This window comes from Chelonoidis abingdonii, chromosome 3, assembly GCF_003597395.2.
Source record: "Chelonoidis abingdonii isolate Lonesome George chromosome 3, CheloAbing_2.0, whole genome shotgun sequence".
In the NCBI taxonomy this organism is placed as follows: Eukaryota; Metazoa; Chordata; order Testudines; family Testudinidae; genus Chelonoidis; species Chelonoidis abingdonii.
In genome coordinates, this window is record NC_133771.1 from 138,747,419 (window position 1) to 138,819,507 (window position 72,089).

At 41.0% G+C, this 72,089-nt stretch overlaps 1 protein-coding gene and 1 long non-coding RNA gene across 3 annotated transcripts in view; one reads left to right on the plus strand and one right to left on the minus strand.

Annotated features, from left to right (window-relative positions):
- Positions 1–3,870: 3,870 nt before the first annotated feature.
- On the minus strand, positions 3,871–50,576 carry LOC142046490 (uncharacterized). The gene is made up of 3 exons (XR_012655438.1): positions 50,453–50,576; positions 10,785–10,922; positions 3,871–4,711 (listed from the first exon to the last, which is right to left on the minus strand). It is a non-coding gene; the product is annotated as an uncharacterized LOC142046490 (long non-coding RNA).
- A 5,996-nt stretch (positions 50,577–56,572) lies between these two features.
- Positions 56,573–72,089, plus strand: part of SLC35F3 (solute carrier family 35 member F3) — a 320,504-nt gene continuing 304,987 nt past the window's right edge. For both annotated transcript variants that reach the window (XM_075064160.1, XM_075064161.1), the window contains exons 1-2: positions 56,573–56,885; positions 57,485–57,714. In XM_075064160.1, the coding sequence (XP_074920261.1) occupies positions 56,833–56,885; positions 57,485–57,714 (283 nt within the window). In that variant the 5' untranslated portion in view covers positions 56,573–56,832. The remainder of the gene's footprint in view (positions 56,886–57,484; positions 57,715–72,089) is intronic.

Genomic DNA, 72,089 nt, shown 5'->3' on the forward strand with positions numbered 1-72,089 from the left:
CTGACTTGCTGCATGGCTTTAACTTCTTTGTGCTATACTTTCCACATCTATAAAATGGATTGATCTTTCCTGCCTCCCTAGGGATTTGTGGAGATTAATTTAGATAAGGCCTGACCCAAAGCCAGACTCCTGTTGTCTCCAATGGACTCTGAGCCAGGACACTTTAATGCTTGAAAAGCACTTGATAGTTATTTCCAAAGTGTTAATTTGACCCAGATTTTTACTATGGGAGTCTCAAGACAGAGTGAGCCATGAAAAGTGAGACTGTCCTTCAAAAGTAGTCTGCATGTTACTAAATATCCCACATCTAGTTTGAGCAGCACTCTGAACAACCCAGGGTTCATTCCAGCCACACATCCCAGAGATTAGTTCATATTGATCCATTAGAAATTTGTTCAGAGGTACAAATGCAAAGAGCTGAGGATAGGAGCTCTTAATAAATATTAGTATTTTCATTCTATCTAGGTTCTTATCATATGGTGATGGGTTCAGTGCATCACAGCACCTGACATACCCATTTGAGGAGCACTACATTTGTTCCCAGCCCCCAAACAGATTTTGGCATTTTGCATGGAAGGCATGTATTTGGAGCTGTAACTGATCAAATATCATTAATGGTAAATATCACGCTTATAAAGTAGCCAATATCTCCATGCGTTTTTTCAACATCCTACAGCTTTCTATCTATATCTGTATGAACATTTTATCAGCAGTCATTGTGAAGTTCTCACTCCACTTCGCCAATTTATTCTTGTACCGGACTGTAAAATATGCCACAGCAACATTCTTCGTATATAGAATAATAAAGTACACACTTTGTCATGAAAGGCACTATACATGTGTCCAAGGAGCTGCACAATTTTACAGCTTTTATTTTAACTAAGTAAAAATACTTGTGAAGAATGTAACTCTTCAGCTTGTTTTATAAACCTAAGAGACAATGGAGCTTTGAACTCCAAAGTTTTGGAACATAGCAAAGCCTCTCAAAACAACTCTATATTATAGTCTGTATTTGATGGTATGTGCCTGTAGTCAAATAACATAGTAAGTGCTGGCATAAAAGGGAACAGGAAGACAAGCTAGATTGGTCTGTCTCTTGGAGCTTTTAAGTGAGTACAGTTTTATTTTTGTTTTTTTAAAACTATTTAGAAAGTTTTGAAAAGATTTACAAATCCTTGATATGTTAATATCAGAGACCCAAACAGTAACCATTGCAGCAGTGATCTTTTGTTTATTACTATATAACGTCTCTTTAAAATCATCAGAGCTCTCTATTTAACAAGGTGCTACCATGTAACAAAACGAGCATCTTTACACTACCCATAACATGCAGCTTCTGATGACTTTCTTAAATGGAGTGAAATCTTTGCTTACACATTTAACAAACCAGATATGTCTATCAAATGTAAATATTCCAAAAAGTTGGGACAAACATGCTGGGTTTTTTGCAGGTGAGTGTACTTTGTTTGAGTATTTATCTGTCCTCTGTCTACTTGCTAGGTATGTAGTTGGTGAGTTAATGTTTCCATATTTTTGAACCATTCCTCTGGAGTTGGACTACTTATTTTTTCCGATGAGAGGCTAGTCGAGTGGCTACTAGCGGATGAGAGAATTAACAAAGGATCATTTGGTAATAAATATCCAACAACATGCAATATTTGGTTATAAATACACTCTAATAACTGGACATGTCCTTCATATATATATATATATAAAATCTCCTCTCATGATTTCTCCATTATATACTTTTTTATTCTTAATTGATCAGTCATGGTCATTTCGATTTAAAGTTAGCTTTCCATATAAAACAACTTTTCCTAGACAGTTGAGACACATAATGCCTTACTTGAAAGTGCTTGTACTGGAAGAAAGTGGGCCAGTTAAAGTTAGTTTTCATCGCTAAATAGTTATAAAAGTTTCTTCACTGAATAGCTGACCAGCTAGATGTCTTCCATGGCTCTCCAGATCTTAACTCAAAGAATTTTATTTGCCATTCACAGAGTAATAGACTGAAAGGGACCTCGAGAGGTCATCTAGTCCAGTACCCTGCACTCGTGACAGGACTAATAAGCCAATGAGTTTTTTGTATTTCAAGTTCTGAACATTCAGGTAAAATTTTCAAAAGTGCTTAAATTACTTAGGGTCCTAAATCTCACTGGATCTTACAAAATTTTTACCTCTCATTCTGAAATACTGACAGAAAGCCTTCTAACTGAGAGATTTTCTTATAGGAAGGCCTTCTATCTGGAGTTGGGGTTGGAGTGAGGACTTGAGTTAGGACAATGGGTGATAAAATGGACTGCTATTAATATTAATCTAACATTATTAACAAATACTAATTCAACAGTGGGGGAAAAAGACAAATCTATGTTGCAAAACGGATACTTTAAAATAGCCCATCTACTTTTGAAGTTTATAAAGAAACATGGTCTCCTTATGTTGCGTACTCAGGCGGGGATGGACCACAAAGCCATAAATATTTGAGGAAGGAGTTTTGGTAAGCCAGGCATGATTCTCAAGTGTCATTTCTGTTTTCCATTTTGTTTTTAGGTTTTATGCATAAATATATACTCTTATAATGGAAAAGTATTGGATACAGGGATTTATTCTTTTATTGTGGTAATGTCCAGTGGCCCCAAATGGGGAACTATGGTGTATACCCATTAAATAAAGACAGTCCCTGCTACAGAGAGCTCATAGTGACATTTAAAGAGATTGTGTAGAGGCAAAAATGTATCTTGTGTGTGTCGTTCAAATAATTGAAAGGAAAATTTAAATTAATCTTGGGCTAAATCATGCCTTCCTCGGTAGAAAGCTGATCTCCAATGGCAAAATGTGCTGCTTCAGGGGTGTGGTGTTTGCAAAGAACAAGGAAGAAGCAATTTTTGCTTCCTCAGGAGGTCAGATCCTCTGAGGTGCTAGGTGTCTTCAGTTCCTACTGAAAGCAGTTGCTGCTGAGGTTATGCAGCTCTTTATAGGAGAGGCCCATATTGAGCAATCAGCGTGGCCTTTCTACCCTGAGATCAATGAGGAAAGGCAATAGTTCTCACCTCTGGGAGCCACCCCCTGATTCTTTTTAAAGCACAGTACAAATATTTAAAGCAGTGAACCTGCTGGTGCATAAAACAATATGATGGGTGCCAGACAGAGTAACTCCAAAATTATATTTTTTTAAAAGGGGAAGGAAAATCTTTATGCTGTTTAGGGGGTTGTGTTTTATGACTTCATCATGTCAAGTCACTGTGGAAAAACATGTCAAAACATTTCTGGAAATTCAAGGAGTCCATCTATCATGTTGACACGACAATACACGTTCCTAAACATCTCTATGAATGCAGCTGCAAACAGGAAGAGTGACTCTCAAAACCTCTCTCATGTAGGATATATAGTTAGACAATTTACAGAAATGACATACATACTGGTATTTCTGAATGTACATGTGGCTTCATTTAGAAATGAGAGCATATCCTGCTTTTAGAGGAACAATTTCTCCTTTCTTTCTGGAAATGCGATGTTACTGCATTCTTGACAGAATAAACACATCTTCTAGGACTATTCCAGGTACAGCCTCAGCGTCTTTAGTCATCCCAGTTGTATTTTTTTCCAACTGAATTGTAGAACTGTCCTTTGCAGTAACCTTGAATGGAGGTTTCTTAGTTCCAAATGTAAAACTCACTACTTCAACTTTAACAAAAAGGAGTCTGGTGGCACCTTAAAAACTAACAGATTTATTTGGGCACAAGCTTTTGTGGGTAAAAAAACCCACTTCTTCAGATGCATCAACTTTGCTTTCCTACATAGCAACAGAGAACACTATCTACTCTAATCATTGTAGAAAAGAATGACGAATACTATTTCTATAGGAATCTATGGCAGGAATATAATTCAGTAATACTGCAGAATGGTTCAAGAACATTATAGACATTTCAGTAGATTTCTAGTAATAACTTCTATAGAAAGTTTTGGATTCATCCTTACTGCATTCTACAGGAATCTTCTCTAAATTGGCTAAAAAAGCCAACCTAAAAGAACCCTTATTTAGCTTGAGCTTCACCTGAAGCAGACCTTTCATTCAATTAACTCCTTCCTCCTCTTAATGTTCCTCTAGCAACCTCTATGCAGTTTTCTAGATACAGTCCTATTCAGTAGTCAAAAGTGACCAATGGACAAATACCAGTTTTATTTTTAACTGTTTGCTGGAATATCCCATTTGGAATTTTTAATTTTTTAGATTTTAAATAATCATTATTGAAGGCACGGAAGCATTGGACTTTATGTAAACAAAAAAAGGGAAACAAAATTATACGACTGGAAATGACGATGAAGAGAGAAAAGGCAGGGGTCAGGGCTAGGGGGAATTCTAATTTAATCTCATAGTTTTTTAAATCCAGAAGGGACCATTAGTCTGAACTCCTGCATATCACAGTTCATTCCATGCCATCCAATTACCCCTGTTTGAGCCCCATAACTCATGTGCTGACCAAAGCATATCTTCCAGAAAAGCATCCAGTCTTGGATTCTCCATTGCTTCATGTCTTCACATAACCACCTCCCATGGTAGTTTTGTTTCAATGATTAATCGACTGCACTGTTAAAAATTTGTGTCTTAGTTCTGATTAAAATTTGTTTGGCTTCAGCTTCCAGCCATCGGTCCTTGTTGTGCTTTTCTTTTTTCAGATCAAAAAGCCCTTGAATACCTGGTATTTTCTCCCTGTGAAGATACTATCCACTGTAATGAAGTCACCTCTAAATCTTTGAACTAAGCCAGGCTGGCCAGCCTGAGCCTGAGAAGGAGCCAGAATTTACCAATGTACATTGCTAAACAGCCACAGTAATATGTCAGCAGCCCCCCAATCAGCTCCCCCCACAACACTCCCAGCACCTCCCACCCACCGGCAGCCCCACTGATCAGTGCCTCCCTGCCCGTACCTCCCGATCAGCTGTTTCGTGGTATGCAGAAGGGTCTCGGGGTGGGGGGGGGAGGAGTAGGAGGAGCAAGGGCACGGCAGGCTCAGGAGAGAGGGTGGGAAGGGGTGGAGTGGGGGCAGGGCCTGTGGCAGAGCCAGGGGTTGAGCACCACCTAGCAGATTGGAAAGTTGGTGCCTGTAGCTCCAGCCCTGGAGTTGGTGCCTGTACAAGGAGCCACATATAAACCTCTGAAGAGCTGCATATGGCTCCGGAGCCACAGGTGGGCACCCCTGAACTAAACAGATAGAACTCTCAAATCTCTCACTGTCAGGCATTTTCTCCAGCCCTCAAGGCTTTTTTGTGGCTCTCTTCTGCACCTTTTCCAATTTTTCAACATCTTTTTTTCAATAACTCATCTAGCTCTCTGATGTGATTCAGCAGACCGCCATCAGTATTCCCTCTTGATCTTTGTGAGTTAGCACATTGATCCATATTCAGTAAGATCCTGTGGTTCTCTTCTAAGAATACACCTTTACCCTGATATAACGCGACCCGATATAACATGAATTCAGATATTATGCAGAAAAGCTGTGCACTCTGGCGGATCAAAGCAAGTTCGATATAACATGGTTTCACCTATAACACGGTAAGGTTTTTTTGGCTCCTGAGGACAGCTTTATATCGGGGTAGAGATGTAGTTTTCTCTCTCCCACCCCCCCCCCCACCCCAGTTTGAAAGAGTCCAAATTCCTTGTTGGGTCCTGGAATGTTGGGACCATCTAGATCAGGGTCAGCAACCTTTCAGAAGTGGGTGCCAAGTCTTATTTATCCACTGTAATTTAAGGTTTTGTGTGACAGTAATACATTTAATGTTTTTAGAAGGTCTCTCTATATGTCTATATATATATTTAAACTATTATGTATGTAAAGTAAATAAGTGTAGTGAAGTGAGGAGAGTGGTATCCTAGGCCGGCAGCAGCTGAGCAGGGCTGGGGGCCAGGACCCCGGCTGGCAAGGGGCCAGTGGCCAGAACCCCAGACTGTCAGCAGGCTGAGCGGGGCCAGCGGATGGAACCCCAGACTGGCAGTGGGCTGAGTGGCTCAGCCCGCTGACTGTCTGGGGTTCTGTCCACCGGCTCCTGCCAGCCGGAACCTGGCCACCATCCCCTGCTCAGCCTGCTTCTGACCCAGGGTTCCATTCATCCTGCAGGCAGCAGGCTGAACGGAGTCAGCGGCTGGGACTCAAACTGGCAGCAGAGTGCCACTAAAAATCTGCTAGCGTGCTGTCTTTGGACACCATGCCACAAGTTGCCAACCCCTGATCTGGTTAAGTGACATATAAGGAAAAATGTAATTATTGCTTAATACTGTGATGTTTATTCTTGTTTATTATGCAGCATAATCCTGTATTTCAAGATTCTAATTAATTACCAATAGCAACCTGAAGATGCTATTTAAAGTAATCAATGAGGAAACAAAAATCTCAGATTGCCTGTTGCTGACAAAGTTCCTCGTCTGCCTTGGTGGGTCCTGCGCTTATTGGCAGATTTGCTCACCTCAGTATCTTCCCCTCTTGTGAACCCACAGTCTGGGTCAGCTCCTCCGTTCTGATCTGGAGTTGGAGGTTTGGGGGGAACCCAGGCCCACCCTCTACTCCGGGTTCCAGCCCAGGGCCCTGTGGATCACAGCTGTCTATAGTGCCTCCTGAACAGGCGCATGACAGCTACAACTCCCTGGGCTACTTCTCCATGGCCTCCTCCAAACACCTTCTTTATCTCTCACCACAGGACCTTCCTCCTGGTGTCTGATAATGCTTGTCTGTCCTCCTCAATCGTGCGTGTGCATGCTCTATCCCTCCCTACTCCGCCTGATCGTCTACGCACTCCCTATCCGTGGCCCCAGAAGTCCCGGGACCTGCTGGTCAACCCCTCCTCGCCCTGGCTAAAAAAATCATCTACACGACCAGGGAAGGAGGTTGGCTGATGGAGACTCTGGTGACTGTGGGGCTTGTTTTCTGTCCCTGGTCCGTTCACGTATCCGGGCGGAGTTCCTCTGGGCGGACACACTGGCTCCCTTGACGCCTTCGAGGAGCAGTGGGCGCTGTCCGGGGTTCTCTGCTCGGTGTCCCGTCAGGCCTCCCTTCTTATGACCCCTGACCACATCCGTCCCTGTTCTTTTATTAGTTGTCCCCCGTAATCAGTGGGCTTCTGTGTCCTGTGGGTCCTCCCTTAGGCTGGGGGAGGATCCTTTAGCAGTGGGGGGCTTCGCAAAGCCCACTTCCCGGAAAACCCAATAGATACTCCTCGCCTGACGGAGTGAGCTCCTTTTTAAACCCAGGTGCCCTGATTAGCCTGCCTTGATTGGCTGCAGGTGTCTAAAATTAAAGTAGCTATCTCCACTGTCTTCTAGAAAGATCTTAATTGGCCCCAGGTGCCTTGATTAACCTGGAGCAACTGCCATTTGGTTACCATGGTCCTAGGGATTTGTTTAGCCTGGGGCTAACACACCTGTTTCTCAGTACTTTACTGTATCTGGCCTTGCCTCATCACACTATATAAAGAGACATTGCCTATAATTTGTGGTATGGGTTTCAGTAGTAAAGGAGTAAAACAACCTAACAAAGTCTTGTTGTTTTTTGTTGCTGTTTTGGCTCTGGAATTAAGTTTTTGTCAAAACTAACAGTTGCCTTTTTGACTGGGTTAAGTTTGTGAAATGTTTAGAAAGAGTCTTTGCGTGGATCCCAGAGAGTTCAGATATTGTAAGCTCACCCAGTGAGTCATGGTTGGAGTTGAATGAATGTGTTAGATTGATTTCCCTCTTGGATTTTAAGCAATCTACTAAGAGCTTATGTTGCAGAGAACTTCACAGATCTAGGAATAAAAATAATTGGTTTTTCCATGAGGGAGAAGTCAAACCAAGAGCTTAAGGTGGGTGACTTTTTTTTTCCCTAATCCTAAAAAGTTCCTAGCTATTGTACACATTGATTTTAAACAAAAGCATTTTGCTATTAGGTAAAGCATATTAGCAGATCTGCCTTTTACTTTCTAATTTTTGAGCACCTTATCCTTTGTTACACACCTCAGAGAAATATATAGAGCTGATCTCTACCCAAAAGGGCATATAAACTAATTCAGATGTGACAGAACAAGAGAGGACAAGAAATCAAATCAAGTGGGACAATAACAAAGGAAAGACAAAGGTTACAGAAATAAAATCTGATTATTCAGATAAGGCACTCTACACCTCTTGTTCAGATAGTAGATATCTTAGTTGCATGAACTCACTTCCTCTATACAATAGGAGACACTGAAGAAGTGAATTTTTTGAGAGATTTGAATGAAGAAACTTTGGCCTGGTGACCAGATTTAAGGGAGAGCATCATACACAGATAGGCAACATGAAAAGAGGCCTGGGGGTTTCCAAGTAGGTGAAACAAATGAAGGCAGTTGACATCACTGGAACAGAGAATGGTAGGAGACATGGTCAGTTGTAGGTTGAGGATCAGTAATGTGATGCCTTAAAAGTCTAATCTTGGAAATGGTAACAAGTTGAACATCTGTGCATTTAACAGAAGCAGAGGAGATGCAGAGAACCCACTTGCAAGACCAAAGAGTGACTTATTGTCCCTCTCAGATCTGAACTGCAAGCTCTAGAAGTTCCATATGCTCATTTGCCTCATTGGCAGGATAGTCACACAGGCACTGATTCAGCAAAGCAATTAACCATATGTTTAAGTCCCAAAAAGCCTCAAAATTGTTCTCATAGTTAAACACATGTTTAAGTGCTTTGCTGAATCAGAGTTTCTGTCTCTAGAGAAAACCCTAAAATAGATTGTGCCGTGCTCTGTAATAAATGCTAGAGCATCCCAGTAACAGATACTTGTCTCACTAGTTTAAAAAAAAGGGGAGGGGGTAGACAAGAACTTCAACATGCAATGTGGTCTGGAGCAAGTGGAAGGAATCAAAGGGAGGTGGGATGTGACATAAGTGGCAATTGAGAAATTATTTTGACAAAAGTATTTTGGGTGGACTGAAGGGTGAGGGGATTGAGGTTGCGGCAGTCATAGAGGAAGAGATCAGGGTATGGACAAGTGATATAGGCATCAAGATGGCTATGAAAGCACTTCTTTAAAAAATGTGGCAGAAAAAGCAATAGCGTTTAGTCACTTCCTAAATGCAGAGGGACATAAGAGGCGAGAAGTAAAAGGTTGAGTTCGGTCTTGGCCATGGTGAGTTTGGAGTAACCGAGCAAGGGTCATGAAAATGCAGTTCTCTGGTTCTTCACTGGCTCTGTCTACATCTGAAATTTAAAAAGGCGAGTAAGTTAGGGGTAGTGTTTCTCCACCTTTTTGATATGGAGACTGCCTTGCTGCCTTCCAAAACTGTGTCAGGGAGATCTCAGGGACTGGCGCTGGTCCACGGACCAGTCCATTGAGAAACACTGAGCCAGAGGATGGCACAGAAGAGTGGTAAGACAACCTTCACCAAAACTTCTCTGGCCTTGCTTATGATTAATCCTTCAGGGGATTAGAAGTAAACAATTATTAGAACTTACTTTTCTGACATGCCTTAGACACCCAAAACACCCACCCATTTGGATGTGAGTTTTGAGCACATAAGAAATGCAAGATCCAGTCCCTATTGCAATGTGATAAAACAGAGTAAGGGCTAGATACCGCAAATGAACTCCAGGGAAGAATCTTCCCTTATACTTCAATGAATGAGGAGACTCTTTTCCTTTTGAAAATGTGTATAAATATATGGGCAGAACTGTATGAGGCTCATAGCTATTGGCATTGCTTTCTGATTAGATCTCACCACGGATAAGTTGCATAGCATTTCCTAATCAAAAGGCTGAGGGGGAAAAAACTGATGTGGGTACATTTTAGACTTGAGATTTGTCTTTACAGGTTCTAATTCAGTATCATTATAGACTAACAAAAACATGAAGTTTTGTATCTGAATTCAACTCATGTTCAATATAAAGTAAAAAAAATATGCAGCAAGGATTGAATTATGAGACTGTGATAATACTTGCAAAATGTATTACAATAAGCTTTGCAATCATAAGAAGGAAATTAAATTTTCTAATTACACTATACGATAAAATGAATGAAGTAAAATCAAGGTTTTGTCCCTTCTAATCTAGCTCTGCTATCTGACATAAGCACAATCCAATTTTTCTCATGTTTATCATGTAGTTCTGCAGAGAATTCAACTTATTCACTGGTACCTAGAGAGAAACCAGTAAGCCAGAGACTACGGAACAATCTGTTCTTGCTCATAGTCTGTGTTATGGTTTCAGGAGTAGCTGTACCTCTGCCGCCTCTGAGAGCACCCACCTCAGATCTTGGACCTCTGGCCTTTACCGGGCTTGGGATGAAATCACATTATGCTTCCATTCTTAAACCGAGACCTAGCTATACGTACTCTTTGTATATCAGGTCCTAATTACACTGTGGGTCTGACTGGCTTTGGGGCATCTATATTTCCTCAATTTGGGAACCTGTGACTATTAATGTATTGACTAACAGCCATCTTAAAACCAAGAGTTGTTTAGCCCTTGGAACAAAATGTTAGAGAAAAGACGTAAAACAACAAACACCCAGCAAGTATATTGAATCTCATCTAATCTTACATTTAGCTACAAGCTAAGTTAGGTAGGGTTTCCTCTTAAGTTACTAGAACGGAACTAGCTTCAATTATTTTAGGAAGCCAAGGACCTCTTGGGATGCAGCCTAGTCTCTGTCTCCCAGAAACTCTCTCAGGGACTGTATCTAAATTCCCACCTTCCCTGTGCATATATCAGCCCAGTTACCATATTTCTCTATGATGTCTTTGTTACAGGGCCCAGGTGTGAAGTCTTCCTTCTGACTTACATTGGTTTTTCCCAGTGGGCTTGCCAGGCCATCTAGGAGACTGTCCCTGTGATGGTTGCTCCACTGTTCATCAATCAGACCCATTCAACCTTCATGGCTTGCAATCATAGATGTGACTGTATTTCTGTGGGGAAGTACCTAAACCACATTTGGGGATACAAACCATTATGCATTACTGAGCATCCCATATTCATCAGAATATGTCTGTTTTAATCACTGATGATCAGATTCTGCCAGCCTTACTCACAATGAGTAGTACCTCACTCTATGAACAGCTCTGCTGAAATCAGTGGGACCCTTCACAACGTAAATTACCCTCACTCACTCTGAGTGGTATCAGTTGGACCCTCCATTTTTAAAAAAGTGTTCTTTCATTTCTGGGAACAAGGAGGAGAAGCCAGCATCATATGCCAGCTTTCGACAGTTCACCAACAAATACTCCATGTGCCACCAATGTTTTACAGACTATTTGGGAACCACTGCCCTGAATAATGTGTGTCTGCAGTAAACTGAGACTCAGAGAACTGTCATACCTTGCTGTAACCAGGGTCGGTACAAGGATGTTTTGCGACCTAGGCGAAACTTCCATCTTGAGCCTCCCCCCATAACTCTGCCCTGAGCCCCCCACCCCCCAGGGCTGGTAGCTCCCCCTATCTGCCCTGAGGTCCCCCCTCCCCATCCTACACCCAAACTCCCTCCCAAACCCCGCACTCCCTCCTGCATCCCAATCCCCTGCCCCAGCCCCTTCCTGCACCAAACTCTCTCCCAGGAAAAAGACTTGACTACAGGAACCCCACAAAATCTAATAGCCCTGGGCCCACAGGAGATTTAATCCAGCCCTGATCAAGCTTAATGTTTTCCTGATTAAGTTATTTTCTTTATAGAATTATAGCTAGTTTCACATAGCCAGAGATTATGCTCTGCATTTATTGCATCATGTAAACATTTATTACAAGGACATAATCCTAAATTAAAAAATCAACAGAATAATAAAATCGCTAGGCTGTGTACAAGCGTCTGAGACACATGTAGTTAAATTACTCATAACTATGAGTAGAGATTCTGGGGCAGCAGAAATGATTACAGTAGATAATGAAAATGTAAATTTTTTACTTTGAGAAGTCATGAAATGACAGGCAAAGCTGTCTCCCATCTGTCAGTTTTAATAGTCACCCACCCTCCCTCCCTGCAGTCTACAGAATTCCATGTTCATTGGCAGTGCCTGAGATTGCAATAGCTTCTGCTGCTCCAGTGCTCAGCCATTATCCAGTTTAGATTGGGTCAAGTGCCTAAAATAGTTTGGGTTTGGTCAAGATGTTTTAAATTTGTAATTACTAACTGGTTAGCAACCAGCTCTGACAAGGTCAGGTTGCTCTACATTAATTGGTAGCAAGATCCTTTTCTGATAGCCTGCGTTACTTCTTGCTGCTTCTTTGTCTGCAAGAAGACCCTGATTCAGCAGACCACTTAAGTACATCTCTTAGCTCCAACTCTATTCAGAAAAATACTTACACCCATAGTTGGCGCCATGGAGTAGAAGCAGAGGTACTACAGAAAATAATCAGTACCACTCTCTTTCATGGTTATAAGTTCTGTTCTGCTTCAGATACCTGGTGCCTTCTTTTAAAAATGCACATTCAAATCCAGCATTGATCTTTCAAATCCACTCCTCTTGGAGTGTAGGAGGTTGATATTTTCTCTTGACTCAAAAATTCTGAACACTTCACCAAGAGAGAACTGGGCTTGCTGTACATATGGTTTGTCTAGCACTAAAATGAAATGCAGGCAGAAAACCAGTTGTCTACCTATCTATCTTAACAGGCTTTAGATGGAAAGTTCTGTCATCAAACAGACTTTCAGGTCAAACACACTTCTAGCAGTGTATAAATTAAATAAAGAAAAAAGCAAAGATAAATTCCAACACTACAAATAATTTTCAAGAGCAGACAGGCAAAATCTATGTCACTCAATCTAAAAGCACTTCAAAGGCTGGTTTGGTTAAATCTAGCACTGCGCTTTACTTTAAGCATCAGCAAACATATATCTCTACCACATGACAAGCTACTTTTCAGATCCTCAAGATAAAGATGAAAAACACACACTTTAGTCTAAATATAGCAGATGTGTTGTTTTAACCTCTGCAACCTCCAGATTCCTGAAAGAAAAGGATATCAACCAATACCTAATTATGATAAACATATTTGTATACTTCATTTGGGTTTGTCACTTGTGGTTCATACATTTAATCTTTGCTTTGATATTAAATTAGCAACATAGGTCACTGATTACCATATACAGAGAACACGAATTACTGAAATATACATCAATCATAAAGTTTCCTTCTTCAGGCATATTCTGCATTGCATTGCTGCTGCCTGACGTCTAGATGGCTTGCAAACAAGGGTATTCAACTATTTCATTCAAAACTGTCTTATTTAACAGTAAGAAATGTACATAGTTTAAAAGTGCTAATTCAAATGGATTGCATCTGTATCAATGGTTTAGTGGAATGTCTAAAGCTTTGAAAAATGCTTTTACCAAGTGATTCATGGAAACTGGTAAAAATTACCAAACAGTCAATCGGATATAGTGCATTAGCTCTAATTGCTTAAGGTGCATTATACGGTGTAGTTGTAGCTGTGTCAGTCCCAGGATATTAGAGAGACAAGATGGTTGAGGTAATAATACCTTTTATTGGACCACTTTCAAGTTTGGTCCAAGTTTAAGGCCCACAATTTAGATTTTTATTCTAATAGAGGGAGAGGTGATGTCTGTTTTCATGATGCTTTGAAAAAATTAATAGTACACCATTTTATCAAATGTATTTAAACATTTCTCTGTGAAGGTGTGAACATGGGCATACCAGGGTTCTTCTAGATCACAACCAAACAATAAAAATGACTCTCATACCTGCTTAAAAATGGATTTAAAAGTTCACAATTGTTGAACTTTGTCAAAATTTGAAATTTCAATGAGAAACTGTCAACATTATGTATTTAGAAATATTTTGACCAGCCCTATTGGCTAGAAACTGTCAGGGTACAAAAGTTAAATTAACCAGCCTGTTTTTAATTGCCTGATATGACTGAAATGGAAAAGGCAAAAATTATAAATGGTCAAAGGTAAATTAGATTAATAAGTGAAGAATTTTATAAATATAAATTGTTGTTAGTGTAACCTCTTTGTACTGGATTCTGTGTTCCATTTCTAGTAGCATGGGTGGGTTTGTTAAATGCCCATACAAGGAATGGAACACTTCTTTCACTTCACTTCACAACACTGCAACACACCTACCACAATCCATTAATTTGCTGTTAACAAGCTCCAGCCCACAATCTCTTTACATTCTTCTCTCTGTGCTCCACACTTTATGGAGTCATGGTAAACGTATTTGAATTAAAGATCAGAACAAGATTCTCCTGATTCACATCCAGTTTCAATATTGACTTTTGTGAAGAGACCGGCCCTCTTGTTCCCTGACTGCAAATTAGGGCAACACAATCCCCATAGCTCCAGTTTCTTAAGTTTACTCAATTCCCTTTAGAGCTCTTATTGTGTCAGTCTGTCTAAATCAAGAATCCTCCAATTATAGACTCTTCTCTTCATCCCCAAACCAAGGGTTCTTATTTGTATTATGGTAGCATCTTATGCTAAGCACTGAAGAATAAAAGGCAGTTCCTGCCACCAAAGATTTTACAATATAAAAAAGATCAACAAACAGCAAAAAAAGATGCTTTGTACTATCAGGATCCAAATGAGGACACCTGAAGCTGGTGCTATTGAATGATTCCTGAAAAGTGCCTCCAACTTCTTTCTTTCTAGTTCTTTTGGTGAGTTTCCACTGTTTCCTTCTTCAAACTACAAATATTCAGTAATTGATATATTTATGTCTATCTACTTCAGGAGTTTGTATGGAATCTATTATTATACCTAAGCACTTTTAAACAGAAAAAGAGCAAGATAAAGAATGTCACTTTTGAAAATCTTGCCATAGTGAGTTTGGGTGACTGTGTGCCTGGAGCAGCAAGCCGTGGGGGCGCTCTGCTGGTCGCTGCTAGGGCGGCAGGCAGGGTGCCTTTGGCAGCTTGCCTGCGGGCGTTCCTGCGGCTTCGGCGGACCCTCCGTGCTTGGGGCAGCAAAGTGTCTAGAGCCGCCTGTTTGGAATCTTCATTCACAACAGGTGAGGGAAAGAAATGGAAAATAAAGTTTTCCTAGGCTTTCTTTGGCCCAAGATCTAGTTTCTCTACATTGACTGAAGATGTAGTGGCTTGTTATCTCTGGCAAGGGAGGCACTTAAACTATAGTCTGTTTTATATTTAAATTGCCCTGTTGGGTAAATCAGGTCTGATATCTCTCCATTAGAAACCAGGAGCTAGATTCACAAAGGTGCCCAGGCAGCTAACTGCCTCTTTGGCACTCAACATTTAGGGGCCACTGACATTCACAAAAGTGCCACCTAACCCTGTAGGCGCCTAATTCCTGGGCATGTAAATTTCTGCCGGAGAACATGCACAAAGCCATCTAAATCCTGATGACACCCCCACAGCTAACAATTTGGTCCACACTCTGCCAAAGCCCTGGCAGGACTCTCAAGCTAGATGTTCCCATCCTATCTCCCCAGCAGGGGCTGATCCCCTAGATGTGCTCAGAACATGCCTACAGGATCAGGCCCTGCACAAAAGATAGCCAGAGGTCAGCAAGGTTGTGTCTCTGTCCATCCCCATGTTAACAAATAGCCCAGTGGTTAGGGTACTGATATAAGAGACCCAGATTCAAATCCTGCTCTGTCTGATATGGAGTTGCACCTTTTCCTAACCACCAGGCTACTGACTATTTTGGGGTGGGGATCTCCCTCCCAGATCAATGGGAGTTAAGCCCAGATCCTCAAAGGTATTTACATGCCTAAACCCTGACCTTTTCCTCTGCATTTCTCTCCTGGCTAGCTTAGGCAGCTCCCTGCTCAGCTTGCTGCCTTGAGAATCCCTTTCTTAGGCTAGGTCTATACTTGAGGGGGGAGGGTCGACCTAAAATGCACGACTTCAGCTACACAAAGAGCAAAGCTGAAGTTGGCGTATCTTAGGTTGATTTACCTGGCCATGAGGATGGCGGTGAGTCAACTGCTGCCGCTCCCCCATCAACTCCGCTTCCACCTCCCACTGCAGTGGAGTTCCAGAGTCGACAGCAGCGCGATCAGGGATCGATTTTATCATGTTTACACGACATAAATCGATTCTCAATAGATCGATCACTACCTGCCGATCCAGCAGGTACTGTAGACATACCCTTAGGCACCTAACTGTCCCCAAGCCCTGTATGGAGAGCCAAAGTGGCTGATTTAGGGCTAAGAATTCTGCTAGGCAGCAGGGTCCCTAGGAGTTAGGCATTGCCGAGCCCAAGGAGTTTGTTTACACTGTAATGTCAGCTCAGGGTTAGAAGAACACAAGATAGCAGACCCTGGGTTTGTTAACCTAGAGCTTGAGCATCTATACTCATTTGTAACCCCAGTTTAGGAATTGTTGAACCCTGGGTCCCAACCTAGGGCTCCAGCCTCTCCAATGCATTGTGCAGGCTTGAGTCCATCCCACACTTCCTAGTTCCTTCCCAAAATGTGGCCACTCTAGACCTTTGTTGGTGGTGCAGTGTGGTAAAACATGACTGTCCAGAGGACAAAGAGTCAGCCTATAGGATTGTGGGATATTTTTGATGTATATTAGAGCCATACAAGTTCTCAAAGCCCACTTGGAAGACAAGCTCATTATAAGGACCCTTTCAGCATTTTAAGCCTTCAGTTTTCTATGGTTGTTGGTCTTCTGGATTCCCATCTTCTCTTAGAAGCAACAGGACTTTTAGAGACTCTTTTTTCAATTTTTTTAAACACCTTGAACCTACCCTTCCCCTTTATACTGCTTCTGACACTGCCTTATATTTGTTTCTCTGTTTAGTATTACAGAGCTATGACTTTTAAAGGAGGCTTCTGGGAGCCCTACATAACCTGCTGAATGAATGGAAACCCAGACCTGGATTCTATTTTCCAGAATTTTACAGGAGCTAATTGCCAGAGTTCTAATCTGAAGAACTCTGTGTAAAATGCCATAGGCCATGCTTACTCAGAACTGTAGCATTGTTACTCATGTATACACTCCAAATAGTCTTTCAAGTATGATGATGATTTAGCATTGAGCTGTTCCATATTTCCCAAGCTAAACTACCAGGTTCAGCAGTATGTCTCCTATTATTACTGATTTAAGAATATATTCTCTACAAAGGAGGAGGAGTGACTGTTTCTGTTCCCTTCTGATTTCTTTCTTTTGTGCAAATATGCATGTATTAGACACCTGTGACTAGATTATTCATTGTCACATGAATATTTCAAATACATTTACTGAAATGGATTCAGCCTTTCAAAAACTGCTCTAAAGATTTAAGTAACTGTTAGTCTGTGTTATGAACAACTCTTTTGTATACTCTCAATAGTTACCCAAGATCTTATCAAGGCATGTGTACTTTTCATTAATTACTCCTGGGTGCTAATTATCAGTAATTCTACTATCATGCACAAAACAACAGCACAGTGAAATAAATTGCTCTATTCTGTACTCTATTTTTAAAATTAAAATTAATGCTTGCTGTTAACTGAAAAATCAAACTCCCACTTAGCTGACTTTAAAGTAAGGAGTACAGGAGTATCAGTTTGAATCCAAACTCTACATACAGAAGTGTTCATACTTGGTCTTCCAATATGGCCCTGCATATTGATAGGCCCACACGTCTGATTTGACAGTATTGTGGTGATTGAAGGAAAACATGTATTTTTTGTGTCAATATCAAGTTAGGAGTTTTATCAAGCAAAACCATCTTTGAGTTATCCGAATGCTAGTATTTTTGAAGCATGAAATTTCTTTGCAATGGTAACTCAGATCAAAATTAACAGCTTTTCCTCAAACACACATATAAACAGTTCGCCTTTGAGCTGAGAACTAACATGATCAATTTAATCTCAAAAAGGTAACTTTTGAGTAAATTTATAAATATTTGGAGCCAGAAGTCAAGCCTGGCCTCTGAAGCCTTGCCTATAGTTTGGTAATAAATATGGTACACATATCTATACAGGTTTACATTTGGGGTGGAAGCTGTGAGATTCCCGGTACTGTAACTTATTGTGTGGGTGGACCCATCTGCCCAGGCAGAACTCACTGGTGTCAATGGGACTCCATACTCTTGCAAGAGTCCACCCATATGGAACACATGCACAGGATTGAATTTGACACTGAAGGTATATCCAGACTACCCGCCATATCAGCGGGTAGTGATCGATTTATCAGGGATCGATATATTGCGTCTCATCTAGACGCGATATATCAATCCCCAATGCACTCCCGTTGACTCCGGAACTCCACCAGAGTGAGCAGTGGTAGCGGAGTCAACAGGGGAGCTGTGGCTGTCTAGCCCGCACCGTGAGGACGGGAGGTAAGTCAAAATAAGATATGTCGACTCCAGCTACGGTATTCCCGTAGCTGAAGTTGCATATCTTACATCAACCCCACCCCCCCAGTGTAGACCAGGCCTGAGTGAAGCTATATACGCTCTAGAGAGGGAGTTATTAGGACCACTGGCACCTCAGAAACTTGTTTCCTTTTATGCACAAACCAAATCTTAAGCGGCTCCGCAGAAATGTCTTGTTTATAAGACCACGTCTGTGCTACAAACTTTCTTTGACACAAGTTATGTCAGCATACACCTGCCAAAGTTAATATATTGCTCATATGTAAGTATACTTGGCTGCTTGCATCTGTGCTATGTGCACTCACCAGGAGTGCTTGTGTCAATGCAAAGTGTGCATCACAAGTAGGCATTCCAATGTGCCGAGTGCCACCATCAGGCATGATACCTTTTGGGATTTTTTTTTAAACGTGTCATGGGATAGACAAGACTCATTCAGGGATATGTGGGAGCTAGGAGTCAAGTGCCCAGCAAACAGTTTTCTCCATCCCAAAATGTCTCTACATCCCACAATTTTCATGCCTTTCTTTTTAAATCTCACAAACCAGCACAGCACTTTTTGGTGTCCACTATTTTTGACAGAAGCTTGGAGCCCGTAGAGCACTTCACTATTCCTATGAATGTTGCAAATACTGGATGCACAATCCTCCAGTATTTGCAGACCTGAAGAAAGCACCGCAACAGTGAGGAACATGATGATTTATTTGAGGATAGCTTTCTGAGGGACATAGCAAAAAAACAATTCAAGGTTGTTGGTGGCATTCATGGATCAGCTGCAGATGGTGGAGTGCCACTTCTGGGCCTGAGAAATGAGCACCGATTGGTGGGATTGCATCATAATGCAGGTTTAGGATGATGAGCAGTAGCTGCAGAAATTTTGGATGTGCAAGACCACATTTCCAGATCCAGGTGCTGAGTTCACCCCAGCCCTCCAGGACAGGGACCCCAGAATGAGAGCTGGATTGATAGTGGAGAAGTGAGTGGAAGCCTGCCATCTGGACTGGCTCACAAACACAAGTACCAACCTCAGGGCAGCTTGCTACAAACCAAAGCATGAACCCCAAACTGGTTGTGATTTCCATACTTAGATTTCACCAATCAAATATCAAGTGTGAACTCCTGAAGTGCTAGAACAGCTTTAGTGGATACTCCTGTCTATCTTGCCACCCAGACAAACTTGCCTTTGTGATAGATGATCCCTTACACCAAAAATCACAATAATATTCAGGTTACTTCCAGTCTCAAAGTACTAGTCACTTACACCAGGTCGATTGTACCTCCGATCACACACCAAACGCAATGCTTGTAGCCAATCCTATAATAAACTTTCTAAAGATTTATTCACTAAGAAAAGAAAGGAGTTATTTACAAGGTTAAAGCAAGGGAACATACACACACAAATGAGTTAGTCTATCGTTTCAAAAAGTAGTTGCAGTTGCTGTAATGTGCTAGCTCTGTGTGTTCTTTAGAGCTAATCCAAGCCAAATAGCCAGGGGATCCCTTGCTTATGCTTAGAAGTCTTGCCCTCTCCGTGATGTCCAAGAAGCATAAGGATAAACAATTTCTTCTTGTCAGGGATTTTCATCCTCACCCCCCAGAGTTCAAGCTGTGATGAGATGAGTGTTGTCCATTCTCCTCTTTAGGGGTGTGTGGGGAGCAATCAACGAAGTCTTTTGATGAGCCAGTCACAAGGGCTATTAAAAGAGCTCAGAATAGAGCTATATGGCTGAGAGAAGCTTTGAAAGAGCATTTTAATGGGCAGCCACAGTGGTGTTCTCTGGGTCTGGAGCTGTTCCCTGTCATAGCCCTTTGCCTGCATCCCCTGTGCAATTTGTCTGCAGATGTCCACATTTCTATGGCTGGTTCGTAGATGTGCTTGCACAGCGTCTTCTCCTCACAGGCTGAGGCAATCCAGCATCTCCTGTCTCCTCCAGGCAGGAGCACGTCTAGTGCCTGAAGCCAGCACAGTCGGTTGGGCAGTGCACTCAACAAGAGATCACTGATAGATGTGCTTGCCAAGGTGGGTAACCAAGAAAAGGCATTTTAAAAATACGGGGGTGGGACTTAAGATGGGGACAGTTTCTGGTCTCCAGGATCCCAGAACAATGGAATTAACAATTGTTACCCGACTGGTCACTTTCACAGGGAATGGTGCATTGTGAAACAGCCACTGGAGGACTGTTAGGGTAGACCCAGGTTGCACTGTGTCTACGTTCGCACCGTGACCTCAGTAGGTCGATCATGGCTTCACACCATTCGGGGAGGTGGTTTTACTGTTGCCGTTGTGGGGTGCTTACTTTAGATGGAGATAGTTTTCAGTGTAGACACATGCAAAAACAAGTTGTCCCAAGGTGATTTACATCAGCCTAAAACTGTGGTGTAGGTCAGGGCTCAGTTCAGTTTTGAATGATCCTTCAAATATTTATGCACACACTTGGGTAGTCTCATTCAGCTCAATAGGCCTACTCACATGCATTCTGTTAAGCGTGTTAGCTGCTTGTAGCATTGGGGATCTACTGTCTATCTGCCGTCTTCTACTGTTATTGCCTTTTACATCAAGTCCTTTGGGATTTGAGGGTTTGATCTATTTGAGCTCAGTACTTTTAATCGAGGGCATGGGGATAACCAGTCTACTGCTTAAACAAACATTGTATCCTATGTCAGAGAGCAGAAGTCAAATAATGTGGTTAAAGACAGGCTCCCAAAAGGAGGAGGCGTGGGAGGGAAGAACACTGTGGTATGTTAGTAAATGTGTCCAATTAAGAAACAGGCACAAGGGATCGATACCAAGAATAAGCTGGAAAATGGTTTACAAGAGTAAAATGTATCTGTACCTAGGAGCTCCCATGCTCACTGTAAATTGCATATTTCTGGTTACATCTAATTGCTTACTTGGCTGAAAGAAAAAAATAAAGATTTTTAGGCAAATTAAGCCTAAACAGGAGTAGCTACACTAACTGCAGTGGTATAATCCCTTCCCTACACCAGGATTGAAGTTGGCCCCTTTACCATCTAACAAATCAGTTCTAAGGCCCTTTTATTGAACTCCTGCAACAAATAAAGAGGAAGATGTTCTTTGTCTATATAAAATATTATACTCATGTAACTAAATTATTTTTTAAACAGACTCACTTTAAATTGGTGCAACCCCCTTGCATGGGTGCTTTTATTTCAGTTTAAGTGTCTTAAATAGATTTAGCTTAAAATGGTAAGGAATCAATTTAAGCTAACTCAATATAATACAGTCTTAACCCCAAATGAAAGCAAAGGGAGTTGCATTGATTTTACTAAGTATGTATGTTTCTAAAACGATTTACTTAAATCAAATCAATTGTGTAGACAAGGCCATAAAATGAAGGGTGGATTGGTTTTTTTAGCTACATCAATGGGTTTCCATAGTGTATACCTGAAAGGATTGACTTGGACTATTCCTCTAAATGAATATAAGAGTGTAGTGTCTGTACAGCTATCTAATTGAAGATATTTCTGAAGTGCTTGTTGTTGTGGTATCCAAGTGCTGCACAGCAGTTAGAGAACTGAGCATGCCTCAAAGGGCAGTTCTTATGGCAATGTTTTCAGTTTTCTTTTCCCGGTGTGCATACCTTGTGCTGTGGGTTGCTATTGGGTTTGGTGATATATTGCTTTTTCTCTAAACCACCCAAGGAATAAGTGCTTAAACCAATTCACACAACCAGTGATCTGTGCATGGAGCTCTGTTGCTGGGTGTGGGATAACAGCACTCATGACATTTTAGATTAATATCACTCCTGCATGATGGCATCTGGCCTGCTATGTCCTCCTTTCCTTTCTTTTCTGTGGCTTGTTTTTTCTTTCCTCTTTGCTTTGGTTCCTTGTCTCTGAGTTGAAAACTACTATTTTGTTATGATTAATGTGCCTTTATATTGTAGCTGCATTTTTCTCCTTACTATAATTTTTTCATTCATACTGTAAACACATTTAACAAAATCCCTCTCTCTTCTAAGTATTCAGAATAAGGATGCAGGGTTGTTTACTCCTAGTGAAACTGTTGGTAACTGATTAATTATGGCCCAACCCAACAAATGCTGCTATTAGTGTTTGCAGGATTGAGCTTTTTGAATTTTTTATTGTATTTTTTCTCTGTCCTTTGTTCTGCCTTATTTCTTTGCTGCACAATAAATTCTAAGACTAATGTAGGAAATAACTTCTTATGTATCAATCTGAGAACACGCATTCCACTAATGAAGTAAATTATCTCTTCCTCTTTGCCTCACAAACTTAATGCTCTATACACCTTCTCTTTTTGGTATGGTGCTTACAGGAGTGCTTCTCAAAGTATTCAAATCAAAGGACAATATGTGCCTTTTTTTGCTTTATCAGAGGGTTTCCCAGTAGCGGGTAATGATATACAGCCAGAGTGGCCCTGTAACAAAAACAGATTGTGTGGTCAAAGCAGTGCACAATAGTTAACCAACAGATACGTTAGTGTAGCACTTAAGCCACTTTGATGCATTAATTTCTCCACTGTGGTATGGAACTTTGCCAGTTTTGTGGATTGTTCTAGTAAAGGATAAGGTGCTGAAGTGCACAGGTACAGTAGGACTGAATTAGTGCTACTCTAACATCCCCAGGCTCAGCTGTAACACTAGTGTAACTTTTTGTTTTGTCTAATTTCCTCTTGAGTCTTCATTTCATCATTCTCTTTGTTTGTTTCTGTTTTTCATAGAAACAACCGCAGGTCCTTTGGCATTCTTTACATACCTCTAGGTAGCTCTGTGACCCTGCCAGTGCCCCTTAAAGTGAATTGTAAAATGCTAGTGCACAAAGCCTGTGAACAGTGACTAACTACTTTCAAAACTCAGCATGTAGTCTCCAAAAGATTAAATGGTTTATTCTAATATGAAGGCTAGGGATAAATCCTAGCAAACTATTGGAAATTGGTCTAATGGGTCTCCAACTCTGCCACGTACCAAACTCGTGCTAATGGTGACTTACTGTGCATCCATATGCTGGATGTCAGAACAGAAACTTAATACAATTAGTACCTACTCCATTTAGCAATAATATGCATCAGAGGCTGTACACATTGCTAGTTAGAGAGCATATGTCTATTAATATGCAGAACACACACCCAGGTCCAATACCCACATGTCACCTTTAAACAGGGCTTGCTGGGCTTACTTTCTGTAGGTTTAAAGGGGAACGAGAATTGAGATGGCCCTCCTTGCTAGTGTGCTCCAGCAACAGCATGAGAATGTATGGCATTTCTCCAGAATGTGACTAGCTAGCAGTATTTTTCCCTTTATGCCTTTTTTTATTAATGCCATTTTTCTAAATAAAAACACATCAAGCTATCTAAATCACTTTGACATCTGAAAACTCAAATATGTAAACAAAATAATAATCATAGCAAATTTTAAAGTAATAATTTCAGAACCTTCCAAATGGCAACCCCTCTTACCCAGACTGCAGCATGTACGGTGGGCCACATTTTAGTCAATATACTATTGGAGTTCCTGCTGTGAGGAGCAGAGAGCAGCACTGCACCAGAGAGAGGAAATATCCCTCACTGTATCCTGTCTTTAATACTTTCTACAGAGCCCACAGAGAGATGAAAGATTCTCATCCAATATAAACTGAGAATGAATGGGAGGGATTGGAGAAGGGAAGCGTCTGGCACAGACATTTTCAGCAGAGAAAGACATTGCACCCAACAGCAGTGATGTTCTGGGGCTTGGCTTAGTCATCTGAAATATTTAGTCTTGCTGGAGCAACAGGCTCAAATCTGGGCAAGGTTTATTTAGCCCTTCATCCATCCTCAAGGTAGATAAAGCGAATCTTACGTTTACTGTCCAAACATCAGACAAGACATTACAGCTGAAGTCCTGGCTGCAACATGTGAATGTTAAAGCAGTAGGGGGTTGTGATAATATAGCCTCCAGTCCCAAACTTGGACTTTAGCGTCCACAATCTGGACCTGTCCCAAACCTGGACTTTAGCGTCCAAAATCTGGGGGCTTACCTGAAACTCCCCCAAGCTCACTACCAGCTTGGATATTCGCGCTGCCACCAGATCAGGAATTGATGGGGCCTGATCCCCCCTTTCCTCTCTCTGGTGTCCCCAACCCTCCCTTGTGGGACACCCAGATTCAAATCCCTTGGATGCTAAAAGCAGGCGAGAGAAACCCCTTACCCCCCTCCTTCCAGGCTTGCCTCTTGTCTAGCCTAAGTATCAAGAAACCGGTTTCTTTGCATTCCCAAGAGGATAAGGTTCGTCTGCCCTCAGGACAATTGAGATGCAAAAAACCAACAGCTTGGCTTTTGCCTTTCCCGTGCTGCCTTCGTGAGGGAGACATGGTACCTGATACAGAGGTGAATTCTTTTCTCTTTCCCCGTAGCTTGCTCTTTCCCTGAAACAATAGGAAAATAGCCCACAGCCTGCTGTTCCCTTCCCTTTCGCTCCCTAGCGAAAAGAACTTCACAATTTAAAAGAAAAAGTTTATATAAAAAAAATGAGAGAAATAAAACATAATCTTCATTAAGAAACTCAATACAGGCTCTTGCTTATAAGAAAATATGAAGAACAGTCTGATTTAAAAGATAGCCCGATTAACCGAGTCCACAGTCACATACATGTATAAATACAACCCAAAGCTACTCATAGCGCAAGTGCGTTAGGGTTCTGTGTGTAACCACAGCACGCACTGAGTTCATGGAGACACTTGGAGACTAAGATGCGAGTTAGGAGAAGCTGTTAAATACAGGCCGAGAAAAGCAAGCAAAAGATCATAGCCAATCATCAAACTCATATTCGTGACAAAACCAAAGCTCCTCATAGCCGAGTGCTTTGGGGTTCCTTTGTACTCGACAGACTTGTTGGTATAATATTTGAAATAGGAGGAGTTAGGAGGAAACCTGTTTACTCACAGCCGAAGAAAACAAAAAAGGACCCGAGTATTACCAATGCCCGCCCCTGACTTTAAACAATCCAGTTCTCTGATTGGTCCTCTGGTCAGGTGTTTGGTTACCCTTTCCAGGTAAAAGAAACTTAACCCTTACCTTACCTATCTATTTATGACAGGGGTGTCACAGTATAAACTTTGCACTTCTTCTATCCTGTTATGTAGCCCCATGAGTGATGCTTGGCTTCCTTGTTCCACCACAGAAGGCACTGCAGTTCAGTGACGTTGGAGTTATAATATGATTGTGATGATGTAACGTTTTTATATATTGCTTCATAAGTTCATAGACTTGTATGGCACTATCCAAGCAGAATAAAGGCATCATTTCTGTCCCAAGTAATTAATTTAACCCTGCAGACTGACAGAGTATTTCAGCATGTGCCAACCTTTTAAGTACTGGAGTAGTCTCACAGAAGTCAATGGGATTACTGATGTATTTAAGTACTTTGCTGAATCAGGTTGCAAACAGTGTGACATGATGAAGGCAGAGACTACAACAGAGAAGAGAGTGTGAACTCAGTAAATCCTGTTCACATCAGCAGAATAGCTGTTGTCAGTACTGGTTGTGAGTGAGGACAGGTCCAGCGTCAGCAATACAGTGGGTGTTCTGACTAGCAGAAACAGGTCTTGCCATCAGGGGATGGGTCACCTGATAAATTGCCCTGTTCTTTTCATTCCCTGAAGCATCCGGCATAGGCCACTGTCAGAAGACAGGGTACTGGATAGGTCAGGGGTAGGCAACCTGCGGCATGCCAGTTGATTTTCAGTGGCACTCATACTGCCCGGGTCCTGGCCACTGGGCCGGGGGACTCTGCATTTTAATTTAATTTTAAATGAAGCTTCTTAAACATTTTAAAAACCTTATTTACTTTACATATAACAATAGTTTAGCTATATATTATAGGCTTATAGAGAGAGACCTTCTAAAAATGTATTACTGGCATGCGAAACCTTTAATTAGAGTGAATAAATGAAGACTCGGCACAGCACTTCTGAAAGGTTGCCGACCCTGGTCTAGGTGGACCATTGGTCTGATCTAGTATGGCCATTCTAATGTTCTTATGTCAATACAGTTAAAACAAAATAAATGGCTTTGTTTAATACAAAAACATTTTTCATTTGCCATATTGTGAATCTCATCTAAGCTGCTAGAACATGCAAAAAGAAAGTGCTAAACAAGAATGAAGGAGATGAAGAGAGAACATCAAAAGAGGGTACTAATTATAATAATCCAGAATTTAGGTATAGTTTTATGTAGAATCTTACTCAATGAATTTGAGTTTACCTTTTGAGTTTTAAAGTGAGACGCGGGAGTGGTGAGCTTACTTGAACCAATCCCACTTCCCCTCCCTGGTCTCAAACATCAGCAAACTTAAAAAAAAAAAAAATGAGTTTTGCCCAGTTCTTCTCAGGCCAGCCAGTGGGCTGCTGTGTGACACACTAAGATCACATTACTTGTCACCAGAAATATGTGATATTGAAACTTGACACTGCTGATGCTAAGTTAGCACCAAAATAAACTCCTCTTCTGTCTCTCTTTCATGTAAACTACTGTGCTATCTCTTGAATATCAAAGTATTCTAATTTACATCTCTTTGGTGCCAGGCAGGCATTATGCTGTTGGTAATCATACTTATTTCCAAGGGCAAAGGAGGAGTGGCAGAGACAGCATCTTCCTGTTACTGATAGAAACATTAAAGATGTTTCCTCCATGCATGAAGAATTCAGTGAAATCGAGTCACTCCAGAAGTGACCTATATTTAGAAATTTGATTATGACTGAATGTTGTGCATAACAGGGAGGAAAGGAAGAGTAGAAGAAACTGCAAATCCATCAAAAGATCATTTAGGCATTTCAAAATTAGTTGGGGACTAATCAGGTTAGCTTAGATGAAGATCAGAATGGGGATGGTCCCTTGGAGCGTGCCCAATACAAAATACAATTAGACTATCTATTTATAATTTCTCATGTGAATTACACTGGGTGCATCCATGGAGGAAGGAGAAGAGATACACAAGTGATGTGAAATTCCATTTCCTGGGACACTTCACTGAATGACTGTTTTGGTTCAGTTTATACCCTGTTTTAGATTTTGATTGCGTTTTGCCTAATATAGTGGAAGCTGGATTGCATGTGTCCTCTACTTTAAAAAGTATTTGTGTACTTGACCCATCAGTGTGTGGGAACAATGAAGACCCAGGATTTTTAACAAAGTAAAATTAATAATAGCTAAATTAATGTGAATAACAACTTTGCAAACCAACACAGTCTCCAATTCACTTCTGGGGAAAGTTCTTCCCCTTCTTCTGGCATATGCGTAGCATGCCCCTGTAATCTGAATGGGATTGTGCACACTGGCACACAAATGGGTTTGTAGACAGAGACATCTTGTCTTCAGTCAACCAAATGCACATTCCATCATCATCCTGCAACTGTTCAGCATGTAATTAAACCTTCACCTGCCAGGTGCTCTGCAATCAGGGTACAGTTTCATGAGCCAGACCCTGCATAATAAGCAAGTTGTCTTCTTTCTGGTTGACACATCCATGTGTACCTTGTTGGGGGGTGGACAATGGGCACATGTGGGCCACCAATGGTCCTAACACAATTCAGGAACCCCAATCTCTCAAAGCCAACTTTATTTTGAGGACATTAACAAACTTCATCACCTGTGGGTAAACTACAGCAATAATTGCCTCACAAACTTCCAACACCACAGTACCAACAGTTGATTTGCCATCACAAAACTAGTTAGCTACTGACCTGTAGTAATCTGGAGTAGCAAATTTCCACAAGGCAATAGCAACCTGCTTCTGGACTGGTCTGGCCTCCCTCTTCTGTGTGTCCTGGCTTTTGGGTCAGAGGGGGTATATCCCCATCTACATCAAAAACATTCATAGAAACAAGTGATATCCCTCACAGAATGTCTCTCATATGGATGCTGTTAACTTGTGCACAGGCTAGCAGGGATGTAGATTCCACCACCTCCTTAGGTAACCCATTCCAGTGCTTTACCACCCTTCTAGTGAAATAGTGTTTCCTAATATCCAACCTAGACCTCCACCACTGCAACTTGAGACCATTACTCCTTGTTCTGTCATCTGCTACCACTAAGAACAGGCTAGATCCATCCTCTTTGGAACTCCTTTTCAGGTAGTTGAAAGCAGCTATCAACCCCACCCTCATTCTTCTCTTCTGCAGACTAAATAGCCCAGTTCCTTCAGCCTTTCCTATAAGTATGTGCTCCAGCCCCCTAATCATTTTTGTTATCCTCTGCTGGACTCTTTCCAATCTTTCCACATCCTTCTTGTCGTGTGGGGCTCCAAACTGGACACGGTACTCCAGATGAGGTCTCACCAATGTCAAATAGAGGGGAATGATCACGTCCCTCGATCTGCTGACAATGCTCCTACTTCCTTCTGTAGAGGTTTTTAAGGTCAGGCTTGACAAAGCCCTGGCTGGGATGATTTAGTTGGGATTGGTCCTGCTTTGAGCAAGGGGTTAGACTAGATGACCTCCTGAGGTCCCTTCCAATCCTGAGATTCTGTGATTCTATGTTGACTGACACTAGAGGCAGGTGATGAAAGCCTCTTGTCTTATGTGGCCAAGTGAGAGTGCTCGATACAAAACAAAACATGCCCCCCAAGGGTAGAGGGTGGCAGGCTCCAAGAAAAACTCTGCTCACTTCATTTGTGTCTGCAGGAAATGTCATTAGAGACTCTTGAAAAGTTTTATTGTGTATTTTGGAAGAGGTGGCACATTAACCAGTGGTTCTCAGCTAGGGAGTCTGAGGCCCCTGAGGGACCACGAGCAGGTTTAAAGGGCATCTACCGCAATAAACCAGAGAGCAGGGCTGGTGTTGGACTCACTGGGTCCCAGGGCAGAAAACCAAAGCCCAAGCCCAGTCATGTGAGGCTGAAGTCACAGCCTGACCCACAAAGCTTCGCAGGGCCCCCCGGGGCATGGGGCCTGGGCAGTTGCCCTGCTAGCTACTCTGGCTTTTAAGATATTGAATATGTGGGAAAAGTGTTGTGACACATGTGGGCTGAGGAATTGTTATAGCATCTTGGAGGCCTGAGGAAGAGAGAGGTTGAGAACCTCTGCTCTAGATGGTGCTGGGCCTGGGTCAAATACAATAGATCTGATTCTTCTCTCTCTCTGACACTTGTGTAAATCAGGAGCAACAATTTTGTCAAATAAATTAAGTGATTGTGGAGGGAAAAGAGTCATTCTCTGGTGCAGAGTGCACTCAGAGAGGGAAATCAAGTACTTTCCAAGGCCTCAAACTTCATTTCTTCTCAACCTCATTTTTCAAACAGAACATTTCAAGAGGCAGAAGTTTGGCCTGCAAAGAACAGGTCTGCCATGCACTAATCTCACACAAACCTCTCTGGCTCCGATACCTCTTTGGTGATGGTTTTTCTGTTCATTTGTCAGTTTTGTTTTCTTTCCTGAAGAGTTTTGGTGCATAGCTCAGGAGACCAAGACAGCTTTCGTTAAAAATATAATCTCACTTTCCAATGGTAGATAATTAATAATGGAGGGAGAGGACCCATCAGAAGCACCACATCTGGATGATGGGAGCAGTAAATCTAAGACGTTTTTGTCACAAAAAAATGAGCTAGAAGCAGCCATGTTAGTAGAGTACAAGTGGCCCAGAACTCATGTTTGGGCAGAGCAAAACAAAAAACTCAAGCAATCTATGTTTGAAATTCTCCTCTGACTCTGGATCAGATAATCTGAGTGACTCTTAGGTACAGTTACACTAACAGCTGCATTTTAAAGAATTAGGGCAAGCCTGCTAAAATCTGAGCCAACTCAAATCTTTATCCAGAACTTCATCTCAACCTTTACTGGGGTTCCGAGAAGTCTGATTAGTTAGTTTTTCCTGTGGATGACTCTGTAGAAAAAGCATCTTAGCTTAGATAATTCAAAGCTTCTCTTCCAGGAAAGGCCAAAAAAGTTCTTCGCCCCATAGACTCTGAATACACTGTTTGATAACCACAGGTATCCCTGAGGGGAAAAAACTTTCCCTGCTATAAGCTATCTTTATTAGCATTGAGATAGATCTCTCACTATAAATGGTGACAAACATTTTAAGATATGTTCCTTGTTTGAAAGAGTTTATAATCTACACTAGCTAGTGTAAAAGACACTGTACAGCATGTTAGATCTAAATTCTACATAAAGATCCCTGGCTTGATGCCGCATAGCCCTGCTTGGTCAAACTGAGGAGCTCCACAGGCAGCGCCCTTCTCCTGCACTTCCAGCACCAGAGGATGTGAGCGAGAAAGGAAACCAGAAGAAGTTCCTACAAGGCTGTATATCACCAACACAGCATTTTTATGGATTGAGGCAACATCACAGGGGCGGTTTTGTGCATCTTCAAAACCTGGGGAATTAGTTTATGAGCAACTGCATGTTGTCGAGAGGGTGTTGGTTGCAAATATGGAACCTCAATCATGGAACACATGTGGTGGGGGGAGGAGAGGAAAAACTCAAACAAGGCTCATCTTTATTACTGGTATCAAAAGGAATTTATTGGATTTTGCCATAGTAGCACAATTGGTGCCAAAAGCCAGATTAAGAGTCGTTCTGAAGAGGATTAATTCTGTTTTAGTAGAGAAATTGCACATTTCAGGTTACAACACATTAAATTTAACAATAGTTGAAAGCTAGAATTACATTTGTCTATATGGATGGGTAGGGAGAATGACCAAAGTGTTATCAGCAATTCTGTGTTAAAGCAGTAGCCTTGATTGATTTTAGGGGGCTATTTTAATTCCCTTTCATTGGTGACAAAATAAATTGGAGGAATATAGAAATCCTGTGTGATTACTCTTAACTGACACAACAAAGCAGCTGGTACTGCACATATTTTCAGTTTATGGTGTGTGAAATTATAGCCAAATCATCCATATATAGTGGTAAATAGATGAAAAATTAAATAAGATAAATAGCTTACTGATTTTTTCTCCAGCATTTAATACAACCAAAAGTCACAGAGGGTTGTAGCTGTATCTGGCATAGATATAAAAAGGTCTTCACATTAGGATGGTTTGTAATCTTTCTTCCTCCTTCCTGGTCACACTTTATAACCAGAGACTATCAAAGCTAGCTTTCTTATTTACTTTAAAGCCAAATGGCCTATTGCCAACACTTGAGCTGAACAAAATCCAATAAAATTATTTTCGCTTAATATTTCAACATAGGTCTGTTCAAAGTAATGATAAATTATAATTGTGAAGAGTCCATGTGGTCACAAGTTTGAAGAAAAGGTAAAGGTGGAGAAAGAAGAACACACCACTACATTAATATTGCTGTAATGGTGTGCACTCATCCCAGAATGCCCCCTCATGTCAAGATGCAGCATTGCAAGGGTTCTGCCTCTCTAGCACCTTCTAGTGGCTGATTCTGCAGTGGTCTTCCACTTCCAAGGCCTAGCCCGCTGGCCAGGTCCGCTCTCAGTCCAGTTCCTTTCCGGGGTTAACAGAAAACAAATTTAAATCTCAACTCAAAATAGGATCTAAATGTTAAGTTCAAAAATATAAACTCTAGTCCTTCATAGAGATCCAAGTCAATGTTGTCAAGGTTAGACCCCCAACTAGGGCAGGTTACTTGTATTCGGGCAGGGAAAGCAAGCCTTTCTCATAGACTCATAGGTCAGAAAAGGACCAATCTGATCATCTAGTCTGACCTCTGCACAAAGCAGGCCACAGAACCCTACCCATCCACGTCTATAACAAACCCCTAACCTATGTCCGAGTTATTGAAGTTTCAAATTGTGGTTTGAAGACCTCAAGCTGCAGAGAATCCCACCAGCAAGTGACCCATGCCCCACGCTGCCGAGGAAGCGAAAACCTCCAGGGCCTCTGCCAATCTGCCGGAGGAAAACTCCTCCCGACCCCAAATATGGCGATCAGCTAAACCCTGAGCATGTGGGCAAGACTCACCAGCCAGGACTCAGGAAAGAATTCTCTGCAGTAACTCGGATCCATCCCATTCCACATCCCATACACAGACTCATTGGGCAGATTATCTGCTGATAATCAAAGATCAATTGCCAAAATTAAATATCCTATCATACCATCCCTTCCATAAACTTATCAAGCTTCAGTCTTAAAGCCAGATATGTCTTTTGCCCCACTACTCCCTGGAAGGCTGTTCCAGAACTTCACTCTCTAATGGTTAGAAACCTTCGTCTAATTTCAAATCTAAACTTCCTAATGTCCAGTTTTACCCATTTGTTCTTGTGTCTACATTGGTACTAAAGTCAAATAATTCCTCTCCCTCCCTAATGTTAATCCCCCTGATATATTTATAAAGAGCAAGCATATCCCCCCGCAGCCTTCTTTTGGCTAGGCTAAACAAGCCAAGCTCTTTGAGTCTCCTTTCAAAAGGCAGGTTTTCCAGTCCTCGGATCATCGTAGTAGCCCATCTCTGAACCCGTTCCAGTTTGAATTTCCTTTCTAGGCTTCACCTAGGACTAGCTCCTACTAGAAGTAGCCATGCCAGACATTTTTATGTGGCCTGCTGGATTCTGATTGGCCTCTTCCTGCTTCCAGCCCTTCTAGATGCCAGAGGACAAACTCCCAGCCCTTCTAGATGACTGCAGCTGATAATCAGAGGCCTGTCTAGGCAACTCCTGGAGGTCTGAACCAACTGCTCTTCCTTTCCAGCAGGACATCTTTTTAGGATGCTGTGTGGCAAGGCAGCAGGGCCTCTGGCAGGGGGCAGCAAATGTCTGGTACACCCCATCACAATTGCTTTATCCAGTCCTCTGATAATTGTAAAACTGAAGGTATTGGTTCATAGAGTTTAAGGCCAGAATGGACCAACAGATCATCTAGTCTGACCTCCTGCATATCACAGACCACCACCACCCATATACTAAACTCCAAAACTGAAATTAGGTCAAAGTATTACAGCCGACAGGAAAGTAGATCATTATGTGCCTTGGGCAGAGAACAGAAGGCACCAAAGTACACCAATGCCTGAGGCCACAGTGGTGTCAGAGAACTGATTAAGTGAGAGATCCCCAGATATTCCCGGTATGGGACTCACTCTCCATGCTGCAGAGGAAGCCAAACAAAAAAAAATTGCGCAAGATCACTGCCAATCTGACATAGGAGAAATTCTTTCCTAGCCCTATATATAGCAGTCAGCAGATCCTGAATATATGAGCAAGACCCAGCCAGCTAAACACTTGAGAGAGAATGTTTGGTGCTGCCTCAGAACACAGGCCCTCCCCCATCCAGTGTCCCATCTCCAGCTGTGACCACCTCTGAGGCTTCAGAGGAAGGAGGGGGAGAAGACTACACTGGGGAGGGGAGATCCATTCCTGACCCGCATAGGTGACTGGCTGAAGCCTTGAAGAATGAATTTTAGGAATGTAAGACAAACTGGAAGGGACCCTCAAGGTTGCTGAGTCCTGTCCCCTACCATCACAAGCAACCTCATCAAACAATCTCACTCATAAATTTGTCCAACTGTCTCTTAAAACTGTTTAAGGCTTTTGTCCCCACAACTCCTTATGGGACGCTGTTCCAGAAATTCATTCCTCTGATGGTTAGAAATCTTCTAATTTCCAACCTAGATTTGTTCATGGCTAGTTTATACCCATTTGTTCTTGTGTCAGCATTGTCCTTTACCTCTTTATACTCCCTGGTGTTTACCGTCAAATGTATATATAGAAAATAATCAGATCCACTCTGAGCCTTCTTTTTTGCTAGGCAAGCTCTGCCAGTCTCATCTCATAAGATAGGCCCTTGAATATCCCAGTAGCTCTTCTCTGCACCTGTTCCAGTCTGAAGTGATCTTTTTTGGAACATAGGTGACCAGATCTGTTCACAGTATTCCAGATGAGGTCTTACCAGAACCTTGTACAGTGACATTAATACTTGTCTATCTCTACTGGAAATGTCCCATCCTAGGTATCTGCATTTACTCTTTGTAGCTACAGCATATTGCTGGCTCATTATCGTCCTACACTTGACCAGCACACCCAAATCTTCCTCCTTCTCTGTCATTTCCAGTTGAGGAGCCCCCAGCTTGTAGCAGAAATTTTTATTATTAGACCCTAAAGTGATCCCGTGGGAGCTTGAGGGAAGGGGCAAGGGTGGGGTAAGGCCTGGGGCAGAGTGGGGGGAGTTGAGCACCCCCAGGACCCGGAGAAAGCTGGCACCTGTGGTAGGTGGAAGAGTTTGCTTATTCTTGGCCTCACTGAATGTATTCTATAATCTAGCTGTTAAAGTTTCTGAGAACTCTTTGTAAAATGCAACTGGGAACCTGTCTGCACCAGGAGTTTTTCCAAATTTCATTTCTTTTATCGCCTGAGTTAGTTCCATGATGTTTAGAGGAGCATCTAAAAGTTTGTTCCAAGAGTCAGAGATCTATAGCAGAAGCAATCCATTAAAAAAGTTATCTAGGGCATCCTTACCGATTTCTTCTTCAGCTAAATATAATTTAGAATAAAACCGTTGAAATTGTTTTTAATATGTGTTGTATATAATTTATTGCTACAATCATGAAATAGTAGCAATCTTATATCTGTTAGCCTTTTCCTGAATCTGCATTCAACAGCTTGCCAGCTCTTTCATCAGATTTCCAGTGGTTTTCCTTCAAACACTGCCTTTTGGGACAGAATTTTGTTGATTACATAACTTAGACCAATAAGGAGTCTGAGTTTTTCTGGGAGAGGGCAGAAGAATAGTTTACATCCAAGGCCTTGATTTCCTTTGCAAGAGTATCAATTCTATGTTCTCTGAATAGAGCTTGTAGCGCACTCTACATCTAAGTCATGTTGGTCTATAGGGTAGAAGCTGCAAATTTAATTCCAACAGTATCTGTGGCCATCTGTTGTAGCACTGCCATCAGCTGCATTCCATCAGGCTCAGGCATCATTTTGTTTGTAGATGGGATGAGGAAGATCTCCTCGGTTTTTTCAGTGCTTTCAGATTTGGAGAGGAAGTTGCAGAGCTAGATATTATCTTGGGAATTTCTGTGGTCAGGCGCAATATTTCTTGGTGTTGTGTGATGGAGCTTAGGCAGATGATGTATGGGGATTCCCCATGGGCAGAATTCAGGCAGCATTTATCCACTTGGATCCCAGGATCTTCTGGTGTTCTGTACGCAATAACAAGTAAAGGTGGGACACCTCCAGATACGATCCAAATGGGGTATCAGTCTTCCTTGGTTAAACCATATATTTTTCCCACCCTCTCCCTATAATTGTCAAATATTTGGACATGGGGCAGTCATTTGTAAGGGAACAATGAGATGCAGTAAATGTGGAGGAAATCACTCATGTGAGAACTATGTAGAAGGAACTGAACTTAATTGCAGGGGGAAAGCACAATGCAGTACATAAAGGATGTGCAGTTCCAGAACAAGCTAGAGAAATACAAAAAAATAAAATTATTCAAAAAGTATCTCATGTGGAGGCTACCAAAAAGTTACCCACTGCAGACAACAGAAAAAGAAAAATACACAAGTAAGAGAAAAGACATACAGGAGCAGCAGAATACATCTCTCATCAGGGAAGAGAATACAAGAAGAAGTGGAGATGATGTATTGCTTGTAAGTAAAGAGAAGTTTATAGTGTTCATTATAGACGTAATTAACTGCACCTTGAAGAAAGGGAAAAATGAAGATCAAAATCACAGCAAAAGCAGCAGAAAAATATCTAAAGATAAACAACCTCTTGACAAACTGTATTCATGCAACTTTAAATGAAGGCAATAATACATCTTAAATAATATAGTCTTAATGATCCTTCTTTGGCATGTGCATAGTTTAATAATGCATGGACAGGAATTTAAGAACCCCCATCTTTGAAATGGGAAAAAGCATGATGTAATATGTGTGCAAGAAAAATAGCTAAGAAGTAAACTTGTGTTCAGTCTTCTGGGATATGATATACTCCAGAAGGATCAAGAGGCTACCCGGGTATAGGGGGTAATCTGTGTATTTATAAAAGAGGGACTTACATACATCGAAATGGAGGTGCAGAAACTAAGTTTTGGATATAATGCTATTGAGAATCCCTTGCGGAACAAAAGACTTATATATAGAATTATAATGTTTGTAATGCACGTAAAAAAGTACTTATTTTAGAACTAGGAAAAAAAAATGTCAAAACCCATTCAAAGTTTGTGGAGACTTTAATAGTCATAATGACCTACAGGGAAGTAAGAGAACTGATCTAAATGGGAAATGCTTAGAACAATTTATTGATATGCATAACCTGGTAATCTAGATTTAATTTAGTGGATGGATCCTTTTTAGTTTTGGATCTGGGAATTACAACAAACAATATAGATGGTAAATTCAGCTGGGAAATTCATAAAGAGGATGGAATGGAAAGTGATCCATTCTCTACACTTATTGAATACCCAGGCTGAGGAAATGTCAAAAATACAAAAAGTTTCTCTCTGGAATTTTCAAAAAACTGATTGGGCCCTTTTCAAAATTAAATGCGATGAATAGTTATGCAGTAATGGTACAATGCTGGGGCCAGTGGACTGCGGCTGCTCTGCCTGGCCGCCTGGGGACCGATGCCGGGGGCCACGGAAGCAGCGGCTGGTATGGCTGTCCCCAGCACCGCTCCAGCAGCTGACTTGTGTGGCTGTCCTAGGGGCCACCTGAGCAGCTGGCCCTGGAGCCAGCTGCTGGGGCAGCTCTGGGGTGAGCCACACTGGCCCACGCAGCAGTCACAGAGATCACGGAAAGTCATGGAATCCGTTACCTCAGTGACAGACACAGAGCCCTAACTATCAGGGTAAAAAAATGGGAAAAGGAGATATTTTTTAAAAAGAAAAATAGAGAGAACTAAAATTTTTAGTCTTGGGAACTCAAATTACAGCTGGACAGCTATTCCCCTATTTGTGGATTTGAACTGTACGAAAAAACTGAAGGAAGGAAAAGCACACATAATGACCAGTGACATTTCTGAATTCATTTATGAAAAATGGGGGCAGCTTTGGATCAAAAGTTGACAGCATGGGTAGAATGGGAACAGCATTCTGTGTTGTTAGTCTCGGAATACAGAAATCTACAAGGCTATTGAATTATGGGACCATTTTGATGGCTGAACTAATGGGGATAATGTTAGCACTAACCTAGATAAGAGCTGTATGACTAGCTGTAGCTGTAATTTTATCTAATTCCTTGTCAGTCATAATAATAATCAGAACAGAGACTTCAGAAAGCAGAAATGACGTAAGTGAAATAATGTGTCTAACTGCGGAAATAATGTAAGCAGGTATCTGTGTAACAGTATCATGGATTTCAGAGCATATTGGAATTCCTGAAAATGAGATGGCTGGCAAAGCAGCAAAACTTGCTCTTAAAAATGAAGAGGATATTACGTTACCCTTAAGAAGACAAGAATTTAAAAGCATAGTCACAAAGGAGCTTGCGAAGGAATGGTCCGAGCTATGCACTAAGGAAACAAACAGATGAAGGTTCTATGATGTATGCTCAAAAATAATACTATACTCCCCAGTCATGACAGGAAAGTGAAGTAGTCATTTTTACAGTGTTAACAGGTCATTGTTCCTTCAATAATAAATTAAATTTATTAAAAAGACACAAAGATGGGTTGTGTAATGTGTGCAAACCCAAAGAAACTATTGATCATGTCCTATGGCATTGTAGGCAATAATCTATAGAAAGTTTCTTTATGAAAAATTTAGTTGGCTTGGAATCAAAGATTCTTCCCTAAAAGGACTAATGAGAATGTCAGGGAAATGGAACAGTGGAAAAAGAAAAAAGCCTTTCTGCCTTTTCTTACGGATAGTAGGCTGAGTGAAAGGATATAAAAACAATAAAACTTGGCTAAAAATGAAGAAAGTGGCAGTTGTAATCTCATACGATGAGGTTGCTGCACTCAAAGACAAAGATGGGGGCAACCCTGAGAAGGGAACAAGCTGTTAAGCTCCCCAGCCCTGATGAGAGGGCTGACAGCCAGCAGAGCCTCAACCTTCACAGAAGCATGAGGATCCCCTGAGCTGAAAGGGGGAAAAGACTGAGACCCAGCAAACTCTGAAGTGGACTGTGCTACTCCCAGGGTTCTCTGAAGTAAAAGAGGCCCATACCCTCACAGGAGCTGCCTCAAGTTTTGTTTGCTTCCTTTCTTTTCCTTCATACCTCTATTTAACTTTGTTTGTTGACTGTGGGGTGTTCTTCCCTGACAGGATAGAAACATCCAAGAGGCCTTGGCTAGAGGGATGGGTGCTGGCTCACTAGAATGACACATCTCCGTAGCACCCACTGGAATGGGAGTAAGTGAGTCCACCTGTGTGTGCTCTCCACATAACTCCTAAGGGGGCACTCTACCATGATACCCACCTTGCAATTCCTGTACTAATCCCCATCTTCTCTAGTTTAACTAATAATTTCTCATGTGTTACCGTGTCAAATGTTCTACTGAGTCCAAATATATTAGATCTACTTCATTTCTCATATCTAAAATATCAGTTATTTCTTTCAACAAGGAAATGAGGTTAATCTAGAACAGTCTAACCTTGGGAAACCCATGTTTCATTACATCCCCTTTTCCGTTTACCTCCATGAATTTAAATATTCATTCCTTCACAATTTGTTCCAAAGTTTTGCATAATCTTGAAGCTAGATTAACAGGCCTGGAATTGCCAGGACCACTCCTCCCCACCCTACTTTCTTAAGTATAGGTACAATGTTAGCTAGTCTATAGTCATATGGTACTACTTTCAAATAGAGAGATGTATTAACATTCCTTTTTACCAGACTAGCAATCTCATGTGCTAGTTCTTTCAGTGTTCTAGAGTGGAAAATATCCAATCCCCCCAATTTGAGCACATTAAGCTCTTTGAATTTTTATTCCACTTCAGACATGGTAATTTTCATTTTTGATACTTATTCCCATCAGCCATCTTGCCTTCATATCCCTTTTCCATACTATCATGCTTATTGAAAACCTAGGCAAGGTATTCATTTAGTTTTTGGACCATACTTAGATTATCTTTAATCTCTTCCCCGTCCACACCACATAGCAGCCCAACGTCATCCTCTTCTATTTCTTTTTTTACTTAAGTAACTAAAAAAACCTTTTATGTTCATTTCCTTGGCAAGAGCTAATTCAGTTGACTTTTAGCAATTCTCACTTTATTCGTACATTTTCTAACCTCCGAGTTGTAGTTTTCTTTGCTGATCAAATGTTTTTTTCCATTCCCTACAGGTTCTCTTCTTGCTCCTAATAACCCTTTTGAGTTGCTGTAGTCATCCAGAAAAAAGAACAAATACTTGTGGCACCTTAGAGACTAACAAGTCTGGAGCCTTTCCCTGCCAGTTTCCCCCTCTTGCTCGGGATGCAAATTGCACATAGTTTTTGTATAGCTGATTTTAAAAAAATTCTAAGATTCCTCCACATTTAAGTCATTAAACTATTCAGTCCAGTTGACTTCTTTAACTAATTCCCTTCATTTTCCAAAGCCTGCCTTTTTTAAATAAAAACCCATAGCTGACATCAACTATGGTTCTGTTTGCTTTCTTTTCTGATACCTGTGTTCTATATTCTTTCTAAAAGATCTCTCATCTAGAGAGATTAGCAAAGCCACACAGGGACAGACTAATGCCCAAGACAGTCCAGTACATTTATAGAAAAGCTCCAGGAAAAGAATAAAACATTCATAAGTACTATAAAATATTTATGAAGTAATATTTGCCCATGTATGATGCTAAACCCACCACAGGTGCCTTCTCAAGATGAAACTTGGTTGCAAAATTGATCTGAACTTGGCAAGGTATCTAGCAAATAGTCCTGGGGGGGAAAAAATCACTCAGGAATAGCTCAGAAAAAAACCAACATGAAGGTGGAGAGCAGCAAAGACAGAAGAACAAATAAGAGTTGCCTTTTCTTGCTTTCATTACAAATGAACTTTACAAGAGTAAATAAATTAATAATAATAATTTGCTTTTAATTAGAGATTGGTCTGAACTAGGACTGTCAAGCAAGTAAAACAAATGATTGCAATTAATTGCTCTGTTAAACAATAAAAGAATACCATTTATTTAAATATTTTTTGATGTTTTCTACATTTTCAAATATTGATTTCAATTACAACACAGAATACAAAGTGTACAGTGCTCACTTTATTTTTATTACAAATATTTGCTCTGTAAAAAACAAAAGAAATAGTATTTTTCTATTCACCTACTACAAATACTGCAGTGCAATCTCTTTATCATGAAAGTTGAACTTACAAATGTAGAATTATGTACAAAAAAATTCTGCACTCAAAAACAAAACAACTGTAAAACTTTAGAGCCTACAAGTCCAATCAGTTCTACTTCTTATTCAGCCAACTGCTCAGACAAACAAGTTTGTTTATATTTGCAGAAGATAATGCTGCCTGCTTCTTGTTCACAATGTCACATGAAAGTGAGAACAGACATTTGCATGCCACTGTTGTAGCCAGTGTCACAAAATATTTACATGCCAGATGCGCTGAAGATTCATATGTCCCTTGATACTTCAACCACCATTCCAGAGGACATGCGTCCATGCTGATGACAGGTTCTGCTCGATAACGATCAAAAGAAGTGCGGACTGATGCATGTTCATTTTCATCATCTGAATCATGCAGCCAGCAACAGGTTGATTTTTCTTTTTTGGTGGTTTGGGTTCTGCAGTTTCTGCATCAGTGTGTTGCTCTTTTAAGACTTCTGAAAGCATGCTCCGCACCTCATTCTTCTCAGATTTTGGAAGGCACTTCAGATTCTTAAATCTTAGGTTGAGTGCTGTAGCTATCTTTAGAAATCTCACACTGGTACCTTCTTTGCATTTTGTCAAATTTGTAGTGAAAGTGTTCTTAAAACGAACATATGCTGGGTCATCATCCGAGAAGGCTATAACATGAAATATATAACAGAATGCAAGTAAAATAGAGCAGCAGACATACAATTCTCCCTCAAGGAGTTCAGTCACAAATTTAATTAACGCATTATTTTTTTAACGAGTGCCATCATCATGAAAGCATGTCCTCTGGAATGATGGTTGAAGCATGAAGGGACGTATGAATCTTTAGTGCATCTGGCACATAAATATCTTGCAACACCAGCTACAACAGTGCCATGCGCATGCCTGTTCGCACTTTCAGATGACATTGTAATTAGGAAGTGGGCAGCATTATCTCCCGTAAATGTAAACAAACTTGTTTATCTTAACAACTTGTTTATCTGGCTGAACAAGAAGTAGGACTGAGTGGACTTGTAGGCTCTAAAGTTTTACATTGTGTTGTTTTTGAGTGCAGTTATGTAATAAAAAAGCCCAACATTTGTAAGTTGCACTTTCATGATAAAGAGATTGCACTACAGTACTTGTATGAGGAGAACTGAAAAAACTATTTCTTTTATAATTTTTACAGTGCAAATATCTGTAATCAAAAATAATATAAAGTGAGCTCTGTACACTTCGTATTCTGTGTTGTAATTGAAATCAATATATTTGAAAATGTAGAAAAACATCCAAAAATATTTAATAAATTTCAATTGGTATTCTATTGTTCAACAGTGTGATTAATCACGATTAATTTTTTGAGTTAATTGCATGAGTTAACTGTAATTAATCAACAGCCCCAGTCTGAACCTTATCCCACATATAGCTAAGCTCTAGATCCAAATATAGATCCAAAGTAAGGCTTTGTAATCTGCAATACAAAATCACAGACTGAATATTCTGAATGTAGCGGTTTGAAGTCCTAAACTGATTCTGAACTTTTTCTATGTTTGAGGCAATCAGATTTGGCTCATTATAGAGAAATAGTTATTCTTAAAAATGGAACTTGTCTCACGGGGGGGGGGGGAGCTTTGATTTTGGTCCCTCTCTAATGTAGACCCCACCTGCACTGGAGGATCTCTAAGTGCTTTTTCATTATTAATTTATCCTACAACACCTATGAGAGAGGTAGATAATTTTGTTTATCTAACTAATCTATTTCCAAGGCACCCGTCACTGTATAATGTCTAGGCAACATGCATTATTATACCCATTTTACAGAGGCAGAGAGTGAGGTTATCCAGAGAGTCAGTAGCAGAGCTGATGATGAAGTTAAGCAATCCTGAGTCCCTGCTCTAACCACTAGCGAACACTGCCTCTTTGTATCACTGTCAAATTTAGGGTCAAAACTTCACTTTATTTTAAGATGAAAATATATGAGGATAGAAATTCAGGATGAGCAGATCCTTAGCTGGTATAAATTGTCATAGCTTGAGGATCTAGCCCTGACTGTACAATCTGTTTCAGAAGGAATGTCAACACTTTCAGTGTTGCCCATAATTCAGGAGGGCCAACAAATTCTATCATGGAAACTGTCATCTCCTAAAATAATGGTGACTTTTCAAGGACAACAAATTTATTTCAAAGTATTGTGTTGCTAGTGGCATCAGAAAGGTGATGACAGGGAAAAGACCTCTTCCTGGAGTAGATTGCCAGGCAGTATTTGTTCCCCCATAGACAAGCAGTAGTTCTTAGTTTGGTTTTCTTAATGATCTTTTATTATCATATTAGATGACATGGTCATTCGTAAAATTTCTTTAGAAGGCTTCCTCAGAGAATCTCCACCATTTTTAGTCCCTTGGGAATTTTTCCTGGATCAAGATGGGAAGATCAGATAGCCTCTTGCTCGAGGTCCTTCCAGACCTACATGTCTATGATTTCATGATCAGCACTGTTTATTATTTTATGACTACAGCACCTAGCAGCTTTAATTGAGAATATTAAAAAGTTCTTTAAAACAAGGAGATTATCAGACTGAGTACAAAACTATATGAAAACTCATCACTTATAAGGTTGTTTACTTTTTAACTAAACATTGTTCATACGTCAAAACTTTTAAAAACTATTGCAAACAGATATAGGGAACAACTTTGCCTGTACTCCCATACTTCACTGAAGAGATGGTAAATAATTCCTCTGAAAAATCTCCAGTCTTTGAAACAAAGTGTGTGTGAATTTTGTGAGTATCAATCAGGAATAACTCCATTAAATCAAGGGAGTTATATCAGCATTAAAATTTCTTAAAATGAGATTAGAATCAGACCTTTGAATTTCAAATTGGAGGATACTTTGGGCTTAAATTTTTATGATTTTAAACATGTATATGAGTCAGCTTGTACAGTATTTTAGCAATGCAGAAAGACAGCTGCTTGTGCCTAGGAACAAGGGATTGTTTGCAGCTGAATCCACTGGGAAAAGACTACTTGTTCATTATTCATTTACCCATTACCATTTACTTGTCAACACAGTTTGCACAATTACATTTGCCACATTGATTTTGCAGAGAAACTGAAGATGTTGGTCTTCTTGACCTTTGTATAGTCATTTAGACCTGGTAAAGTGCATGTATACACTCATTTTAAGTAAGTAAATCCAGTTATTCATGTCTGAATATTGGTGACATCACATTTTCCATCATCAACTTCAAGCACTCAGCAGGTCAGCTTCCAGTGATCTGCCATACACCATGCAAACATCCCCTTGCTGGTCATCCCCTACTACTTTCTTCCATAATAATCTTCTGAAGGTTATTTCCATCTCTACCCCAATGTGATCAAAGTATATGGTTGTGCATCTGTTTTCTGACATCATGATCTGCTCCTCTCCAATAATATTTCTAACATAGACATGGGGGGAGGTGGGTGGCTCATTCAGGACATACTCAAGAGTCTTTGCCAGCACCACATTTCACAACTTCAATTTTCTTCTTGTCAGCAGCATTTAACTTCCCACAATTCACATCCATAAATCACTATGGAAAAAATTAGGCTTTTCATCAGTCCCACATTCTGTACATTTTGGAATGCCAGAGTTTTTCCACACTTTCTCAAGGGAGGTCCTAGCTGAGTGAGCCATCCTTAACTGTCTTCTGATTTCTGTGGAACAGCCTCCTTGGTTGGATACATATGATCCCAGATAATTAAATTCATCTACTGCCTCAACAGTTTGTCTGTTAATCGTGATGTCTGCTTGCATTTTGCATTTGTTAGCTGTGTCGGTGTACATGCATTTTATTTTCATGGAATTCAGGAATAGTCCTTATTCCTCATTAACTGATTTTACAAATTCCAACATTTTGTTGCATAACGGTGGTGGTTGTCGCAAGAGTATCATCTCATCAGCATAACTGAGTTGGTCCACCAACTCCCCCTCTGTCAAAACCTCCCAAGGCTTGTCTCATAATAAATTCTGCACATATGTTTAACAGGCTTGGGGGAAAATATGATTTTGTCTCAAACTCTGCCCAGGGGAAAGCCACTCACTGTCACCTTCTGCTGTTTGCACCATGGTCTACTGCTGGTGGTGGAGACTTGCAATGAGTTGTGTGAAATGCTTTGGAATTCATGTCTGCCAGTATCCTTCAAAGACAGTACTGTCAGACAGTATTAACTGCTTTTGCACAGGTGTAAATGCCTACACAAAGGGTAAGGCAGTGGAGAACCAGCCCAATTGGTTCTAACACAGCCCAAATAAATGGAGTTTGGCCCACTTACACCAGGGTGAAACTTGGTCCATTCTATGATCCTACTTTGTGTCAATCACTAAGTGTGAGAGGATGACAGTTTTTACATATGCCAGCTTTTTTGTTTTACTTTTCAATAGGTCAAGCAAATGGACAATAAATTAAGCTTGATGCTTTGAATGACCAAAACAACAAACCACACCACTTCTGCCTGTATAGTTCTGTACACCAAGCACCACTAGCATGAATGGGGAAAAAAAGTTCTAGAGTGTTCCGGACTAAAACTCTCACAATGACAGCTACTGATTCAACCTTTAAGAATATGATTTAAAAGCTTTCTGAGTTTCCTTAGCACATGCCCTTTGGCATAACTGAACTCGCACTGCCGCCAATCCAGTTCAATCCCAAGCATGTTAATGAAGTGTCTTGGCCTTTTTATTAATTCTACAAGCAAACAGTCCATTCAGCAGTAACTCTGAGAAAGTTTAATCAAATAATGTCATTATTCCAAACTTATCACCATAAGAAATGGAAAATCAGCTAAAGAAATACAGGATGTAAATATTAGCTTCCCACTAAACAGTCTTCCACTGAGAAGCAATGTTGTCTTGAGGCTCCCATGGAATAGTGATGCTAACCTTTGGCCTGGTGAAGACATGCAGTAAGGCTGGGATATTGTTGACTACAAATGAATGGAGTGGAGAAACTTGAATAGCACCTGCATGTATTATGCTGTGGCAATAATCAGGCAATCAGTCCTTGCTATCACTATAATGACAAACTCATCTATTTTTGAAACATTTAAAAAAAAATCTGTTAAGTGTCTCAAAACCAGCTGAAAAGATCCTGGAGTGGAATAATGTACCACTCGGGTAAATAGCAGTTTTAAAATATACCAGTTCCAGATAAGGAAAGGCTGAACATTTTACAGGAAGAACATACTTGATGTCTTGGAGGAAAAAGTGAGTAAACTGTAGTCTCAGCCAGGTTGGGCAAAATATTTTGATAACTCCTCCTTTCCCCCCCCCAAAAAATTCTTCCTGAACAAGACATTGAAAAGACGTGTCTGCATACTGTGATAGACCCAGGCCAGATGGGTATAGCAGAAGGCAAATATACTGGCCACTGGATTAACAGTTTTCTGTTCCCTGACTGACCAGAGCAGGGGCTGCTCCAGGCTAATGAGAACATCTGACTCTAATTAACCTGCAAAGAGTCAAGTGATGCCATTTAGTTAATGTGACCACCTGACTCTAATTAAGGCCCTGCTGATACTATAAAAAGGGCTCACTCCAGTCAGACAGGGAAGAGCCAGGGGTAAGGAAGTGTGGCTGAAAGCCTGGTGACTGAAGACACCCTCAGACCATTGTTAAAGGAGCCCTAAGGTAAGAGTGAAGAAGGGAGAAGCAGGAAAGCTGTGGGGAAGTGGCCCAGGGAAATTAGCAACTCTGGCAGTGAAAGGTTGGCTGTCAACAACTGCTACCATTGGGGTCCCTGGGAACCCAGAATAGAGGGTGGGCCAGGGTTCCCCCCAACCCACCACTACAGGAACATCTCCTGGGAGGGGAAGTCAGGCCTCTGTCAGGACAGGAGGCTGAACAGGGACTGTGGGAATTCTCTCACCAACTTCCTTGCAGGCCTGTGATGAAAAGGGGTCAGTAGACTGTAACCCTGGCCCTAGAGAGAGAGAGGCTACATGGAGGGTCACAGTGAGCCACTGAGGGAAGCATAAACCGCCTAGAAGCACAGGACCCATGGGAGCCAGGTCAGAGCTCTGCCACAATACCTTATTATAGTGTTCAAAATGCAACTATGGAGATGATACCCATGTGATTAAATTGCAGGGCCATGTAATAACTACAATTATAATGTACTTTTGACCATCTTGTATGTTCTTAGTTCATAAACCCAGTTCCCAGGATTTTTAACATTCCAAACAGCTGAGTAGCCTCAACCTGCTGCCATTGTATCAACCAACCCCTCCCCGCAGCCTAGTAAGTCACTCTCCAAATTTTCCTTTTTCTCTTCAAAAATTACCCCTACTCAAAGACCCACACAGGCATGATTCAGTCCTCAGCCAGCAATGCATTTTCTGTATTTAAAAATGTCACAGCTTTATACTCCTTCACTACTTCATATAGCTGCAAGACTAGAAACAAGGGGAGACTCCCAGCTTCCTGGTGAGACCAGCACCCTCTCAAGATAATTGACTTTGAACATAAAATAGGTGTCATGTTACACAACTCACCAAACACATCAATTTCTTTCCCCACACACACAACCAGCTTCCTTCCAGTTCCCAGCCCTCACCCCTTTCCCCTCAGATTCTCCATGGCTCCTTGTGGGGTTCTCTTCTCAGCACGGTGGACTGAGTAGGCTGCTGCTGTTATGACTCCTCTCTTTCTCTTATCCCTGGTGGCTCAACATACCTCTCAGCCAACAAAGCCCCAAATATGGGATGCTGCATCTGACAATGACCCAAAATGAGCGGGACACATTGATATGGAAAATTTCCATGGCCTCAGGAGCCATTCCTTCCATGTAAATAATTATTTTTGTAACCTCCATTTCATGGTTCTTCCTTCCTAATTATTTTGGAGAGTAAAAATGAGGGGACAGCAAATTGGTGTGGGACAGCAGTGACCTTGGGATTAAAATGAGTTTGCTGCTCAGCATTGTGTATCTTGGGCACCTTCTCTAGTTCCCTTTGGGGCTCTCCCTAGAGGAGAAGGAAGAAACTGAAGGCAAGGAAGCAAAATGAATGGATAGTAGGGGAAGCAGCAGAGGGTGTCTCACCAATCAATCCTGAGAGCCAAAAAACCTGACTGTCAGCAGGGAGGCCAGGGAGCCAGACAAAGGGCTAGCAAGCCCTACTGCAGGGAATGTGATGGACAGGAAGTAGGCTGGGAGGTGGTGAAGTTCCACTTCCAGGCAAAGGTGCTGTTTGTAACTGGAGTATTTTACTACTTTTTGCCATAATCCAAAACCAAAGACAGTTTCCTTTTAGGGAGCACTGGCCTCTTCCAACTGCAGGCTGATCATCAGAGCTGGATCCCTTCTGTGATCTCTTCAGAACAGTTCTAAGCCTTAAAGGGACAGGGCACAGGAAAACATAGTCCTGGCTTTCCATCCAGTTCTTAAACAAACAAGGAATGTTTACATAAAAACACTCTAATATACATATTCTGACTTATGAGTCTTACACAGGAGAGCAGTAGGCAGGAAGGAAAATGTGAGGGGTCAAAGATTGAGGAGAAATGAAACAGATGAATATTGGAGCTAGTTGTTGTTCTGGAGGAGGGGCAGGAGACTGGGCAGGACAGGGAGGGAGCTGGAAGAGGGCAGAAGAGGGATAGGGGAGTGGACTAGAAAAGGAAATGCATTGTTTTGCATGTGTCCTGGCTGAGTGGAATGGGAATGGTGTTTTGTTTTTTATCTATTTATTTTAGGAAGTTTTAACAGATCTACAAATATTGCTGTGTAAATATCAGAGATGATAAAACAGATCATCAGTGCAACAGTGATGTTTGCTCAGAGAAACTTTATACAATAATATTATCATCAGATCTCTCTAGCTCCTAGGAAGCCCCCATCCTACAGATGAAGCCTCTTTATGGTACTCAGGATGTGTCATTTCTGGTGACCTCCCCAGACTGAGTGAAACTTCTGATTACACTTCAATCAAACCAGACAAGTCTATTAAATGTTAGCATTTTTTTAAAAACAGATGTGTGCTATGCATTGCGAGGAAGTCAGAATAGTAAATGAGCTGAATACATATGCTACAACTGTCTTCAGCAAAATGGGATAAATTGGAGATGTCAGTCACTACTTGGATAAGCAGACAGGACTTCACTGAGGTCAACTGAGTTGTTTCTGCTTACACGAGCTGTGAATTTGGCCCCTGGTGTCAGCTCACAATTTCAACCTGAACTTTAAATTTCCACACTTTTGTGGCCATAATAAGTCAGTTGGATAGATATATTTTATGAAAACATTTTGACAGGATAGACTAGAAGAGCTCCAGCTGTGAAATATTTGGGATCAGTAACATAACATATTGCATATGTAAAACAACCTGTCAGACTCTGATACTCTTACTCACATTGACTAGTACCTTAATCACCAAGTGGTTCTCATTGATTTCAATGGAACCACTTATGGCTTTGGTACCACTCAGCATGAGGCCCCAAGTTTGTTTATATGGCAAAACTGTGTAATTTAGCTATATAGCATCTCCACACATCCCTACAGTACTGTCACCCTTTGTGTTGTATTTGCCTGAGTGACACTGTGAGCTCCTTGGGATAGGTACCTTTTCACTTAAGGGTTTCTGTATACCTGCAGTGCTCAGTTAAACAATACAGATAGCTATGACACAAAAGTATTGCCTATTTAAAAGACTCAGTTACAAGGAGACTCATTTAGGATGAATTAGCTTTTTCCCCACCACATTGCAGAGTTTCTAGGTGCGCTTTTATGAACCCACTGAGTGAAACCAAGTTAGATGGCTTGATGCAATAATTTTCAGAGCTATAATTGTTTTAATGTATTGTGATATAACATTACTACCCTTATTGTGGTCATATGTACAGAATGTGCTATGTCAGTCATGCACAATCCTACTTACCCTCTCTCAAGGTATTATTTTTTGATAGGTATAAACTCCTGTCCTAGGGAAATTTTTGTCAAACTAGTGCTGGTGAAAGTGAAAATAATCTTTGTCTGCAACAAGGTATTAGGTTGTCAGTAACACAGCCAATAGGACATATCAGTACACTGCCTGTTAAGATGTGACTGCCTAAGGATCTGTCAGCTGAGCATGTAGTACCCTGATGATAGAAACATCTGTAGATTCTGGCCCAGATCCACAAAAGGACTTAGATATTGCACTTCTCAGGGCTGGTTTACACTGGGAACTTACACTGGCATAGCTCTGTCGCTCAGGGTATGAAAAATCCACACCCTGGAGTGACATAGTTAAGCTGATATAACCCCCAGTGTACGTGCTAAGTTGATGGAAGAATTCTTCGGTCAACTTACCTACCGCCTATCAGGGAGGGGGATTACCTTTGCTGAACTTCTCCCATCGGCGTAGGTAATGTCTACATTGAAGTGGTACACTGGTGCAGCTGTACCACTGTAGCATTTCACCTGTAGACAAGTCTACAGCGTCACAACAGGTAATTTGCAGATGCCTTGAAAATCACTGGGATCCACAAGCCCTTTGTTAAGCACCTTGGCTCGCTATATGAAGAGAGATAGGTGGCTGAGAATGTGATCCACAAAAGTAAGTACACTATGCAGGGAGTTGCCTAAGCTAGCTAATCAGAGATGCTGAGGAGACAAGTGTGTCCTAAGGCCTAATCCTCTCAGGATGTTAGGTACTTAAGTCTAGGCTGCAGGGGGGCACCAATCTGTCTGGCCCAGTCTTATTTTCTTATTTATCTATACAAAGTGCACCAGTGTCAACGAGAGAGAGAGAAACACTCTCATCAGAATATCTTATAGTCCAAGCTGTCCTGCAGTGGCTCAAGAGAATGAGCACCAACTTCAGAGCAGACTGTTAAGAAACAGGACACAACCCTCAAATTGGCTGTGAGTTTCATATATAGATTTCACCAACCAATTACCAAGCGTAAACTCCTTGGGCACTATAACAGCCTTAACACGGAGTCAGACAGTTCCCCTGGGCACTTGGATCCGTCTTACCACCCAGGTGAGCCTACCTTTGTGATAGATGGTCCCTTACACCATGAATTACACCAATATTCAGGTGACTGCCAGTCCCAAAAGGACCAGTCACCCCAGGTAAATTGCACCTTAGATCTCACATCAAAGACAACACTTGTAGTGAATCCTATAATAAATAATATGCAGATTTATTAATAAGAAAAGAAATAAGTTGTTTACAAGGTATACAAATGAGTTTGAATCATAAATTAAAAAAGTAATAGACACTGCTATAATAAGCAAACTCTATGTCATGTAGGCTAATCCAGGCCAAACACTGGGGATCTTTTGCTTATGCCTAGTAATCTTTGCCCCCACCCTTACCCCCAGAGTCCAAGCAGCATAAAGGTACACTTCCTCCTTGTTAGGGCTTTTTATTCCCTTCTCCCACTTCTACTTTGAGCTTCAAACTCAGCCTATGGGAGAAATTCACTTGCAAGATTCATGTTTGGGAAGGGGACAGGGGGAAAAGTGGGAGTTGGTGGAAAGTAAACAGCAAAGTCTTTTGTCCTCTTTGATGTTCCAGTCTAGTATGTCTGGTGTCTGGGTCTTCCTTGTCAGTCAGAACATAACACCTCCTGTTGGAGACCAGCATTTCACACTAATGTCTTCCCCCTTCTGTCTGGTGATTTACACCATTAGAAAGTCTTACAATGCAAATGCCCAAATATTACCTTAAGATACAGAGTTCACTTCTGGGTCTAGTTCTGTTTAATATCTTCATCAGTGATTTAGATAATGGCATAGAGAGTACACTTAAAGTTTGCAGATGATACCAAGCTGGGAAGGGTTGCAAGTTCTTTGGAGGATAGGATTAAAATTCAAAATGATTTGGACAAACTGGAGACATGGTATGAAGTAAATAGGATGAAATTCAATAAGGACAAATGCAAAGTGCTCCATTTAGGAAGGAACCATCAGTTATACACATACAAAATGGGAAAGGATTGCCTAGGAAGGAGTACTGTGGAAAGTGATCTGGGGGTCATAGTGGACCACAAGCTAAATGAGAATCAATGGTGTAACACTGTTGCAAAAAAAGCGAACATCCTTCTGTGATGTATTAGCAGGAGTGTTGTAAGCAAGACACGAGAAGTAATTCTTTTGCTCTACTCTGCACTGATTAGTGGCCTCAACTGGAGTATTATGTCCAGTTCTGGGCACCACATTTCAGGAAAGATGTGGACAAACTGGAGAAAATCCAAAGAAGAGAAACAAAAATTATTACAGTTCTAGAAAACATGATCTATGAGGGAAGATCGAAGAAAATTGGGTTTGTTTAATCTGGAGAAGAGAAGACTGAGAGGTGGCGTGATAACAGTTTTCAAATAAAAGGTTGTTACAAGGAGGAGGGAGAAATTTTTTTCTCCTTAACCTCTGAGGATAGAACAAGAAGCAATGGGCTTAAACTGTAGCAAGGGCGGTTTAGGTTGAACATTAGGAAAAATTTCCTGTCAGAGTGGTTAAGAACTGGAATAAATTGCCTAGGGAAGTTGTGTAATCTTCATCACTGGACATTTTTAAGAGCAGGTTAGACAAACATCTGTCAGGGATGGTCTAGATACCACTTAGTCTTGCCATGAGTGCAGGGGACTGGACTAGATGACCTCTGGAGGTCCTTTCCAGTCCTATGATTCTGTGAATGTGAGATACTATAATCTCACTTATAACATCTGAATACTTGTAGGTTGCTGCATGCATTAAACACATTCTTAGTATTCTAGTATCTATTTTAACAATACTAACACACAGGTGAGCCAGACTGATTTCAGCTATGTATTTGTTAGTATTCAGTTGAGGCATGGGGACCTTGGCATGACCTGGCACCTGGTCTGTCAGCATTACATATGCATTAGGGCCCTCATCTTAGAGGGAGGATTTGCACAGGGATTTCCTTTCTTCTCATTAGGTGTGGGGCAGGGGGAAAGAGGGGAAATTTGATCTGCAGTGTCCCACATCTCAGATGAGTGCTCTAACCACTTGACTAGAGATTATTAGGGAGGCCCTCTTCTCCCTCACCACCTTCTGTGCAGCTAGGCATGCTTTGAGCATATTTAGTGGACTGGACACCATAGGGGAGATAGATGGGGTAATGCCAATCTCCACCAGGTATGAGGATCCTGTTGGGACTTAGGCATGAGACAGGCATCCAGGGGCCTACCAAAACAGCAGTGCGCATGCCCAGAGGTTGTCACTCATGCACCAAGAGGATTTTTAAAGCAAAACGGTAGGCACCATGTGAGTTTAGGCACCTAAAGATTTATGTGGCAGCTGAGCAGAGGTTTTGTGGATTACAGTAGCACCTAAGTCCCTTTGTAGATATGGACTACTGAACAGAATACCCTGTGCTCTGTTACAGCAAGTATTACCTATTCCTTTGTGCTAAGACATTTTGTGAATACAGCTGTCTTTCACAATACAGTAAAGCTCAACTATACACAGTGTTTGGGGTTATTCATATTCTGCACACTCTTGTGAGACATTCTGCAAAGAGATGTTTACACAGGTGTAAGCTCTCTCATGGATTACTGCAGCAAAACTCTGGTGCCACAACAGCCCCACCAGATGTCCTAATTAACATGCCAGCTGACACACTGTGGCAAATCTTACTTGAGATGCTTATGTCAGTAAAATAAATCAGATTTTGCCTCCTGTCTCTCAAAGTAGCATGTTCTATAATACTATATTGTGAGTTTCTCTGCCTTACTATAATATTGTATAATTGTTGCTTGTTGTGGGATAGTGTTATTAATATTGCAACATCTCTCAAATGTTGAAAAATCATGAGGTTTTTTAAATAACTGGTTTTGGTCCTCTTTCTTTGCCTTATAGGGTGCAAGGAGGATCCCATTTTCATGCTTTCCCCTGCAACCATGAGGACAGAAAACATACCTCTTTTTTTAATGAAAGCTAAAACTCTTTTGTATCCACATGAATCCAGCAGCTGGAGCTTTAAGAAAAACATCAGTTATTGTAAGACTCACAATAAAATCATAAGTTCACAATTGATGTTTCCTTTTACTGTAGTTTTGACATTTTAACTTTACTTACGTCCACAGAGCCCTTTTAACTGCGCCCCCTAGTATACTTGACCAAAGGAAAAAGGAAGTTCATCTTTCTATGAATGACTGTTGTAACGGGTTGTCAGTACTATCACCCAAGGATCCAGTGTCACACGTTGCTGTGTGCCGCTTATAGTGTTACATTCATTTGTGTAGTTTCATTTACACTAGTTTCTTGCTGTAGTATGAAAAAGAAGAGGAGGAAAATAATCCCCTATCAGCAGGTTTGAGTGCAAGGAACAGTTCTGGTTTATCTCTAAATTGACACGTAGCCCATGTGGCCCCATCTCCTTTGTACCACGCTGGTGGCACAGAGGATGGAAAGTTGTCCTAAATAGGGCAGATGGGCAGAATCCCAGTGAAACAGATGGCTTTATGCCTCCCCACTTCTGGTGTCAAACTAGGTCTCACGTTGAGTGAAACTTGGCTGGAACCAGGGAACTGAACCTACATTACATTATTTTTAATATACATTGCTGCATTTCTGTAGAGTTTAAAACTCTCATTCAGACACTTCAGGATACTACAGACATGAGAATTCCTTCATGGTGAATTCCCACCCTCACCTTCCACACACAGCCCAGGCACCTAAGCTCTGTGTAGGGAACTATGCTGGGTTTGGGAAGGAAGTAATCCCAACCCAACTCCATTTATAGCTATTGTTCCAGATGCTACTCTGGACTAGGGGATGAGACCCCTAGATGCAGTTTACATGAAGCCAATGATCTATGTAATTACAGATTCAGTGGGCATCTTCTTGACACTGTCCCAGCCATCCTTAAATTCATCTTGCACTGTGGTTTATGTTTACCTTGCAAGGAACCCAGCTTTGTTGCACACACGGCTGAGTTTTCCTGCACAGCTCCTACCCATCTCTGTATAACAGGACCACAATTCTGCTATATTGGAGGGTTTCACCCTGAGTTCCCAAGCAACAGTTGCTTTCATTTTAGCATACTGCAATTCAAAATAATGATTGTGTATGCAATAAATAAAATATTTTCAATACATGCATTCAATACAATACACAGTTCAGATATTTAGTTTAGCTTTTGTCTGATTTTTTTTTTTTGTTTTTATTCTAGATCAAGCGACAATGATTCTTTAACACTATGCAGGGCAAGTAGTTTTATTTAACTGATGTCTAGTAACTTTGCAATTAAATGCCTAAGTGCTCTAAAATATATCAAATTGAAGAGGAAAGGGGGAAAGATTTCCCCCCGGTCCTTCTACTAAGATTCTTCTATCCAAAAAAAAAAAAAGCTATGCTTCCAGCTATGTTCCTACTTTCAGATTGTCAGATGTTGTCATAATAAATAATGCTTGCAGATTTTAATCCAATTTTTAATTGTGTATATGTACACAATGAAACAATATAGAGGCATTAAGGCACTCTAGACAATCGTTCCCTATGCTACTATAGGTCCTGATTCAGCAAAATATTTAACCACATGCCTAAAATGAGCAGTCAGTGGAGCTACTCACAGACTTAGATACCTTGCTGAATTGGTAATGGTCCTAGAAAAGATCCAGACTTGTAGTCTCTTTTCAGGCAAAGTCATTAGGAAGTCAACAGGAGTTTTTCTGGGCTAAGGGCTGCAAGATTGGGCCCAAAGTCTTTGCAGCGTTAACACAGATGTTTAGATAGGATTTTCAAAATGTACCCAACACTGGGCTAACTTTGCTCTCATTGACATCAGTGGGTGCAGAATTAGACCAACGCTGAGTGTTTCTGAAAATCCCACCTATAATTTTTGGTTACATGATATATTATGCTGGGTTAATGAGTGCTTAAAACATTTTAATCAATGGTTATAAAGGCAAACATCTCAATAGGCTGGCTATAAGTGTGGCTTATAACTACCTACTGATATGTTCATAATCATCTATAAAATATTCTAATTATGTCTGTAACATGCTTAAAACATATACTAATCACTTACTAACCCTTTATAAATCTTTGTAAACGGAACCTTAACAAAGTGTTACTGTTCCTTTTTCTTTCAATAATGCTGTTGTCCTTCTTTGTTCCAGTAGTCTCAATGCTCTGAAAATGTATTTATTTGTATGGCACTAGCAACTAAAGGTCCCAGCCCCACTGCACTATGCACTGTTCAAACACATACCAAAAAGCCAGTCCCAACTACCCCAAATAGTTTGTGTTCTTGTGATTAAATCATGACTCTAGAAACTTGGAGAACCGGACTCAAATCTCAACTCTGCTGCAGCCCAGCTGTGTCACCGTGGGCAATGATCTTAAATTCTCAGTCCCAAAACGTGCCTAAATGAAATCAATGGGCGTTAGCATACCAGGATCTGAGCCTCTATTTACTATTCCTCAATTTCTACAAAGGCAAAACGTGGATAATTCCTACCTACCCCACAAAAGTGGTTGGGTTTAATCACGATTGTTGTTGGGAAAGTGCTTTGAGATCCTGGGATGGAAGATGCTGGAGAAGTGCCAAGTGTCATCCAGCCAACCTGTGGTTTTTAGGAAACTCTCCGAAAATCCACTATCCAGGTTTAGTTACCTCCCGAGCTTCCAAAGTCAGCCAGGCTGAAGCCCAGGGTAAATCCCCACCAGGTCCCTACGCTTGACGGGAGCAGCACTACGTCTCTGAGGGTTACCTTCAGTCCCGCAAAGCAACCCCCCTACAGTGCCGAGTGGCCGCTAGGGTCGGTACCGGACCACGTTGCAAGCCTGCCGATTTGGAGGCGCGTTGGGAACAGGGCGCCCCTGAACCTACCCCCCTGGGCGTTTGACGTCACCGTTGTCCAGTCCCTGCATTTGCCCAGCGCCGGGGTGCAGCGGGGCCCCTCCCGCCGCAGCAGAGCTCTGGACACCCGTCAACGCTGAGGAGCCGCCCCGGCGCTGCCGGGCCCCCCGAGTCGGAAGCAAGCGGGACGGGCAGGGGCGGCGAGGGAGGGAAAGTCGGGAACTGGGCTGCGGGGCTCCCCCTGCCGGCGGGAGCGCGGGAAAGCAGAGCCCAGGGAGGTGGGGGGCGCGAGAGCGGGCGCGGAGCCCTTCCCTCCACCCACTACCACACGCTTCGCTGCAGCCGCAGCCAGCAGGCAGCACCTGGCCTCCGCTGGGGACCGGAGACGCACCTGCTGCAGGAGCAGCAGCAGCAGCAATCTGGGCACTTCACTCCCCTCTTCGCGAGCGGCCGGTGCAAGCCCTGGGAGCTGCTCTGCAGCACCTGCGGACCCGGCATCTGCCCCCTTCTTCTTCTTTGTCCGATCGGCCGGTGACAGCCCCTGGCTGCACCTTTTCCTGAAGTCTGGGAGCCCCCACTCCACCCCTGCTCTTCCCTATGGGGATCCGAGAGTTTCCCAACGGCACGGCGAGGGGCAAGACCATCACAATGTGAGTATCGCCCCCGGGGCGGCGCGGACAGGGCGCTCCCTTGTTTTGCACCGGGGAGGGGAACAGGTACCTGCAGCGGCAGGAGGCGCCCGGCTGTGCTGCCCACTAGCCCACGCTGGGGTTCCCGGGGTGGGGGGGATCTGCGGGTCAATCCCAATGCGAGGGGGTGGTGTCCCAGTCTTGTGGGGGGGCAACACGCGAAGTTCCCAGTACTCCTGCCTCCATCCCCCTGGGAGGCCGGGAGCCAAACGCCCCAGGCTGCGCTCTTGGGGAAGGGAGTTCTTGTTGGGGTGCTTCACACAACGCTAAACTTGCTCTGGAGGGAGCCTTATGGTTTGCGGGAGGATCAGCTATTTGTAGGGTCCGCGCTCAGCAGCTCTGCCCCTTTCTCAATAGGCAGCGCGCGGGGGGTGCCGGAGTGGCTGGCAAAGGGGCGCTTCCCCTCGCACGGGCAGTGCCCTGCCCCTCCTGGCCCCTGTACACTTATTGGGGAGTGAAAGAGGAGCTCCTGCCCCTTTCTTCGCCAGGTCAGCGCTCGGCACCTCCCAGCACCTCAGCTGTTACTGGGCTGTGCTCATGTCCCTTTCCTGCCTTGCCAGTGGCATGAGGAGATCTCCAGATGTCAGTCCCAGGAGGCTGTCAGACATCAGCCCGCAGCTCCGGCAGCTCAAATTCCTGGTGGTGGATGAGGCGATCAAAGAGGATTTGAAATGGTCCCGATCCGTGGAGGATCTCACCAGTGCTTCCGTGGGGCTCACTTCCATCGAGGAAAGGATTCTGCGGATTACCGGGTATTATGGCTATCAGCCCTGGGCTGCCAGCTACAAAAGTAAGTCCCTTGTTTATCCCTTCTCTTCTCGCCAGCGCTGGCAACATTCCTCCCCTCCCCCCTCAATTTTGTCTGCTGCTGCTGCAGCTTCTCAAGCTGCCTGCAGGGTGTGAGGCAGGGCTTGCATTGCACTCGGGATTTAACCCCATCTCCCCTTTTCTGTGGCAACCCCTCACATTGCTACTTCAATGTCCCAGCAGTTTGGAGTGATGGAAATTAACTGCCTAATTTTATTTACTATCCTCTTTTTTCCTGAACTGGATCATACCATCTTTGTCTACCAGTTTTGTAGTTTCCTCTAAAATATTTCGTTTCCCTCAGTTGGAAGGTTTAATTATATTTACTTTATGAACAGCTGCTTTGCCTGTTGACGTTTGTGTCTGATGAGATTGATAGCTAATTCATTGCTGAACAGTAGAAAAAGTTGCTCACACTCTGGGACTGTGATGTTGCACTAGGTGGTGGCATCGTGATCAATTCAATACAGATTAGTGTGAGATTTAATCATTTGAACTTTCTCCTTATTAGGAAAAATGCTGGTGATTATAGAAAACATGCTAGCTTTTGTAATGGGGGAAAAGGGATTTCAGTTTAGTGCTGGAACTCAAGACAAATATGACCGGTACAAACGGTTACTGTGACATAACATTGTTAAGTAAATCATTACATTACATGTAGGTTAAAGTTTGTATCTTTTATACTGAAAATGATAGTTTTTCACTTTATTAAAATTTCTAAGTTGAAAGATTTAAAGATATGCTTTCATTCTCTGCTAAAGGATTTAGCACATGATATTCATTTTTTGTGTAAAATCAGGCTCTGAGTGATTTGGTGTTAATCATATTAAATTCAGTATTAAAAACATTGCGCTCTGTATTGCTGATGCCATAAGTGAAGTATAATGATCAGCTTATTTGTGACAATTGCTTTGGTGCTTTTTAAACCTGTATTAGTTTTTGAAAGTAATACATTATTCCATATCCTCTCCCTACTATCTTGAAGGATCATCGTATTTTCACAGGAATTAAACTTTTCCCTGAATGAAAATATCTTTACCCTTTCCATCACAGCCTCCTGTTTGCATGTTCATAAACATTGGCGAGAAACTTATTCTAGTGTATAGGGGTGTAAAGCTTGTGATAATATCTTGAAAGCTTTAATAAACAAGTTGGAAATATTCATACGTCTATAACATGTATTTGTATAACTAGTGTAACGTTGATCTTCCATTGTTCATCATTACCAAAGATGACTGCATGTAGTAACAGTTTTTAAGAATTCATTTGCTCTTGTGCAGAAGTCATAATACTGTTTGTATCATGATAATACTGTTCATAACATCACAGTTTTCTGTTGTAAAAATATTATACTAGGGGATCGTGATTTTGATGGAAAACTGGTTTTGACAAAAGAAGTCTTTGTTATAATTATTAATTGTATGCATTTCTAATGCATTCACCCTTGGATTATCTGATTGCCAATGCACTTAATAATAAAGGGGAAAGATACAAAAAAATGTTATACTGTATTTTTCTGTTTTTCATGAGCCATCAGCAACTCATTAAAACATTATTGTAGGATATTAGAATATGAATTAGCAAATAAGGTCATAATAGTTTTTGAGCAAAACCAGTTTATTGTATTTTTTCTATGGTTATTACTATTCTACGAGTCTGATTTTGCTGTCCTTACTCAAAGGGAGTTTTAACTTTCTTAAAGAGTAGTCCCACAGATCAGTCATCTATGCAAAGTTATTGGATCCTGTGATCAGACCATGTATGGGTGCCAACTTCTGAGTTGGATATTAATGTTCCTATCTGACACCATGACTAATAGGTCAATTGAATTCATGGTGAGATATTGCAGATGATCCTTCTAAAATAGTAAAAGTCCATTTTCAGCTGCTCAATTATAATCTATTGAGATTTATAACTTCACCATAAAAATTAATTATGAGCCAAAACTTGGCCTTCGAGGTGTGTTCTCTATAGCAATTTAAAAAAAAATTACAGATGACATCTTAGAATTATAATGGTGGGAAATAGGTATACAATTTTTCTGAGGATTTTTAAAAAAAATCTATCTCAGAATAATTTTACCTATGATTGAACCCATTTCACAAACTAAAAAGATAACAACAACCATATTTTATAAACTGTGTTGATAGAAATGTAGAAAAGATTATTTACATCTCTAGCTAGTGTTATTTGGCATGACTCCAATGGAACTACTTTGATTTACATCAGCAGAGGATGTGGTGGAATGCATGTAAGTTAGATAAATCAGCAAAAGTAGAAGGCTGGGTTTATAACAACACTCTGAAAACATTTTTAAAAACTCCTTTATTTTGGCTCATGGACGTGTTGATGAGATAAGGAGCCTTTTACATTTTAAGCGGCCAGGTTTAATCAGACTAGGTCAGTGGTTCTCAAACTTTTGACTTGGTGATGCCTTTTTCATAGCAAGCCTCTGAGTGCAACTCCCCACCCTTTATAAATTAAAAACACTTATTTATATATGTTTAACACCATTATAAATGCTGATGGCAAAGCAGGATTTGGGGTGGAGGCTGACAGTTCACCTCCCCCATGTAATAATCCCATGACCCCCTGAGGGGTCCCGAACCCCAGTTTGAGAACCCCTGGACTAGGTACGATGAACAGAAATAATTTACAATAAATTTAAATTGTAAGCTCTTTGGGTAGGAATCTTGTCTTCTAATTATATATGTCTGTAAAAAGTCTAGATACTGTTTGCACTGTATAAATAATAATGAGGTGCTCTCTAGGAAACTAATTGGTGATCTAGTTCTTAGCTTATGAATGTATAAATCAGATTTCATTTCCCCTCACCCCCTTTTAAGCCACCTCCGCCAGTGACATTTTAGTTACTGAAAGTCTAGCATCTAGTGAGCAATTCCACATATTATTATTTAGACTCATATAGATTATCTAATTTATTTAGACTTTCAGAAATCCTTTGACAGGGTCCCTCACAAGAGGCTACTAAAGAAATTAAGGAATCATGAGGTTAAAGGCAAAGTATCGTCATGAATCAAAAACTGTCTAGAAGGGTGGCTTTTGCCATAATGAAAATTGACCTAATCAAGCTACATGAAGAAGCAAACTCATGGTAAATTAATGTTATAAAGGTGAAGCAATGCACACTGGAGAGGGAGGACATTTAAATTACTGATACACCTTACAAAGTTCTATGCTAACAGTAACCATATCAATTAGGAAAGGGACCTGAATGTCACTGTAGACTGCTCAGTGAAGACTCCTGCTTAAAAAAAGTGCCGCTGCTGTCAAAAAAGCAAACAAGCTTAGGGTGCATAAGGAACGAGATGGAATAATTCAAAGAACAATACAGAGACAGTGTTCTCTATTAGGATACTGATCCTTGTTAATCAAAAATTAAGAAATGATTTCAATTATTTGCTGCCATAGCAACATTGTAATAATTGTGTTTAGTTCTGGCTGACTACCATTTTTGAGTAGACTCTGAATAGACATTTTTATCTTGTGTCTTTCAATTTCAGGGAAAGAAAAGAATTAAATTTTCCTCATTGGAATGGTCATTGATTTCTAACAAACAAATCAATTGCTTTACAAATTTCTTCATGCAGCTTTAATTAAATCTAATATCTTCTGTAGTGTGCTATTTATATATGTGGAGATTCTGGGCAGAACTGTGGCCCATAAGAGAGGCTGTTCAAGCTGTTGTAACTTCAGCAGGTCCTCAGGGCTGTCTCTTTATGCTGGTGACTGTAGACCAGCCCAGAATCGAAAGAGCACAGAGATGATTCAAAACTACTTTAGCCACCACCCCCATCCCATACTGCTGGCTGCAAGTTTTGTATACATTTCTTGGAGGCACACTACAGAGTCTCATCCTAAATTCTGTTTCGTTGGAGGTCTTTGCATATGTTTGGAAGGCCTGAATAGTGATGCCATAGGAGGCTAAAACCTGAGTTGCAGCTCTTCTAAATTCAGGCTGTATGGGGAAGAAATGCAGAATCCAAGCCTTAGGTACTTAACAAAATAATTAATCAGAAATGTCAATTCATGCATACATTAGTTCTTTTGAAATAATCATCATCTTCCTGTTGCTGAGGCAGGAGCACAGAACAAAAGACATAAAAATGTTGTTTCAAATATTACAATGTATTTAGGAATTTACTTTTTAATATCTGCAATTACTTTAATTCTGCATTTTCCAAAATTTGTAGAAACATAGTTCAACTATGTTATTCTAAATATATACTAACTTATTTGCCACATTGGGAAGGGTGTACATTCTGGTGATTACTGAATTTTTGTAGGCACCAGTGCTTCTCTAAATAGAAATAAAAATGGGGCATAAAGCATGATAACATGAAATAATATATATTTTCTGCACAAAACTGCTTATAACAGAACTAGGTTTTGAATTTTGTGTGATGGCAACACTTCTTAACCTTCTGTGGTATGTGTACCAGAAATTAAATTTCAATGGAAATAATTCCAGCAAATACTGTAGGGATTTTGTACTTACTCCTGGAAATCTCTGGATGTGGAGAGGACTTTACATAATATTTTCTAGAGGAAGATTTGATATTGCTTTATAATTACTTTTGTGTACCAGACAGTTTTATTCTTTTCTGCATTTCAGATTCTTTTACATCATCATTTAACACTTTACAAGAAAATGTAATATGCATTTCTCTGTATAAGAGAAATGCAGCAGAAATGCAATCTCTAAACAATGTAAAGTCAGTGTTTTATGACTCGCTAAGCACTTTTCCTCTCTTGATGAAATTATTGCACAAGGGAAAATGGAAGCCCCCCTTACTCCCTTCATTCTTTAATAGAGCATTTCTCGCTCAAAAAGTTGTTAAAATATTCCTTTCTATTACACCCTCATACAAAGGACAATGTTGCAAATAAATATAGGAGTTGAAAAGTCTTTGGGTGAAATCCTCGCTCCCCGGAAATCCATGGGAGTTTTGGCCTTAACTTCAGTAGAACCAGGATTTCGCCCTGCAGGTTTAGGTCTTTGAATTTGCCTGCTATGCACACTCATTCTCAGAACTATGCACTGAACACCTGTTCCTAAGGCAACTGCATCCAATTACACCTACCCATTTTTTTAAAAGATCCTGAACCCTATTGAAGAACTCTATTTAAAAGGTAGAATAATTTACTATTAACAAATGTGCAATTTTAATATTCTTTCATCCTGCACTTGCTATTTAATTACTACTACGTATTTTGTCCTGAGATGGGTGAGGAGCATCTACAACAATGGGAAAGAGGAATATTTCTCCTTCCCTCTCCCCAGGAAGTTAAATACACTGGGCTCTGTATATAAGTGGGAGCGGGGGAGAAATATGTATACTCATATGTACATACACACTCTCTCTTTCTCACTTATTAACTCTCTCTCTCTCTAATCTGAGACCAAGAATGAAATCTGCTAATTGGCACATCCAAGATAACAATCAGTAATACATTGAAAAGTACATTGCTCAAAACATAGCACCTCCTCAAGTGTATATAGCATTGCATTTTAAATGGAGGAAACAAGCTACATTAATTGGTGAACCAAAGCATTAAATATTAAAGACATTAATGATAAACAGGCTTGACCTTTTCACAGTCTATTGTGGGGTAGGATGGTATAAAAGATGGAATTCTTTGCAGATAGAAACACAGATGATGATGGTGGGTGGTGGGGGTGCATTAAAATGTTCTGGAAGAAATTCAAAAGGGCACTAAAGAGAAGACAAAGTTTAAATATGATTTTATGTAACTTGTTGGATTTTGGTTTTCTTAAATCTACCTACCACAAAAAAGTATAAATAATACACAGGATGTGTATTAGAGGAATGTCTAATTCAAGTTTAAAGTCTGTCTACTGAAGACTAGTTGGCTTCAGATTAATGCATTAACCTCTGACCTTTCAGATTTTATCTTAAAGTCACAATCTTGCAGTCTTTACTCAAGTGAAATTCTCATTGAAGTTGATGGGAGTTTTTCTTGAACAAAGGTTAAACGATTGAGCCTCCAGTGTACTTAGGTCCTAAATGGATATTACTGACCACCACACAGTTTGCTAGGGAAGCATTCACAAACCTTCACACTTGCCCAAGAATGGAGTAGATGTTGTTCAGGAGTGTGGTGACTTGGCAGCATTGTGGAGAGAATACTGTACAGTGCCTGCTTGTACTATGTTTGGTTTCAGTTGGAGCTTTTTACTGTCTTCATAAGTACCGGGTACTACTGTAAGGCCAGATTCTTGCCCCCTGTTCTTTGTGGCTTTGTGCCCCTCAGGCAGTGCAAAGTGGCAGGAATCTGATCCCAGCTGGCCACTTGAGAATTCCTGTAATTGTGCTCAGCTAATGTAAACTAGGGTAGCCGGCTTCCTTGTCAGCTGCCTGGTGCAGAGAAACGGAACATTGTGTGGTTGTTCTCCTGTAATCCTTGACGGGCCTGTGGTCCATTAAGGACCATAACTATTCAATGTAAATTATGGGAGCCTAGTGGCCACTTTAACTCTTGCTGGGCTGAAGCAGCTTGAGACTATAACTGACTCTCAGACTAGCCCCACCCCCACCTTCTCTGAACGGGTCTTGGGGCAGGAGAGAGTTGGCGCCGTGTTTAGTTTTTGGGGAAGAGGATGATACTTACATTATTACTAGTCAGAATTTTGCCTTTATATCAAACCGTGCACATACTGACTTCTGTGGGAATTATGTGAGTGTGAGGTTAGCATAAAGCAGGGGTGGCCAAACTATGGCTCGTGAGCCATGTGCAGCTTTTTTATAGTTAAAGTGCTGCTCACAGAACCCTCATACACACTCCATCTACCAGATGCGGGGGAGGAGCTTGGGGCTTCTGCCCTGTGGCAGGGTGGTGAGCTAGGGGCTTCAGCTGGAGCAGGGCTGAAACCCCAAGACCCCCCTCTCTCCAGGAAAGAAGCCCCAGCTCCACCACTCCATCACAGGGCAGAAGCTCTGCTCCAGCTGGTGAGCCCCAGCTCTCGAACTTCTGAAAATTGTCGTATGTGGCTTGGAGGGTCAGTAAGTTTGGCCACCCCTGGTATAAATCAAAAAGGGCTGGGAAACATAGCACAATGGGAGGAATTTAGCCTGAGGAACTTATCCCAGACCTTGAATGGGTGTAGGAGGCATCTTTAAGTCTTACGTATCTCCCCAGGACAGGACACAGTAGCTCCTCCAACTGAATTGCTATGCACTGTGTAGTAACTGTGGGGTACGAAATGACATTGGATTCCATGATAGCTTCTTTCACTTCACATCTGTCTTTTTTAAACAATGCAAGGTTGAACCAGTTGTGCTGCCAACCAGCTATTCTCAGTAGATTTCACTGTAACACTCCAGTGGCAGCCAAGTTTAAAAAAAAAAAAAAGAACTACATAGGATTGAATTTAATGGGGATCTAGGGTATTTCTCTGACAATAACCAACATTGGAACTTTAGTCTTTCTTCTTCTTTTTTTATAGACGATAATTCTGCGATCTTATTAGAAAGATTTTAATAGGTAACTTCTTTATGGGAGAAATTTAGAACCTTAATCAGGACATTTCTTTTTACCTGCTATTGATTTAAATATGTTTTCCTATAACTTTGTATTCATAAATTCTTGGGATTAACTAGTGAGCACAGTTTAAACTTTATATTGTTTTCACTTCCCACTTCTTTTATCATTTTCATTATATTTCTGTTGTAGTCATGAAACAATGGGGATACTCTTCAGTGTCCAAAATAATACCTGTAAATTCTCCGGGCTGGAAATCCTAGGTGATATTTCCCTAGTGCATGATGTGTCTGCTTTATGTTTTAAAGGAGTTTGACTAAATTTATCCTTGATGTAACTTCATTTTGTTCACTGGAGTTATGCCACTGAGGAGTTTAGAATTCAGAGTTCGTAAGAAATACTTCTATATTTAAAATAATATTTTCAGCACGTAGGTCTCAATCGTACAAAAATGCATGTTAGCAACTTTACTCATAGACTGTTGGTGTGCATAAAGTTATTCAAATATGTAAATTTGGATGTTTGAAGCTTTTATCATATGTATTGTCCTGACATAATTTGCCTTTAACAAGTGTTAATATGACATTTTTGCTGAAGATTCAAAAATACTATTCTCCACTAACTTAAAATGCCATTAAATTTGTCATAATAGTTATCTATATCTAGATGATTATTACTAAGTATCACTATTATACCGTCCATTGTCAGTTCATTTGTATATGAAGAAAAAATATTTTTCTATGCAAACAGAAGTGTTTCCATTCAGTTTCATAAATACATGGATTCCCTGGGTAGTTAGGTCATTTTAGCTACGCAGTTTCCTATAACATTGGTTGATTTTATTTGTGCTTTCATTAAAGTTTCTATTTACTTTTTCCATCAGTTTCTTTTCTAGAATCATAATATAATCCAAAACATTGCACCTGGGTTAAACAGCCAAATTAGTTTGTGTCTAAAGAAAGGATATCTACAGTTTTGTGGATGTTCCTGAGGGTTTTTGCTGGGTGGCGGGGGCATTGCTGTTTATCTTATGCAAGTTATACTAATTTTGACATAAAAAAATTTGTTTGGTTTATTTTTCTCAAATCAACCAAATATCCATTTTGATTGGTAGTCATTTTTTTGTGCTGTGAATTGAACATTGCAGCAGGACATTCACTGTTTGATACTTTCCTTGTCAGAAGTCGCTTTCCTTAAGGATAAAACACATTTCAGACTAAGTGAATTGTTTGTGCTGTTATTGATTTAGTGAGATTTCTTGTGAAGGAAAGTACTACTCAACCTGAGCAAGGTTTACAGATTCAGGCCCATAATGAATAGTCTATAGAAGGCCAAATAAGACACATGATGGACCAAATGTTAGAGCTGGAGGGAAACAGAGAGGCTTTGAGTTTTCTAATGATGGTTAGGAAAAAATTATTTAAGGCTAATAGGATAACCTGGATCTCAAATATAATTGTCCAAAAAAAAATATGGTTCTTCAGTCTCTCTGTGACCAAAATAAGCAGGACAGGTTTTTGTCTTTATTTTTAATTTATGTTTCATGTTGCTGTCAGTCATGGAACTGTCATCATAAAGCAAACAAATATTAGCTACCCCTTTGTTCAAGTGATCCTACAGGACAGTGAACATGACACCATCTTAGTGAGAGAAAGAACTCCTCAGGCCCAGCTACTGGGGAATGTGGCAGAGTGTGAACTGGGCTGGTACAAAGCTATGATATTGCTTTCTATCCCACCCTCCTGCTCAGATCTTAGGCTGCTCATCTCCATCTGGGAGCTGAAGAGCAGCAGAAGGGTATGTGATGAAGGGCAATAACAAGGTGAGATGATGGGTTGACCTGAGCAGCAGGGGTGGGAGCTGAAAACACAAGCTCAAAACAGCTGACAGTCCTCTGCATTTTTGTTTTTTTTTTCAATGTGTCACTTCCCTTCCCTAAGGACAAGTCTCTTACCTGATCTGACAAGCACTGAAAGCTCCTGGGTACCTTGACTGACTGGCACATCCAATCTGAGGCGAAAATGAAACTTGGCCTTCCACCACATTTGCTCTGTAAATATTACTGAATTAACCCTGTACGGTCTTCTGAAAGTGGACTAGAGCCAAAGGAAGGAGTTGGGAATGTGTTAAATAAACCGTCTTTGTAGTTTGCTGGCAAGTGTGAGGAAACTGAGTCAGGATGCCAGTTTTCATTTTTATACTGTACTTAGATCAAACATACCCGTCAGTGAGTGCATTAAACAGTAAGTGCAGATCAGCAGCAGTCTGGACCTAATTAAGCTTCACTTCCCTCACCTAGTTTTCAGGTTGTCCAAGGTGACTGGGCAGTAGGATTTTTCCTACCCTGTTTGTATTAATTTTTCTTGCTGGGAGAGTGTGTCCTTCAGCTATGTGTTGGGATCTTTGATTGCATTCACTTTTCTCTTTTAGATACTATGGCAGCTTCTTGGCTTGGACCTGCATTTGGTCCCTAGTTCTCTTCCTCATTCTTCTGTGCCAGTCTCTCCCTCTCTTTCCCCTCCTTTGTCTAACAGTCCTTTACCCTTCGTCTCTCAGCTGCCAATACATTTTTTTCCTTCTTGTATTTGGGTTTTGCATCTATCACTGTGAAACCCTCTCTCCCTAGGTAGCCAGCTGCACAGCACAGTTATAGTAATAGAAGGCAATACACAGGAAGAGGAACTGTGTGTCTCCATACAGGGTAGAGAACAGATAGCCAGCAGAGGCAGCACAGAGGGGTGGGAATAATCAGCCAGCAGCCCACAATGACAGGTGAAGTGGGTGATACATCCCCTCTCTTCCAAGACTGTGAATTCTGAGCATAAAGCCACAGAGGGTAAAGTAGAAAATCCTTACATCATTCTCTGTTGCAAAGCATAGAAAAAACAAGAGAGGTAACCTTCATTTCTCTTTAGCCTGTAGGTATATCACTTTTTAAAAGGGATCAAGGAAAGAACAGGGAAGCATAGCTCTTGCAGATAATTTATTCAAGTCCATCCCAGTGCAACAGTATGAATTGCCTGCTGAACCAAGCCTTACAGGACTGCATGAACAATCACTGTAACCCACTGGTCACTGTGGGTTAGGTGTCCCTCTCTGCGTGTGATTTACAGAGGACCAGCTACAGAGGACCTCGTCTGTTACGAGGACCAGCTACAGAATCTGGCTTCGTAGTTCAAGCTGTAGAAACTCATGTTTTTAGCTCTGGCAGGCCCTGGCTCCGTACCCAGTGTTAGCCAAGATAGTGTTCATCACGTAAGTTTAGCATGGATTATTTAGAATGAAAAAAACTCCATTGAATATAAAAAATAATTTGCATAGTGCCAGTTTGGAGACTGGAAGTAAATGGTTAAAAATCAGACAGATGGAAAACGATGTCTTACTAGACACAAATGGCCTACAGGAAAGAATACAGAGCAAGTTGTGGAACTTTTTTGAGGAAACACAATGAGGAGGCCTAGTTGATCCCCAAAAAGGCTACTCCAAAAGCACAGGAAGAAATGGGGAATTTGTGGCTTATGCAAATTAGCCTGAGGTGTAACTTAATGAGAATAGGGTTGAAAATGATAAATAGGTGTTGTTTCTCAGTGGCAACAAGGTAGAAGTCCTGATTTATTTTTATTATTTATTACAAGTTCTAGAGAGGCTCTAGGAAATAAGACAAAAAATTACAAAATGCAAACAAAAACAGAGACTTAGAACAAAAGACTGTATTGTGCAGTAAATGCAGTTGCCTATTTAACATTTAAGAATAAAACATAAATCATAGAAGTGTAGGGCTGGAAGACAGTCAAGAGCTCATCTAGTCTAGCCATTGATGCAGGATTAAATATACCTAGACTGTCTCTGACTGGTGTTTGTCCAATGTGTTCTTAAGACACTCCAGTGAGGGGGATTCCACAGTCTCCCTTGGAAGCCTATTCCAGAATTTAACAATCTTTATATTTACAAAGTTTGTCTTAATATCTAACCTAGATCTCTCTTGCTGCAGATTAAGCCCATTACTTCTTGTCCTATGTTCACTGGACATGGAGAACAATTAATCACTGTTCTCCTTATAATAGCCCTTAACATATTTGAAGATGATCAGCTCCCCCTTCGGTCTTCTTTTCTCAAAACTAAACATGCCAAGTTTTTTAATCTTTCCTCACAGGTCAGGATTTTTAAACATTTTTATCATTTTTGTTGCTCTCCTCTGGACTCTTGCCAATTTGTCCACTTCTGTCTTGACGAGTGACACTCAGAACTGAACAGCTGAGGTCTCTCAGCAGTGCTGAGTGGAGCAGGACAATTACCTCCCATGTCTTTTCTTACAAAAGTCCTGTTAATGCACCCAGATTGTTAGCCTTTCTCACAACTGCATTCATGTTGTTGGCTTATATTTAATTTGTGATTCACTATAACACCTGGTCCTTTTCGGCAGCACTACAGACGATCCAGTTATTCAGTGTTTTATATTTGTACATTTTGATTTTTTCCTTCCTAAGTGTGGTACGTTTTACTATTCCAGACCAGTTCTCCAATTTGTCAAGGTCATTTTGAATTCTAATCCTGCCTTCCAAAGTGCTTGCAACCCCTCCCATCTTGGTGTCATCTGCAGATTTTATAAGCATACTCTCTACTCCATTATCCAAGTCACTAATGAACACGTTGAAAAGTAGCAGACCCACGGCAGTCCCCTGCTGAACCTCACTAGCTGTAAGTCCTCCCTGTTGGACAGTGAACTATTGATGATTACTCTTTGAGTGGTCTTTCAACCAGTTGTGCCCCCAGTTTACAGTAATTTCATCTAAATGACATTTCCGTAGTTGGCTTATGAAAATATCATAGTGGACTGTGTCAGAAGACTTACTAAAATCAAGTTATATCATGTTTACTGCTTCCCCCCATTCACTAGGCTGTTAACACTGTCAAAAAGGGAAATGAGGTTGGTTTGAAATGATTCATTCTTGACAAATCCATGTTGCCAATTCCTTATCACCCTCTTATACTCTATGTGCTTACAAATTGATTGTTTAATAATTTGTTCCAGCATTTTTCCAGAGATTGAAGGCTGACTAGTCTATAACTCGGTGCTCCTCTTTGTTCACCTATTTAAAGATAGGTACTACTTTTTCCCTTCTTCAGTCCTCTAGGACCTCACCTGTCCTCTGTGACTTCTCAGAGGTAATCACAAACTCATCTAAGATTCATTCAGCTGGTTTCTTAAATACTGTAGGGTGAATTTTGTCAGGCCCTGATGACTTGAATACACCTAACTTATCTGTGTATTCTTTAAACTATTCTTTCTCTATTCTGGCTTGTGTTCCTTCCCCATTTTTGTTAATATTAATTTGATTAAGCATCTGGTCACAATTTACTAAAAAAATGTTAACCCTAAAGCAAAACTGGCATTAAATCCTCAGCCTTCTTGGTGTGAACCCTTATTAGTTCTCCTCCAATGCTTAGTAGTAGGCCTTTGCCTTTGGTTTGCTCCTAATGTATTTAAAGGACCTTTTCTTATTGCCTTTTATGTCCCTTGCTAGGTGTAACTCAATTTATGCCTTAGCCTTTCTGATTTTGTCCTATGTGCTCGTGGTATGCTTTTGTACTCATCCTTAGTAATTTGTCCATGTTTCCTCTTTTTGTAGGATTCCTTTTTGATTTTCAGGTCATGAAAGAGCTCCTGAGGGAACTCTGTTGGTCTCTTATTATTCTTTCTATCTTTCCTTTGCATCAAGTTAGTTTGCAGTTGTGTCTTAATATTGTCTCTGAAAATGCCAGCTCTCAACTCCTTTTCCCCTAGATTTTCTTGTGATGGGACCTTAGATACCAGATCTCTGAGTTTGTTAGTCTGCTTTTTTGAAGTCCATTGTCCTTATTCTTCTGCTTTCACACCTTTCTTGCCTTCGAAACATGAAATCTATCATTTCATGATCACTCTCACCCAAATTGCCTTCAATCTTCAGATTCACAGCCAGTTCCTCCCTGTTAGTCAGAATCCAGTCTAAAATGACAGTGTGCTTGGTTACTTCCTCTACCATCTAAAACAAGAAGTTGTCCCCAGCACATTCCAAGATCTTATTGGCCATTTTGTGTTTTTGTGTATTAATTTTTCCAACAGATATCTGGGTAATTGAAGTCCTTCATTACTACACAGTTTTGTGTTTTGTTTATTTTGTTGTTTGTTTTATAAATGCTGTATCCACCACCTGCTCCTGATTTGATGGTCTATAGTAGACCCCTACCATGACATCGCCTCTTCACCCAGAGACTTTCAACTGGCCTGTGTCTCCCCTCTTTCTGGACTTAAGAACAAGTGTATACATTTTTATGTATATAGCCACACTTCCTTTCTTTTTACCCTGTCTCTCCTTCCTAAACAAGCTATACCCCCATACCAATATTCTAGTTATGAGATTTATCCACCAAATCTTAGTGATACCAATTAAGTGATGATTTAGCTTAGTTCCAGTTCTTTCTTTTTATTCCCCATACTCTTTGAATTTGTGTATAGACATCTAAGATGTTGAGCAGATTCCCCCACAGTTTTCCCTCTTGTTGCTCCTATGACCTTACTGTAATGTTTCCCTTCCCACCCCCAAAATCTAGCCTTCAGTTAAGATCACCTTTTTTTTTTTTTATACATAGTGGTGGGCTGTTGTCACCTACCCCCTTTGAATCTCACATTCCACTACCCCATATTTTCCTCAGGCAAGATATCCTGCAACCAGCCCAAGCCTCTTTATATTAGGGGGCTTTTTGGTTGTGTGCCTCCATATTGTGCTATAACACACTCATGTATGATCTTTTAGATAGCCAGTTAGAAAAAAGTATCTAGGGATTGTACATTAC